The sequence below is a fragment of the Peromyscus leucopus genome, chromosome 7 (assembly GCF_004664715.2).
Source record: "Peromyscus leucopus breed LL Stock chromosome 7, UCI_PerLeu_2.1, whole genome shotgun sequence".
Taxonomy (NCBI): domain Eukaryota; kingdom Metazoa; phylum Chordata; class Mammalia; order Rodentia; family Cricetidae; genus Peromyscus; species Peromyscus leucopus.
The window spans coordinates 82,492,431-82,564,519 of NC_051069.1; the positions used below are offsets into that span (position 1 = coordinate 82,492,431).

General features: G+C 38.7%; 1 long non-coding RNA gene across 1 annotated transcript; it reads right to left on the reverse strand.

The window, feature by feature from the left end:
- Nucleotides 1-6,562: 6,562 nt before the first annotated feature.
- On the reverse strand, nucleotides 6,563-38,639 carry LOC114690958. The gene is made up of 5 exons (XR_005092021.1): nucleotides 38,539-38,639; nucleotides 27,553-27,690; nucleotides 26,657-26,779; nucleotides 14,049-14,210; nucleotides 6,563-6,901 (listed from the first exon to the last, which is right to left on the reverse strand). It is a non-coding gene; the product is annotated as an uncharacterized LOC114690958 (long non-coding RNA).
- Between the last annotated feature and the right edge of the window lie 33,450 nt (nucleotides 38,640-72,089).

Consider the following 72,089-nt stretch of genomic DNA (forward strand, 5'->3'; position numbering starts at 1 on the left):
TATACAAAAAACAAACAAAAAAATCACATGATAGTTTTCTCCCGCAGTGACTTTTCTAAATTCTATACATACATTTTTTATCAATTTTTGATTATACTAGACTTTATAATTTATTTCATCAACAAATAGTCTCATTCGTTTCTTCACTTTCAGCCTTAAAGCTTCTACATTTTTGTTTTGTTTTGGCCCAATTGTCATACCTACAACCTCCATCAACATTTTTAAATAGAAGTGGTGATGGTGACCATCTTGTTTCAGCCTCGCCCAGGTGGACAACTGCCTTCTCAATCTTTGGGGTTGAAGTAGAGGACAAGACAGTGAGAGGAAGGTCCAGCTCAGTTGGAGTCTTTCCCTCTGCTCTGGTTTGCTGTTATCCAAACAGAGCTTTAGTTTGGCATTGGATTTCTCTCATGTTTAGACAGAACAGGTATTCAAGTCAGATTCAGGGCATTTTGGAGACTCCCCATCAATTGAAAATCCTCCTGCTGCCCTTTGAGGCAGACAGTGCCCTTTGCAGCCCACTCCTTGGTTTTCTGATAACTCATACAGATTTATTCTGTTGAGCTGCCATCATCATTAGTCATGCAGGAAGCCCTTGTAATTCCTACCTGTACAAAGCTTCTAGGCTATCTTCCTTCCCATGTCTCCCGCCTCTTCCCAGAGGCTTGCTTCCCAAGAAGCCTTTGTAACCTCAGTTGCCGACTCACTCAATTCTAAAGGACCCATCTTTCCTCACTTTGTCTTCAGTACAAGCAGCAACCTGCCTTTCATTTCTGACTTTTATAGCACTAGCTCTGAAACGGACCCCTAAATCTTATCCAGTCCAGAGGGCACAGGCCAAGAATCATGGATTTCATTTCATGAAATCATTCTCTTTAGACTCAAAAAAAAAAAAAAAAAAAAAAAGAGTCTCTCTGCATGTGCTGACACCCACAACACTAAGGGGACAGTATATATAAATTACACACACACACACACACACACACACACACACACATATATATATCAGCATCCTGGATGCCTTTCATGACATGACCTGTCCACTTTCCGTAAATGTATGTGACATGATTACAGTAAACCACTTTATAGCGCTTCCCTTCAGGAACCTCTCATCTTCCCTTTAAATATGTACAAATTGCTGAGAACTCAGCAGGGGGCAAAAAAGAATGAAGAAATCTTGTTTTTTGTTGAATTTTGGACACACAATTTATTCACATGTATGCCAACAAGTTCTTCTTCTCTCTTTATAAATTCGTAATAAAGAAAATCAAAACATTTGTCTTAATTACCAATTGTATTAGTTAGGGTTTCATTGCTGTGAACAGACAACATGACCATGGCAATCTTTATAAAGAAAACATTTAATTGAGGGAGCTCATTACAGTTGCAGAGGTTCAGTCCATTATCATTATGGTGGGGAGCATGGCAGCATACAGGCTGATGTGGTGCTGGACCTGAGAGTCCTACATCTTTCAGGCAGCAGGAAGTCAGCTAAGACACTGGACAGTATTCTGAGCATAGAAATCATCAGAGCCTGCCACCACACTGACACACTTCCACCAACAAGGCCATACCCTCTCCAACAAAGTCACACCTCCTAATAGTGCCATTCCCTATGAGATTATGGGGGCAAATTACATTTAAACTACCACACCAATATTTTCTCAATTTAAAGTGTCATTCATTTTTTCTCAATTATGAAAAACTCACATGGTAGTTTAGATAATCAGATTCTGTGCAAAATCTTGTATTTGGTACTAATTATTTAAGTTTATGAATAAGTAGATGGCTAGTTCCATACATCGCCTTGACTAAGGTAAATACTATTGCAGCATATTAAACATAGTATCTTGGACTTAATTCTTCATGGTTACTAAAGAGCTGATGTGCATTTCTGAACACTAGGCACTTCCTATCCCTCTATTAGTGCTTGGGGTCATATGTCAGACACAGGCATTTAAGTTAACATAGTGTCAAGCTGCCTTAATCCTCAGTCACTGATTACAATGGACCTTATCTACTCTTACACTGACTGGTTAAGTATTATTTCAAAAGACTATTATAAGGAAGGAGAAATGCATATGGTATATATAAAAAGGGTCTCTGACCTTTAGCTTGTAGTGGTCAGTTCAGAAAGAGCATGGTAGGTATGGACCCAGTATTTCTGGTTCATAATAGGATTATCATTTGAAAAGACAAAGCTGGTTTACACATCTAGATTGCACACAGGCAACTCATTAGCCCTTCTAATGCCACAACCCAAGACAACTTGGCATGATCTTCTGAAGAAAGAACACATATTATTCTTTTAATGAGCCCTTTATCTCCCAGCAGAGGCCGTGTTTGGAATCTCACTGCAAAATCCTTCAGAAGGAGGTGAGGTATTAAATGTTCTGTTTCATGTTTATTAACTTCTAAGATATTCACCAAAAGAACAGAGTGACCTGCTAAATGGTCTTTTTTTATCCATTTGGCTCCCTTACACCCTAATTAGGTCAATCCTCTGATGGTGGAAATCTTAAAAATACTTGCTCACCTTCCTCCATCTACTTCTATTATTTTTAGAAAAGGTCATTTTCTAAATTGCATTAGTGTAAAGATCTGGTGAGATTTCATCCATCTTAGTTCTCAAATTCCTCATTGAGAGCTCTCATGTCTTTATGATTATGAAACAAAAGAAGAAAGGGAGAGTAGCATTTCCTTTATTGAAAATGGACTTTCAAAATTATAAAATAGTACTTCTATCATAAACACTTCTTGTGGGTCAGATTTCTCATTGATACTATAGAATGTGAGACATAAGCAGCTTAATTGGAGGAATGATGTATCTTGCTCACAGTCTCAGCGGATCATTCCATGGTTACTTGGCCCCGTGTACTTGAGCAGAGCATCATGACACTGGGGATGTCTTGGGAAGAAGGCTATTTACGTCACAGTAGAAAGTAACAGAGAAGAATGCAGAAACCAATTACAGCTTTTAAAGGCATGTCCCAGTCACCTGTTTCTCCATCTTTTTCCATCCTCCTAACATTTCTACAACCTTCTAAAACCTCACCACCAGCTGGGGACCAACCATCCAATAGTTGAGCCTGTGGGGACACTTCAGTGTCAAGCTATAACAAGCAAAAAGTTGTCTACCTTTGGTTCAGGACCCTTCTTTCTTGGCAGACCCCCGGTTTACAGTTCTCCCCTATCTCTGAACATCAAAACTTCTGCAACCCTGATCCTCTTCATTCCCTCCCTCCCTAAGGAGACTCATCTGCCCTATAGACCCTGTTCAAGTGTTTTGCCTACATGTGTACTATGCATGTAAAGTACCTTCAGAGGTGCAATGCCTGCAGAGGTCAGAAAAGGATATCAGACACCCAGAAGTGGAGCTACACGTGGTTGTGAATGGCTGTGTGAGTGCTGGGAGCTGAACCTTGATCTATTAAACACTGAGTCATCTCCCCAGTTCCTCGTGAGAATGTTTTGATCACTGTGCTATTCCAGTTCTTTCATACTCGGCACTCTGACTTCACTTTGTGTTATCTTAACCTACACAAAGACTGATACAGTGACCAAGAGATGTCACTCAGATGGTCCCCTCAAGGAAGAAGTTGATGTCCTTGCAGCTTGAAATACTGCTCATAGGCAGTGTAAACTGTATCCCCTTTCTGGAAGTGCCTCAGCTACAGGAGATAAAACTCATCCAAAATCACATCCTTTCTACAGAAGTCAACAACAAATGGCTGATTGAAGTGAAGATTGATGGAATTCATGGGCCTACTAGCTCAGCTGAGTCTGTATTATAGCTTGATTTCTCACTATGGTAAATCCCATTTGTCTTCCATCCTTCCACAGATATGGGTCTTGACGGCTCTCCCTAGTAAACACTCTGCTATTACACTGCCTCAGGGTTTGTTTCCAGTTATTCCTCAAAATGGGGTCTGTTTAAATGTTAACTCCTAGAGGAAGACATAGTCACAGACTTTGGAAGCTGTGACCACAGAAGTATATCACCTTACACTCTTGAATGCTAGGAGTTAGAAATCTCTTAGGAGTCATGAAGCAGACAAGCATAGGGAACATTTTAGTAACTCCATGTGAGATAAAATCAAGCTGGATCGCCAGGGAAACCTTTAGGGAAAATCCCTTAATTAACATATTATACATTTGCATATTTGGGTATACACTTGATTAAAATCAGATGTATTATGGGAAGGGTCATGCCAATCAAAATAGAAAACCATTCAAACTATACCCCTAGTAACCGAACCCCTCCTTCTCTTGAAGCCTATACAAGGGAGGTCCAAACAATAATTGAGGCCCTTAAGTATTTTCACTCTTGGGGCAGCTCACATGTAGTGGATTCTTACTGGCTCTATAGCTTTGCTATGAATAAAGTTTCCTGGCTACTTTGTTGTCTATGGAACTTATAATTCCTTGAACAAGAGGCCAAGAACTTGCAAGTATCCAGCCCAAATTCCAACCCATTATCAGTCAGGCTGGTGCTTAATGTTCTACAAGAGGGAGAACTTTCCTAGCTTCTCATAATTGCTGCTGTCTTTGGTGTTCCTATCTAAAAGATGCTTCAAGCTACCTGTCTCCATATTGGGAAGATCCACATACCTGTCTCTTTGCCCAAACTTTCCTCCCATTATATAGGGACCACTGATCTTGGTTTTAAAGCTCATCTCAACCTAGTAAGAGCTCCCATAATTTAGTTGCAAAGACCTCCATTATTAAAAACTTTACATTTCCAGGCTTCAGTGATCTTTCAAAAGACACACACACACACACACACACACACACACACACACACACACACCACACACACACACACACAGAGAGAGAGAGAGAGAGAGAGAGAGAGAGAGAGAGAGAGAGAGAGAGAGAGAGAGAGGCTTCAGACCATAAGCTGTATTACTGAAGATTCTAGGTAACTTAAACTATAGCTAATATTTGCAAAATTTCGAAGAAATAAATGTTTTTCTGCCATTTAATTTTTCCACTAAAACTCACCAGTAAAATCCAACATTTGTTTTCTTTGCCTCCTTTCCCATTAGGATGACAGCACATAACTTCTGTCATCAGAGGAACTTCTGCCAAGCACTGAATTGGAAATCATTGGTGCAGAAGAAGTACACACTGTGAGGTTGGTATGACAGGGCAAGGTGTATCAGAATTGATGAACTGTCAACTGTGTCTACAGCCCCAGGAATGGCAGCCATTCTGCCTTCAGCTGACCATTCATATGCTGTCATTTGGGATACTGAAGCTGGATATGTAGTTTCTAAGCATGTATCTCTGTCTGTCCAGCATGCAATGTCAGAAAACTGTAACAGCTTTTCTAAACTGCCTTTTATCTTTGACTAGAGAGTTGGTGTATTTTATCTGCAATTGAGTCCCTAACTTTTAAAAAAATCCACCTTAAGTCAGATCAGATGAAACAGGGAAAGTTAGTTATGTACTAAAAGTACTGTTTGAACCTCTGCAAGTTTGCAGAGACAGACCGAGAATGCAGGATTCTGACTCTGCCAGCACATCTTATGGATTCTCCCCCATTTCTTATCTCTGATTTTCTGTGCGTGACAAATTCAATCTTTCAGGATGATTATCTTTCTGGAACTAGCCCAATAGCAGACCTTGGTCTTTGGGGGCCCCAAGGAAAGGGATCCATTCCTTCCCCAGTTCTAATTTTACAAATCCAGGAAAAGTCCTTTGATCAGCTGCCCACTCCATGGATGAATCAGTGAGGTCAGAAGATGACTTATTGTGATTTTGTTATAACTACAGTGGCCAGGAAAGCAGAGCATTCAAATGTTATTGAGAATGCATTCCGGAACAGAGAATGGGAAGGGAGGACACAGGAATGTAGAGGACTAAGGGAAAATACTCAGCATCACCTTGTCCTCTGGAAAATCATTTGAGCCAGCAACTATTTCTTTCTGTATTGACTACAGAAATGTTTTCAGATATCCCATTCAGAAGATTATCTGAGCTTACAAGTATCAATATGTACCTATTTAAAGTTTAATTCTAATCTCAGTATTCCCAAGACTGAATCGGAGGATCCCAGTATTGAGGTACTCTGGCCTACATAATAAGACAATGTCTGAGATTTTAAAAAAAAATGAAACTAAACTAAATAGATCATTTTATACATTAACTAGAATAGAAGCTTTTACTGCCCACAAGTCCTTTTATTACATAATACCCTAGTCTCAGTATCTTCAGGGAACAATTAGTGGGGTGTAGAACGACATTGGCCTTTAGTCTTAAATTACTAAAAAAGTGCCTATGACTAAATGACCAACTTGGAACATGGCATTTGAGTAATGAAGCATTAGCAAATGCTTATGAAAGATATATGTAATTTCACCAAGTCAACTTTCATTATCCTTTTCATATTGAGAAATAATATAAAATCAACAATCTAAAGAAAGCAATTCCGAGTGCTGGGATTAAAGATGTGTGCCACCACCACCCTTTAATCCCAGCACTCAGGAGGCAGAGCCAGGCAGATCTCGGTGAGTTCAAGGCCACCTAGGCTACAGAGTGAGTTCCAGAAAAGGTGCCAAAGCTTCACAGAGAAACCCTGTCTTGGAAAAAAAAAAAAGAAAGAAAGAAAGCAATCCCACTCTAACCTACTTACATGGATTCAAACAGGTTAGTTAACTTCTCCTTGATTGAAGATCTTTGTCTATCCAAAGATGATGGTCTTGGTACTCACACATAGAATCCTGTTGCAGCCAACTCCTGTCACTGTGTTTAACAGGTCTATTTGTAAGCATAACCCAAGTGAGTTTATCTTCAACACTGACATCACTCAGGTGCCTTTGTCTACTTTTACTCTTATTCCCATGCTGTTTTTCAGTGCATCTGTGCTCTCTTGAAAGAAGTGTATATTGCTTCTTCCCTAAAGAAAAAAAAAAGGAAAACTCTGAGAAACAAAGACAATGTAATCAAAGGCAATTTTCCAACTCCTACCAACCTGAGAATTGGATATGAAAGACAACAAAGAATTTCTTTTAAAAAAATCATCATAGTCTCATTTTCTTCCCCATAGCTTTTCTCCACTGATCTTTAGATATGAATCTCAGTATAATGGAAAGCAGAACACTGGGAGATAGGATGTCAATTCAGAAAAATATAGGCACAAGCATCCATTTTCTTCTCATATGCAAGCTCAATCTGTAATCCTCCAAAAACTTCATGACAAGCAAGCTGACAGACATAATTGGCCTGTGCACAGACATCATTGGCTACTGTATCTGCCAAACAGAGCAAAGCTTCCTCCTAACCAATGGATCTGCATCCCTATTGCAGGATCTGACAGCAAATGTAGAGGTCAATGATTAGTCTTGAGTTGAAGACTAGACTACTGGGAATTAACCCATGAACTTCGTCAAGCCTAATGACACTGAGTCCTGGTCCAATTCATTTTCACAGAATTTCATAGTGGGAAGACAGCAAAACGAAGCAGAACAGCAAAACAGAACAAGAGCATCACACATATACATACACAAAATAAAAAAGATTGAAACCGGGCAGTGGTGGTGCACACCTTTAATCCCAGCACTCAGGAGGCAGAGCCAGGCGGATCTCTGTGAGTTCAAGACCAGCCTGGTCTACAGAGTGAGATCCAGGACAGGCAACAAAACTACACATAAAAACCTTGTCTGGGAAAAAAAAAGAGTTGATAAATTTAACTATATTTGTATAAGAAACAAACATGGAGGACCTGTGCATGGCTAGTTTGTGATCCTGTAGTCATGTGTTTTATCTTTCTTGTAGTCATGTGTTTAATCTTTCATATCTGATAATGGAGATGTTGAGGTTCAGAAAGTTGTTCAAGTTATTGTTTCTGAGCCTTCTTTTTCAAAATCTGAAGAGGGCTTCAGGGTCTGTCTTACAAGAGTACCATCTGTTCCTTTTATCATTTCTCTCTACTAAAGATGATATTGCTTCACATGAAAGCATTGTCTTGTCAGAGAGAATGTGCTATAAAATGTTAATTTCTGATCGACCGCCCATGTTATTATGTAACTGTATTTCTAAACCAAATATACAACATAGAAATTACTTTACAAAGAAAAACATCTCCTCGTCAAATTACTATTTTGTAAGCATTAAAAGGAAAAGGCACACTACATTTGTTTTGAGGAATTTTTTTTTTTTGTTCTGCAAATTTCTTTGGGAAGATGAAAAACCTTCTTATCTACTTTGTTAGCTGACTGGGTATTCTTACTGAAATCTTTAAATCTGTAGCCATAAAATAATTTTTATTCTTGCACTGTGAAGAATGAGAAGGGAAAAGCAAAACTATCCTTGTGAAATTCTGCTGAGTGTGCCCTACCCTTTGCACCTGACTTTCCCTAGTTGTCCTGGTGCTAGCATGGGAGCTACACCTTGATCCTCTCCTGGCATGAAAATAAAGCAAAGGATTTGTTGTTCCACTGCCCACCTCTCCCGTCATCTTTCCCTTGGCTGCTGCCTCCTCTGGGTCACACTGCTTCTTATCCTGAACACTTGACACCTTGAGGGTAGAATATAGCATTTGGTTTTTACCTCCTAGCATATGCTATTTGGTATGTGAGGCTTTCAGTACAAATGCTGCTGTATATTTCTGTGCACTTAACAATGGAACCCAAACAGAAAGAAGAAAGCCTTGATACCAAAATTGGGAGTGATGATGTGTCCATTTGGACCAAACATTTTGTTTTGTTTAATTTTGATTTTATTTTTCATCTTACTATGTACCAGTGGCACTTAACCAAAAGATACAGTAATATAGCCATGTCCTGTGGTTGGGACAGATACAGTTTCCTTGGCTTCCAGTGAAGGCGCTAGGACTTCTATCTCTGTTTTCCTTAATCCATTCATGTAGAAAAGATGGATTGCTTACTCTGTTAAAACCACAGCAGTTGTCTTTCTCACTGCTACCTACCGTCATGCTGCTTTTAGAAAACTAACCAGAAGCTACATTTAGAATGGGAATTACTGTCCTGACCTTTTCTTCAGTTCTTCAGCAAAGCATCTGTGCTCTGTGTGTACGTGCCATGGATGTATTCTAAAAAGTTTTGGCATATGTAGGTCAGCCTAGCATGGGTTGTAGGAAGGTCTGATCTTCTTTAGCCTGGTGAAAGAGAGTTCAGATGAGATATGATGGAGATCAGAGCTTATGAGAAAATAAGTTCAAGTAAGTAAATGATAACATACTTTGCTGCAAATCAGTGAACAGAGGCCCAGGGAAGGAATAAGAAAGTGGCCTCTGTGGCTAGAATACAAGGCAGTCTGAGAGAAACTTGCCAATCATACCTGGAAATAACAGAAACAACTGAGACAATTATCATTATCCAACTAAATAATTGCATGAGTCACTGATGTTCTCCATGTCCTGTGTTTAGAAAAATTAGACTGTGTAAAACATAAAGGACTCTTTCCCTTATATAAAAAGTGCCCCCAAAATTATTGAGATATTCATTTTTAAAAATGCACTTGGATTGTAGTATTAAATCTAGATCATGATATACTAGAGGCCTTGGAATATGAGTCAGTACATCACACAGGAAATTGGTGGTGGTGGGGGGACCCTGAGGAGGCTACAGCACGTAACAAATTTGATAAGGACTTAGGAGACAAAAGTCAGATAGACTTGGAATTGCAGAAAGTAAACAGCTCTAAAAACAACACATATTATTTCTATCCCACACAACCACATGAGTGATGGGACTGTTCAGTGAAAGGTTGACACTAGGAGAAGACCAAATATGATGGGAAAAGGGATTTGTCTGATGATTTGAAGTGTCACTGATGCTCTAGTTGGTGGTTTGGAACAAGCAGTTGAGTGCATAAATCCCTAGTTAAACAGCCTAGTCTGTGTTAGACCCTCAGACTTTGTATTATCTCATGGAAACCACAAGTGCCATGACTGATCTGCAGAAGGGATACACAGAAAGAGCCTTGTAAAATCTCAGCATTTAAATGCTAGGTCACTGAAGAAATGCTGCAAAGGGGCAGAAAGTCCTGCCAGGAGTGTCAGGGATGCAGCTTCCATGCATCATCAATCAAGTTGGGCTGGGTTTTTCAGTGATGTGGCTGTCCCTGAGTTATCCTTGATACTGTAAGTGACTCCCTCACCCACACTCTTGCAAGGTAACCCCAATAACCTCACTGTTTCACTAAGGTGAACTTGAATTTGTTCCTTGGTCTGGCATTGGTGCCCTTATTGGAGAAATTATTTTGGCCACTCCACGTAGTTAAAAGGATATTTATTTAATGGCGTAACTCACAAATTAAGTAATGGGTAGGTCGCAGGGTCTGGGGAAGGTGTAACGCAGTCCAGCGGTGCTCTCCAGAGCTCTGCACAGTCAATCTCCATCGGTCAGCGTCCCGGCACCGAGAGAGCGCCCAGCAAGAGCCCTGGCCCATCCAGCTCTCGGGTCCCCAGGCGCCTCCCCTCGCCCTGCCTCGTAGGCGTGACAGTTGCCAGAGTCTCAATGGGGGTTGGAACTTCCAGAACCAAGCTGGAATGGCTACCCACTACATGCCCTATCTGGGAAGCAGACTTTTATTTGTAGCTCCCAGGAAATTTCACACAACACTGGTGTTAGATAAATTGTGCCATCTTTGAGAGATAGTCAGGATAGGTGAGAATTGAAGGGCATACAAATGAAGCAATGAATTTATTCCAAGAAGCAAGCTGTTGGTCCAATACTTCTAATCTTGAGAAATCCACCTGGATTGTAATTGGTCATTTGGGTGTTGCAATTATTGTCATTATTGACTTGTTTTAGAAATGGAGTGACTAGTAGCCAGAGATGCTGTACCCTCTGTTCTTCCTGTGAGCTAGCATTTGCTTCCTCTCTCTTCATTTAATTAGCCTTCTCCATCACAATGACTTCTTATCAATTTCCTTCTTTGACACCTCCTAGGGGAAGTTCTGATTCTCAATAGATTCACCTGCTTTACATCTTGGCTCCTATCTAATATTTTAGGAAACCCACAGTCATGCAGGCTATTGCCTTATCTGGTGCATAGGTATTTGCTGTATGACCTTTCCTGGGGGAGATGTGAACATACATCTATTCACTCCAGATAAGGGACTGACAGCAAACCAAAGAACTAATTCTCTCCAAGTCTGCTTTGATGAATGAATGAGTTGACAGAAGTTATATACAGGAGCATGAATGACTCAAAGATCTCTGTATTATTGAAAAGCTCACTGCAGCATGGGTGAAGACATACACAAGGTGCATCCCTGGAGCTCCCTTCCCAACACGCTGACAGCTCCATCAGTTGGACTACCTCCTCCTCTACAGATTGTTTACTGATTATGTAAGTTTGAGAAAGAGCCCTTGGGATCATGTAACTTTGTCAGTCTCTGGAGAACTGCAAGTCATATTCATTTCCTGAGTTTGAGGAGCCCCCCTCTACTTCCAGAAGGAAATAATTCAACTCAGAAGAAATAGTTGCCCAATAATAATTAATATCTGACCTTTAATGTTAAAAAACAATGTTTCCTTTTGCATCACTCAAGTATCTATCCAGTTTTCTACTACAATTAATTTGAATGCCAGAGTTGTATTCCAATCCCTAAAATTGTCTCATTCAATCTCAGAAAGACATTCTCATTTAGTTACAGAGAAAGCAACAAAGAAGCATTGAAATCATCACTTTTTCAACTTCCTACAAAGAAATCAGTAATTCTTAGAGACAGCATAAGATCTAGGGCCGTTGGCATGGCTATTGTTCGGGAAATTGCCTCAACAGCTGTGTCTGAACTGCTTCATCTATGAAATGGGCACAGTCCTAGTGCCTACCTTCAAAAAGAATGTATAGTTCAATGAGTCTGAGCAGGTGTAACAGGCATCCAGATTCTTGGTAAAACAAAAAGAAGACCCATTTATGGAATTCCTAACCAAACAGGTGTCAGACCCTCCCCCGAGTACATTTCTAATGACTGATTCCTAACTTGCCATCTCCATATGCACTTTTCTCCCTTCATCTTGAATCTAGGGGAAAGTCTTCATGCAGCCTTGATCTCAAAAATCCAAGGTATCTTGCCTTCTCGGGCAACTTGATAAATTGGTTATTACCCATAATTGCTCTGCTTTCATTCTCTGTCATTTCTTCATTATTCTGTTTCTGTTTTTCTCCTATTTCCTCATCACACCCTGGGACTCCTTTGAAATAGATATCAGACTTTAAACTAGTAATAGAAACAGACCTAAACTCCACATTAATAATACAAATAGCCATCAGAGGTGGTGAAACTTGGAGTCTGATTATCTGTATCTTGGGAGAAGCACTCAGAAGTTGTGGAGAGTTGGAGTCATATAAAATTACTTGACCTGATCTGGGACTCTGGAGATTTTGTCTTTGGTTCACAATACTAAATTTTAATCAATGCCTAATCATATAGCTGCAATTCGGTGATGGGTATTGTGCTTCAGATGACATTGTTACCTGGGAAAAACTGGGACCTGAAATACAGTACAAGTTCTTGGGATGGAATGCTAGGTATATGTGCTTTTCTCGTGGATTCATTGGTATATGTTTTTTAAAGTTAATAATAAGATAAAAAGAATATATTAACTTACTTTAACTGTAGAATTTCCTTCCCTTTCCCCCTTTCAATCAATCCTAGCAGTCATTTTAGAAAGACAGTTATTTGCATGTTTGTATGTCTGTGTGTATTCAGGTATTTCTGTGTGTAAAGATGTGTGTGTGTGTGTGTGTGTGTGTGTGTGTATGTGTGTGCATGTGTGGATGCCAGAGTTCAGCACTAAGTGTCTTCCTGTATTCCTCTCCATCTTATTTTTTTAAGACAGGGTCTCTCCTTGAACCTGGGGCTTGCTGATTTGATTAGATTGGTTGGCCAGCAATTTCCAGAGATCCTTCTCTTTTTACCTTCCCATCACCAGGATCAGAGGTATGTATTTCCAGGAAGGATTTTTTAACATGCATCATAGGCATTCAACTCAGGACCTCTTGTTTATACAGCAAGCTCTCTACTGACAGAGCCATTTTCCAGGCCATTTTCATACTCATTTCTATATTACATATAATATGAAATAAGCTTCGTGGGTGATAAACATGGAAGTGGCTACTAAATTCACACTGTATAAACATAAACTGAGCTGCCATTACGCAAAATTAACCATAAAATTTTAGCATAGATGCTCAATATAAACACAATAAAGTACCTTGAATAAAGTCACTAGCCTCAGATGAAATCAGAACATCACATGCACTTAAGTACCTGTGAATAAATGTGGTTAAATGTGTTTCTTTATACAGACAACCAGAGCTACACATCAAGTTTAATTTTAAGATTAAAATTAATTATCCCTTAGGGTAAAACAATTGTTTCATATAGTTATAGAACCCAAGAACTTAAGTATGCTAAGCAAGCCCTCTATCACAGAGCTACATACTCAGTTGTAACAATTAAAAGGCATTTTTAATTAACTGACTTTATGTGATTTGAGTACTACTGTATTTTCCAAGTTATAAAAGGCATTAAATAGACAAAAATAAACATCAAAAAATATGATATGTCACAAGACTCATTTGTGATTTTTGCACCTTTAAAATGTGTTTGGTGAAAATAGTTCTAAATAGAAAAGGTCTTTTTTGTTTGTTTGTTTTTAAGGAATTTTAAGTAGTTTTAATAGAGAGTTAACAATTTCAGCAAGAATGTAAACCTGAACTCTTTAAAGAGAGTAACAAGAAAACTAAACAAACCTGGGCATGGTAGCTCACACCTTTAATCCCAGCACTCAGGAGGCAGAGGCAGGTGGGTCTCCGTGAGTTTGAGGTCAGCCTGGTCTACACAGTGAGTTCCAGAACAGTCAGGGCTATACAGAGAGATCTTGCTTCAAACGAACAAAAACAAAATAAACAAAGAAAACAAACCAAATAAGATGAACAACAGATTTGTTCTTATGAGAACAATAGATATGAACATTCTTTTTCATAATCTTTTAAGATACATATTCTTCTTAAATATCAAGAGATCTCAGGAAACAGAAACAAAGTACAAAGCTGTGAATACTTACACTATCTTATGAAGCTCCCGTTGTGTACAGAAAACAAAGGGTGGGTCTGCTCAGGGCTGTAGAGGATGTCATCTGCGTCAGTAAGGGATTGAAGTGTGCTAACTAGAGTGTTTGCTGTGTTGTCTTTACACTGCCCGGAGGAGGATTTCACTTCCGTTCTCCCTATGTTTGAAGAGCAGATTTGTGCATCAGACAGGTACTGATGGTGAAAAGCCACAAGACATATGCTATAAACCTCAGTCAGTTATAAAAGTAATGTTTAAATTGCAGTTTCCCTGGACGTAAAAGGCTGACCTTTTCCACCTGGATCTAAAGAACTCACAGCTTGGCATGATGTCGTGGCAACATTGAGTTTGAAACATATACTGGAAAAGAATTATGCAAAAGTATTTAATAGTCTCTTCCAATATGCCTTATCAACAAACTTTGGTTTCTCTGATAGTCTCATACATTGCATGAAAATATATCAGTCTGCATATTCTTTCAGGAACCTGGTCATCCACCTAACAACAGCCAACACAAAAAGTCAGCTTTAAAGTTTGGGACATTTTTAAATCATGCTGTCCTTGCCTCGGCAATGCCTCTCACGAATGATTCTGCCTCTGCATCTCATTAACTTAGGGAAGGGGAGGGGAGACACAGCAGGAGCTTCAGTCTGATTCAAGATGGGAGAGTTTAATAACTTTGCTGACAAAACTAACACATTCATTTCCCCTCCGTACTAAGAAGGACTCATATTTATTAGAGTTTTATAATGGAATGCAATTAAACATAGTCTGCTGCTATGTTTATCCACTCAACACTCACCACCCCCAGATAATAGGAGAAAGTCAATTTCCCCCATACACATTATCACTTTGCCTTTTCACAAAATGTACCCGAGTATCAGCCAATTCTGTTACATAATGTTAAATTATTGTAAATAGCTTTCTTACTTTAAATATTTCTAGATGACGAAGTGCAGAGCTAGCCACTGTCCCGTTTCCCCACTCTGCATTATATGTGACCCGTCAATTATAGTTAACAAACCAACACAGCATCCTGATCTGTACAACAGCACCCAGCTTCCTCGATGGTGATTTTACTGTGTAAACTTATGCTTTTCTGGAACACTGCATTGTGTTTCCTTATCATATTTCCTTAGATTTGGGGCTGTCGACTTCTCGGGCTTGTTTCTGATGACCTTCACAGTTTTGTTTGTTTTAAGTAAGTTTTTTTTTTTTTCATACAATATATTTTGATCATGTTTCCCCTCCCTGAACTTGTCCCAGATTCTTGACAGTTTTGAAGAAGTCACGGGCAGGTATTTGTAGACTCCCTTGAGTATGACTTGTCTGTTTTTCACATTTAGAGAAGTATTTGGGGTTTTGGAGAGGAAGATCACAGAGGTCAATTATCATCTTCCTCAATCGTGTTCATGATAACAAGAGCCCACACTATCAATGCAGTATCACAATTAACTTTTGACCGCACCGGGACAGTAGTGTTACATTGCTCAGTTATGTTAATAGTGACAGTTAGCCTGGATACTCCAGTTTAAATCTGGGATATTCCCCACAAAGGACCAAATACTCAGTTGCTAGCCTGGGCTACTACACCTGGGCAAGTGGTAGGAATTTTAGGATTCAGTTCCTAGCGGGATTTCTCTCAATGCGCACAGTGTAGACTCCATCTTTGGTCTTGGTTTCAGTTTCCAACTTTGGAGTTAATGCCTCTGACCTCCTCTGTGTGCTTCTCTCGATGGTAGTGTGAGACATCACCAAAGGCCAAAAAACACAATAATCACAGGCTGAAATCTCCACAGCTGTGACCTCTCACCCACGTTTCCTCTTTATAAGTTTATTATGACAATGTAGTACTTGCTACAATAACATGTTAATCGATTCTTGAAAATCTCAAGCTCACTTAGTTTTCTATGAAACATAACTAATCTTCAGAAGCTATTGTTTCATGTTTTGATTTGATTTGGGGATTTAAAAACTGGGGTAGACAGTACAAGCCAAACTGGTGTGGAACTCACTAGGTAGCCCAGGTTAGCCTCTAACACCTAGTGACCCTCCTGCTTCTGACTGCCAAAGGCAATTGGAATGGGTTATAGAATGAGCCCAAAAGCCTGACAAAAGGTAGCCTCTTTTAAGTTCAATGAAATCTTAGTCTGGAAGCTTGATAATTAGGATTCAGAGAATCGTGATGCCCAGTGAATTTTAAAATGATCATATGTGGAGATGAAAGAAAAAACACATGAATAAAACATAAAAGTTGCATTTATATTGAAGAAGTAACTAATTAAGAAGGTACAAAGAGAGAAATTAAAGGAATTTCTGAGGAAAAAGTGATAGAATCTAGGACAGGGAAGAACTCAATACAAATCATTATCAGTTTGATTGTTGAAATGTTAAAAGCTTCCAGACAGTTGAGAACAGTTTTATTGGTCAAGTTAAAAATTCAAACAGCTTGAGAGAAATATTTTTGAAAATTAAGTTTTAATTTTTCAAAAATGTAAAAATCAAAAAAGTCCAGTCAGCATTTTCTAATACTTTACCATACCTGGTGTAGAGATTCATTTTATATGTTTGTGTGTGTGCCTGCATCTGTATGCATGCATGCCTGCAGGTCGCTATGGAGACATCCACTGGGGTTAGTGTTATAGACAGTTGTAAACTGCTGGATGTGGATCTGGGAACCCAACGTGGGTCTTCTGTGAGAGCCCTGAGCAAGTGCTTCCACTGCTGAGCTATCTCTTCATCTCCCTTCACAATAAATTTTAAAATGAAAAATGTCAATAGGACGAGAGGTAACAAAACCTACGTTCCAAAGCCATTGCCGAGTAACAGTGTAAAAAAATGGAGTGGCATGTGTTAAAGTATTGAACATCAGGAACTCAACTGGAGCCCGTAGTGAAATGCCATTTGCATCTGCCTGAAGGGAAAATGTCTAAGTGTGGTGTGAGGAAACAGTTCCAAACAGCTTTGGTGAAAATATAATCTGATTCATCATCTCAACACACAGTAACTTAACAGTGTATATTTCCAGTGGCCACAGCCTCTAGCAATCACCCACTATCCTAACTAGACTAGACTACACCTATGAATAAAATTCTCTTTTGATTATAAGAAGTTACAAGCTCATATACAGTTGATTGTTGCACATTGAGTTTGTGTCCTTAAATTAATTGTATGCAAGTTCCAAGAGCTGTGGTGCCTGAAAGGTTTTTAAAATAAACGTCATGCCATTAGTAGAACTAAATTTACTTCTTTCCCCTCTAGTTCCCAGTTTCTTGTTCTCGCTAATAGTGCCAGCTGAGTTTCAATCCTGTTTGGATAGGTGAGATTGGGTATGCTTGCCCTGTACTGAACTTGGAGGTTAGAGGTTTCCATGATGTAGTAAGATGGGGTAAGGTTTTCCTGTTTGGTAAATTCCCTCTATGCCCAGTTTGTTGAGGACTTTTTGTTTGTCTTGTGTCATGAAAGAGTGTTGAATTTTGTGAAAAGCTTTATAAATATTGAAATTAATCTCTGACATTTAAAGCCTTTTCTGCCCTGAATTGTAGTATTGTAGTGTAGCACATTAACTCCCCAAGGTTGAATCCTTCCTCTATTCCGGCAATGAATCTTACTCCACATTTGTGGATGATGTTTTCCTGTGCTAATGCATTCCTTCGCCCATATTTTATTGAGGCATGCACATCTGTGTTATTACCATGGGATGTCTTCAGCTTTGTTATAAGGGGGTGCTGACAATACAACATGAGTTTGGGCATCTTCTCCAGCTTTTGGAAAGAGTTTGAGAATGACTGGTGTTGATTTATCTTTAAACATTGTACTAGAAAAGTGACTGAATGCTCCAAGTGCAGCTTAATGGGCCATTCTAGTATGAAGCTTAAAGATAAGTGGGACAGAAATATAAAATGTATGGTTTGGAGAGAAAAAGAGCACCAGGAAGCTTAATTGTTACAGCCAAAGCTTGTGCTACAAAAGCAACTATATTGTTACACTCGTGGAAATTTCCCCTAGAGGTTGGGCTTTCGGGTAACTGTTACTTGTTTTCTCATAATGCTGTCTTCAGTTTAGGATGCACATTGATTATTAGGTATATTGTCCAACTACTACGATACTTTTTTCACCTTATTTTCAAACAGAATAAAGCACAAAATAATGGTAAGATTTATAAATACATATTCATCATACTACTTCAATGATATAAGTACAAAATCTTGTATCATGAAAAATATAATGCTGGGCTAACATAATACTCTATTCAGCCATAAAATGTCTGCAATAGGTAATTTAGAAGGTAGTGCAAATAATTTATACGGTGTCACATTAAAAACAATTCTACCCAGGGCAAATTCCCTTTGATGTCTTACAAATTTACCATTTATTCAAATATACCTTAAAAACTTGAGGGTTATATTTTATAACAACATGCTTATTTGTTAAAGTGTCATATAAGCATACAGCTTCTACTTTAATATATTAATTTTACAAATATTCTAGAATCACCTCTCTAACAAGGCCTGGTGCTCATATGCCCAGCACTTATGAGACTAAGGCAGGAAGATTGGCTTAAGTTTTGGGCCAGCCTGCACTATGAATTGCATGCCAGGGAAGCCTGGTATAGACCATGAAACTCTATCTCAACAAAATAAAAATAATAGATTTTTAAAAAATTAAAAGGGAAAGAGAGAAATACAGTGAGAGAAAATATGAATATGAAAAATATGTTATAAAATTCTAAAGAAACAATAAAATAATTATCTGTAAATATCTCAAATACAATACCCATAAAGTCATTAAAAATTATCCTTAATTGCATCATGTCAGCCTTCAGTGTTTATGATTTTGTTTACCTTTTGTCATTTTTCAAGATAATGACTATACTTACAAATTGAGCCCTGCTATCTTTTGGTAAACAATTTGACCTGCCAGTGAAATTCCAGAGCAGTGAGATTTGTAGGTTCTAGTAGAGGATTCAACCATATTTCTTGATGAGAAGGCATGAACAATAGGCAGTAGGGTAGAGAAGTGGCAGAAAATTGGATCTCAGAGAGGCTGGAGACACCTATAGGACACTGATTTCCACTGCTTGCAAAGAGAAGCAATGGTGTCTCATGCCAGTGTGCTACCAGAGGAAACTGTAGGAAGTGGTCGGCTGCTGGAGATGTTCTGAAGGCAAGACGAAGAGGGATTCCTAATGGACTGAGTCTGTGTTGTGTGAAAAGAAGAGTTGGGAGTTAAATCTAACAAACTTGGTCTGAGTCCCCATCACTGGAAGACTGTGGGAAAAGAGAGTCTATTATCCAGAGCTGAAGAATCAGAGCTTGCTTGGGACACATGTTTGAGACACACATGTGATTACAGAATCACATGTGGTTTTCATAAATTTGGAAGAAATTCATAGAAGCTCTGATAAGTTTAATTATAGTTAAAGTCGGGTTTAATTTCTGGGAAATTACTTTAAGGAATTATTTCCCAAACAAATTTCATGGTGGCCATTTCATAGCAACTTCCCCCAGCAATTCTGCAGTATCCATTATGATAACTAATGTACCTTATGGTCTCATGTCGAAGTTAATAAAGACTTACTCTTTAAACATTTTTTTTCTATTTCTTGCATAACCATCTATAAAAAAGTCTCACTTGCACTGCACTGGTGCATGTACACCACAGCTCACATGTGGAAGTCAGAGGAGGATGTCAGGTGTCAGCCCTTACCTTCCATCTTGTTTAAGACAAAACCTCTATGTTGCTCTCTGTGTTCACCAGGTTAGCTGGTACATGAGCTAACTTTCCTTCGGTCTCTAACTTTCATCTCCCAGTAGGAGCTTAGGGTTACAGATGCAGAGTACTTTGACTGCCTTACTCAGGTCTGAGAATTTAAACTCAGGTCCTCATGCTTACAGAGTCAACACTTCATATACTGATACACCTCCCTAGCTCCACGTCTCACTTTTATTATGGTTGATCATCATATATTTTGTTGTGTTTGAACATTTATCATTTTTGTTAATGTTGTTCATTCAAGTTCTATCTAATCCTAATTTTCATCAGTGTTTCATCTATACTTTTATAAAAAGAATTATCACTATAATATTCTTTGCTCAGGGAGCAATATGTTTTTTTAAATTATGATCTATTTTCAGATTGACAGTAAAAATGAATCTAAACCTTGATTGTTTAGTTTTTATGGGGAAAATATACTCTATGAAGTGATATGAGAGCTGCCTATCATCCAAAGGGGCTAAGGATGTATCCCATTAGTAGAGCACTTGCCAGGTGTTCAAGACTCTGGGCTCAATGTCCAGCATCATGAATGAAGAATAAATAAGTAAATCAGAGTGAGTGGTCCTGTATGGAAGGAGGAGGCTGAAGGGTACACAGTGAGGCCCTACCACTCATGGAGGCTTCAGTGTCTCATGGATAATCATGATACCGCCTATGAAAGGAAGGTTTTTGAGTCCTTTCCCCAAAGACTTACAAAAATCACAATGTGATCACCACAGTCAAACCCAACTCATCTAAATGACTCATTTAAAACTCAAAAGCATTAAAAAATCTTCAAACCAAAGTTTTTCCCTAAAACATAAAAAGCAAATCTTTGAGTTCATTTTCTAAATTGATCACCTTAAGCATATTCACTCTATCACATCACCAGTTCTCAGCCATGGGAGGAAAAGGACACCAATAATGCTGTTACTTGTATTAAGCATAACCACTGCCAGGAAGTATGTAAAACTTCATTAACACTAATTTATTCACATTTTACAAAAACAATGAGACTTTAAAAATAAAAGAAATGGTGTAACTGGAACCAAGTCAGGCCTGGCAGACTCCAGCCTCTCCAGTCTCAGCACCACACAGTTCTGTCTATTGCTACCAAATGGATTTAGACAATCAATGCCAAGACAGATCTAGACATCTCCATTTTGCAGACTTTAGAAGTTTACCTCACAGATTGAAAAAAAAATGAAATGTGAGGTTGTGGATCCAAGACTCAAACACACATGCTTTGTTCTTTTCCATATGCTGCAGCTCTCTGCAAGACGTTCTGAGACTTCCAGAGTTCATTTGATAAATTCAGTTCATTAACTTCATCATAAATCAAAGCAAAAGAACCTGAGGAAGTAGAGTGGCTCTGAGGTCCAAAGCTGCCTGGCTATGGGACAAAAACAAGATAGCTAAAATCATCCTGAATAGTGCACATTTCATACTACAGAATAAAGTACTGTTCCCATCTAATTCTTAAAATTGAGGAGAAAAGAGCACTCCATTTTGCCACAATAATCTTCATGAAAAGAGAGCATGGCCACACTACTGCTTTTTTTGTAAATAGAAGAGATTGTTATGTCAAAGTAATGGACTTCATTGGGACTAGAGTATTAAAGAAGGAAAAAAAAAAACCAAAAAAAAAAAAAAAAAAAAAACCAAAAACCTGCCTAGTTATCTCATATTCTCCAATGAAAATGAGACACAAAGGAAATAAATTGTGATTCATTTCATTAGAATTATTAGTTGAATAATTCCAATCTTCACTTGCTGGCTTTCCTTTGAAAGATGGGAAGTACTGATGTTGTATTTTACTAAGTAATTTTGAACTATCTGTGCATTAAGTTTATTATATTTCTTTTTATTCATATGCATACACCACCTTTCCTTCTGAACTGATTCATGAGTATACTGAGTTTTTTTCTTTTGTGTAAAAACATAATTATGGAAAGGTAACATTCAAATCATGAGCTGAAAAACCACAGTGTATAGTCTTGGTCTTGTTTTTATCCAACTTTCCATGGATGTGAGTTCCTATGTATTACTAGCAATGAGCCAGATATAGTTTCAAATACTATTTTGACCACTATGGTCACCTGATTCTGAAATGCTACAAAAGTACTCCATAATGCATTCAAGAAATATAGAATTTTTAAGAATGATTGAAATTGTGACAAATGTATATCTGGTTATAATACTCCACTGTTGTGGCTGAAATTTCAAATGAATAAAATTTAGAAGTTAAACAAATGGTTTGGAGTGAGTATAAAAAAATTTGAAGAACAATAAAAAGTATAATTATTTTAAAATTTAATGACCTACCTGTGGCTCTAACAAGGGTCAAATTGATACATATCTTGAAGTAATGGACAGAAAATGATAAGTAATTATAATAAATCCAACAACAGGTAAAATATGAAACAAAAATATTAAACTTTTCTCTCAGTGCAGAATCTTGCTCCAACTACTTGTGTCTGAACATCTGAACACAGCCTGTGAACTTGGGGCACTCCTCAAGTCTGCATGCTTGAGTTTCAAGTTGATGAATCCAAATGTCCTCTGGCCCATGAAAGTCCACAGTAGCCTTTACATTACTCAAGACTTTGAGAGATATTACTTTTGTTGGCATTAACTGCTACTTTGTAGAAATACTTTTCAGATACAACTACTTCCTCTATTTAGAGAAATTCACACGGGTCTATTTACCATCTCTTCAAGCATCTCAGGAGTCTGTATATGAATTAGTACATCCATTTTTTAGAATGGTACCCTCAAAGGGAAACCATGACTACAAAGAGTTGAGGACATTTCCTCCATATTTGTCAGGGATCTCAAATTATGGACCCTTAGTGGCTTCATGAAGAAATGTTTCCTGATGCTACATGCATTCCAGATTCCTCCACATCTACAGACATCATAGGCTGCCAATACCTTTCTTAAGTGAAGCCTGCCATCTGCCCCATCTGCCTGGGAGATCCATTGATGGCTCTCCAATGCACTGTAGCTTGAGTGCTTATTCTATCAATGCATTTCAAACTCCGCCTTTATGCCAGTTCGTCATGTTCCTCTGAACGCTAACTGTTTGGGTGCATTTTTCAGGTCTTCATGGCAGTTTGCGATGAAGTCAATGAACCCTGCTTTCAGAACTAATAAAAAGAATAAAACTGATTAACTGTCTACTGCCATCAGCATTATCAGGGTGGTAAAACCCAGCCACCCTGTTCTTGAAGTGGACTGAGGTCCTCTTTACCTCAGAACTCCCCAAGAGATGTCAAATGCAAGAATATTCTAAACCTACTCTTCCACATGATCCTACAGAATGCCATAATAAACTGCCACTGGTAGATGCCTTCTGAGCTCAAAGACCTTCCAAAGGATGTCTAGCAGTAGTTAATATGCAGGGCATACTAGAAATGGGTTTTCTACTTTTTTCTGCTTTGTTCAAGAAAATGATTGAAAGAAAGATACAAGAAGGTAGGCCTACATATTTCAGTGAGACAGAAGAATGACACCCTCCTGTTCGGCATGTCAACACACTGAAATTTAAAGAAAATTTAATGGAAATATCATCTCATGGTGATCACTCTCACAGAACTAGAGGGCATTGATAAGGGCACTGTGAATGGAAAGAGTAGAATGCAGTTTAGACTTTAAACTTCTGAAACGAACCATTCTGACCAACTCTTCAGAGATGTGTGTTACCAGTATCGTCAGTCAGTCCACTCCTCCGTGCACATGAAGGAGCATATCTATTGGTTTGTCATGGTATGCAGAGTATCACTTTTTATAAAGCACAGAAGAATGTTATTCTAAGGAACTAAACAAAGGAAGAACTGAAGAGGAATGTGGAAAACACACATTCATGCAAAATGACCAACTGAATCACCGTTACCAACAAAGAGCCAAGTGCCTGGGTGCACCAAGGTTTCTAGCTATTAGAAATCCCACAGCATGGACTCGGTACCATATACTCCACAGTTTATAGCATGGCTGCCAAGGAAGAGAGACCTCTTCACAGCATTCTCATACCCCAAGTCTGTATTAAAAATGTTAACAGTGATTAACACTGTAAGAAGCAGAAGAATATCTGCTGTGAAAAGGGAGGTTAGGTGACATCTGGAAGCCAGGCCCTGCCTGTATGATGCATGACTGTGCATCAGTCACACATAATTACCAATACTATCAGTGACCAATCTCTCCTGTAAATGAGGCTGAAGTAAGAACAGAACAGTCACTGAGACAACCTGCCCCAAAAATTGAAGCATGATCATTATAGGCAACTTTCCCTACTTTTGAAATACATTTGGAACTTCTTCATGAATGATTCAAACACCAAGAAAGGCTATTCCGGTTAAAAGCCTATAATTATATTTATTTTTACAATCATGAGATGTCTGTATCTCAATCAGAAGTGGCTAATTTTATACATGTTATAAGCTCCTTACGGGTAGTAAAAGCTGCTTTGCTTTCAGTCTTGACCCTTCCTCATCTCATCTCTTGATTCTCATGAACACACGGTCTCTTAAGCATGCGTCACTAAGACATATACAATCGAGACAGACATTAAATGTCTGAAAATACTAGCATTAGTTTGCAAAACACATGTCTGGACCCTTTCAAGAGGACTGAGGTGGGAACCTACTTCATTGTCTCATTTCACACAAAGAGGGTTTGTCTGCCTGCAAAATGCCCAGGTGGGAGAAATGCAAATGTTTTCAAGGCAAAATGCCTACAGGAATGCAATGGGCTCAAGCAATGTAGTGAAGAGTGGGAATATTCTACCACTGAGGGAAGTCAGAGCAATTGAGGCCCCAGATAAGAGACATCACTGTATTAGATTTTGTTGAAAGCCTCTAATCAAGAGTTCAGCTTATTTTCATTTAAAGTGCATGAAGTCCGTTTGAAATTTTTAAAATGCATTTCCTGTTGGAAGCAGCTCTATATCAGTGCTTGCCTCCCATGTAAGTGACATCATTTCCCCTAGTCATCCCCCACAAAACATCACCCCCAAAAGATGAATTCCACAGGAAATTCAGTGGTCTCTGTCATATGACCTTCTTCACTGACTTCTCTCCAGCTGAGCTTCCCTTGGCTCTGGTTTCCCTGGTATCAGCCTGTCTCTCTGAAGCCCTACTACTGCTTCAGTTCCTGTTTGGAATCTGCATAGTTATCTGCTCTGGAATGAGTAAGTTTGAAAAAATTACTCCAAGTTTCTGTGAGTTGTTAAAGCATAAGCCCCAAACCATCAGAATGGGTGCTGGTCCTAAGCACCGGGAGCATCTGCATGTGTCCCTGATCACCCTGACTCCCCACATTTGGAGCTAACTGCTCTGGTAGAAGTTCTGTGTTTCTCACTCCCTGGTCCTGTCATTGGATTGTCAGAAGTATTTTTGCTTGAAGTGATTCATAGATGTATGGATTCTAGCCCCTTGACTAGATCATTCACAGTGTACCATTCCAAGGATAAGGAATGAAAGGGGATCAGCAAAGACTGGGAAGCAATGAGTCAAGACAACTTCCTTGGATTACTTATAAATCTCTTCATTTAAACTTCTCCTGTTTAAATGGCTGTCTTTCACATCTTTGTCTCTCAGCCTCCATTGAACAAGTGAATGACTTACAGCTTTTGAATTGCCAAATGTTAGCCTTGGGTTTTAGAGACATTATTATTAACCAATAATTTATAAAAAGCAGATATATAATCATGCTTCATAAACAATAAATTTTTCTGTTGTTTTTCCTATTTTTCTGTAACATTAAGATATTTTAAAATTATTTTCATTATGATCATTGACTAAATGGATTAGATTAATTTAGACTAAAGCTAAAAGAAATAAATGATCTATTAGGTAGCCTATTAAATTAATGAAAATGATTTGATTTTGACCTTATATAAAAAAAGACCTTTACCATGTATTGAGTGAATAGAATATCTCAAGAAACACAGGTAGTTCAATTATACACTGTCTCATTAAATTTTCACACAGATTCTTTAGATAAGTGTTAACTCGAATTTCATTCTGTCTGCAGCCATGGGGCTTTTAAAAACTACATCACCAGCAGCCATGTAAGTACCTCTTGATAAAATTATCTTAATTTAGAAATGAAAACTAGAGCTTAGTCTTCAATGATCTTCTCCAGGTAATAAACTTGGTCATGTTTGAAATAGTCACTGTTAGTCATAAAATGTCAACCATGTGTCAAGTAACATATAAGACCTCTCAATCTACATAGCTGTTTCTTCTATTTTATGTATAAAGGAAATGAGGTTCAAGGTGGGGGGTTAAATGGTTCCCTAGATACACAGCTAGGAAGCAGAAGAAATTCCACATCCTGAACCAGGCAAAGATATGCGAGTGTTGAACCACAGAGCATCCTGTTTCTTCAATGAAGGTGGAGACACAACAGTAAATGTGGCAAAATCTCACATTCAGTGTCTTAGGGCTCTGAGTTCCTGCTAATAGTCACAATCAGTCTTGACATCTTATTCACCAATTCTTCAAGGCTGATCAGTTTTGACTGAATAATTAAAGTATCCCATTTTTCTGAAAGAAGGGACATTTTCCAAACCTCCTTGTGATATGCAAAGAAAGCATGAAATGCTTATTTTTAAAACAAATTTTAACTCTTTATGGATACAACTATCAGAAATATCAAAGTTGTAAAAACTACATTTAGACAAATGCATTAATTGATTTAAAATAGCAATACATTTCATTTAATTGACGCCACTCCCATTTCTTTAATTTACATATTGAACATTAGTCACAAAATTCCTCTAAGCAAAGCCAGGGAGTCTGAGAACAGGAGCTGGTCTAGAGCTTCGTGGGTTACTTTACTTACAAAACACCTCTCTCAGACCACTCAAAGAGGGAAGGAAGAACTGCTTTTGTTCATGGAGGGAAAGCTCCATCATGGCAGGGATGGCATGCTGGTAGGAGTCTGATGCGGCTTTCCATATGGGATCTGCATTCAGAGAGTGAAGAGGTAGGAATATTAATGCACAGTTCGCTTTTTCCTTTTTATTCACCCCTGAGTTCCAGTATGTGGGATGGAGCCTCCCACCTCAAGGAAAGGGGTTTCCCTCTTCAGCTAAATTTTTCAGGAACTACTCCCATAGACAAAATAAAGGTGTTTCTATGGTGATTCTAAATTCAGCGATGTTAACCATGAAGAGTTAACAGTCACCCTCTGTTGTGTGGCTGTTTCCTCTGAATGACAACATCCTCCTCTGAAGGAGAGGCCCATGAAACTCAGGAAGTAAACCAAGCTTCAGGAGCATGAGAGAACAGAAACATAAGTTTCTCAATGGCCCTTCCCCAACTGTATAAAATGGCGTCAACTGCTGGGGGGAGGGGCCTCTGACCAGGCAAACCCCAAAGTAGAGATTCTTGGACTGTCCAGCAGCCCACAGGCTGTGCACAGAGCTCATGCTTTATAGCCTTCATCACTCTTTTGCCGTGTTGGAGTGGGCTTTTGGATTATGTAGCTGCTTTTGAGTCATCACTGTTCTTTATAAATCCATTTCACTCATATTCCTGTTAGTAACCTCAATAAAATTTTATTGGTTCACCAAGTTGAGCATTGGTTCAAGCATGATTTAGGTCTGTCATGGGTTCCCTTTCTGGGATGAGTAAACTCATGTGCATTCCATCTCTCCAGGATAAGCCTGTCACATAATAACCCCTTGTCAACTTCACACTCAAACACAACATTAAATATTAACATTCCATCCCTACCTTTAAAGTCTCATTTTTATCCCTATACAAAATACATTTAATCCACTTCCAAATATCATGCTAGTCATCAACAGTCTCAACAGTGTTTAAAAGTCCAAAGTCACTTCTGAGTTTCAAGGCACTCAATGGTGAAATCTTCTAAAATCAAAAAACAAAACAAATTACATTATTCTAAAATACAAACATGCAAAGTAAACTTCCCATTCCAAAAGAGAGGAAGAGGTACATAGCAAGAAAAATTTGACCAAAGCAAGACTGGATATTCAGCACGCAAATACCAAACCTTGTAGTGAACATCTAGTATTTGGGACTTATGATAGAACGTTCTGGGTTCCAATAACCTTGTGAGCTGAGCCTTCCTAACTCTGCTATGTACTTACATGTAGCTTCTTTCTTAAACCAACTCCTTTCCATGTCATTAGCTTTTTTCAGAATTCAATTTATGATCCTACTAGTTCCAACATTTTGGGGTCTTCATTGCAGCTTATGGTTTATCTTTCCATGAAATGTTCTCTTAGGGACTTCTTGCAATGACTCTGGTTCTGCCAAACATTTTATAGCCTCATCAGCTTTCTGAAACATGGGTGTAATGTTCCATAGTTCTCTCAACTTTGTGGATGCCATGCCTATAAACCTAATACTAAGTGGATTAATGATGCCAAATCTTTATACCAACTCAAGATAGAGCCCAGCTCTCTTGGCCCACTTAAGTAGTAGCCTCTGTGAGATGACCCTGGAGAAACACATCCTTGGGTGGTTGTTTTTGACCGGAGAACTTCCTTCAGAGGAATTCTCAGTATAGCCTTTCCGATCTCAAATTAATTTCCATTTCCACTAATTGAACATTGATGAATGGCGCTTTGCCTTGAGGATATTTTCCTAATGTTCTAATGAAAAGGGTAGGATTTCTACATCACAGAGCTGATCTTTAACAATTACGCCTGCTTTGCCTGGGACTTCTTTGTCTGCAACTTTCTTTCTTTCTTTCTTTTTTTAACTTCTCAAATTAACTAAGTCAAGTTGAAAAGACATGAATACAAACACACTTTAATGTTTCAAAACTAGGCACAACACAGTAAGATGTAAAGACAAACATACAGACTGTCCTTTCCATCAGTATAGCTAATAATAGTCTTCATAAAAGTTATTATTATGCGTCTATTTCTGCAAAGTAGGCCTATATGTAAACAAAATATTAAAATCCCAAGGTACTGCAATTTATCAAATTTGTGATATACATAGACGTACATACATGCTGAGAAATGTTTTAACTAATTAAAGTGAAATAGAATTTCAACAAAGAAAAACAATATGCAGCTGCGTAGTGGGGAAATGTTTCTCTTTTCAATTCCCTGCAAACTTCTGGTTCAACCACACAGGAGTCTCAGGCTGCTGATATCAGCAGAACCAAGATGGGAGGTGACGGCTTCAAGTCAGGGCTCTGCAATCTAATCTCACCACTCCACTTTTGGCTGTGTGAGTGATGCAACAAGTAAAAATGATTTCTTTTTAAGAAGTAGAAGAAATGATATATGACTTAATAAAAATATTAAAAAAAATCATAGTTCAGATAATCCCATAGAGCAAAAAGGGAAATTCCAATCTCAGAATTATATGAGCTAATTTAGATGGTGTGTCAGTCACATTCGATCATGTCTACTTTAATAAGTCATTTATGCGATTCAGTAGTTGCTGTTCATGCGTTCTCTTATCTGTATATGATGTGAGCTTCTTAAACTGAGAAAACTCAGCTTCATTTTGTTGGCACTTGATACTTTGTTAGGTGAGGTTCTCACTAAATGTTTGGTGAAAGTCTGAACAGCTCAGCAACAGGACAGCACAGAAAACTGAGAGCAAGCCATCTCATTAGGTTTCTCATGGACTGAAGGAAGTAAAATCTGCCAGTTATATGCTTGAATTTATGTGTGCCCAAAAGTCATAGATATAAACCTAAAAGACATGAAGATATGTTATTATTTCTTCAACATTTAATGAAACGTTACAGCTCCCCAGACTTCAGCCTAGACTCATCGGCTTTCAAAAAGATCAAATTGTCTGCAACTTTCATTTGCTCACATTTCTTTCTTTTTGTTTCTTTTTTTTTCTTTTCCTTTCACCAGATTGCACACTTCCCACAACTTTCTTCTGTATGTCATTGCATATTTGGTAAGAGTGGTACCACAGCTGAGGTACTACCCAGTCCTTAACTTACTACCAAATAAGCAATTTCATTTTTTAACTCATCCTCACTGAAGTTCTCAGGACACGGTTGGAATGAAGCCAGATTATTTGCCAGAATGTAACACAAATGGCTTCTAGTCCTGTTCCCAATTAAATCCCTGTTCCCCACTGAAACCTCATGAGCCAGGTCTCTACTGCCTACATTTTCCTAAGCATTATTGTCTTCCAGACTGTTATAAGAAAGGTCCACTAAGCTGTGCTTACAGAATTCTAGGATTTTGATAATCCACACCTCTAAATGCTCCCACATTCTTCCTGCAATCCTGCTTGAAAAGCTGGGGAACTACATACATGGTTGAATTTGTCATAGCAGCAAATTTCATTCTTGGTACCAATTTTCTACATTAGTTATTTCCCTCATTGTGGTGACAAAACACCTGAGAAAAAGCAACTTAAAGGAGGTGGTGTTAATTTTGGCTCTCAGTTTGAGGGTATACTCTTTCGTGATGAGGAAGGTGCAGGAAGTAGACGGTCACTTTGCATCCACTTTGCTTGGAATGAACACCCAGGGAATGCTTCTACCCACGTTCAGGATGAGTTTTTCTCAGTCAAGCATTTCTGAAAATCACCTCATAGAATAATCAGAGACATGTTTCAATGATGATTCAAAATCCAGTCAAACATCCAAGAAAACAGCTATGTATCCATTAAAAATGCTGTACTTTAAAAAATATGTAAACCATATTTTAATTTTGGAAATTATATTCATCTTTATACTAACTACCACTTAAATTAATGATAAAATAAGAATATATACTACTATATAGTGTTGGGAACAAGGATGAAACAAATCCCAATGTTAATGCACATTGAGTATAACCTTAACCAATGAATTATTTCTCTCTGAACTCTGAATTTTCTCATCCAGAATATAAAATAAGTAAAATAAATACATAAATTTGATGATAAGTACTTACAGGAGCTGATGTCAAATATTTGGTCTTGGCATGTGTGTGGAGTGGGGGTAACTACTTGTTTTCTAGTGTTCTACCTAATATTATATGCACAAAAGGATCTGTAATCAAATGAGAAACAAAATACAAGTATACATTCAAGTTCAAAATATTGTTTCTTCCAACCTCATCCTCACAAGAGACCAGATCAGGTGACAGAACAGCCGGCAGCCACGTTGCTCACCTCCACTCTTCACTGCTGCACAGTTTTCACCATATCAAGGCTGCTGATGTAACTGAAATTTTTGTGTGTCCCACCTGGTCCAAAGACACTTAGACCCAAGTAAACACACAGAGGCTTATATTAATTAAAACTGCTCAGCCATTAGCTCAGGCCTACCACTGACTAGCTCTTACACTTAAACTAGGCCCATTTTTGTTAATCTATATGTCGCCACGTATTCCATGGTTTTACCTGTGTGTCATTACATGCTGCTCCCTGGATGGCGGCCTGACATCTCCTGACTCAAGCCTTCCACTTCCCAGAATTCTCCTCTCTGCTTGACTCAACTATACTTTGTGCCTGCCTATTGGCCAATTAGCATTTTATTAAACCAGTGTACAAAAGCATTATTCCACAGCATGCTGATGCAGCAATTATTTCTGAGTAGAAATCTATCACTGATCTCTAATGACAAGAGAGGTGAAGGACAACATTTTATGTGTAATACTTGTGACAGCGAAGTGTATTTTGTCTTCAGGCACTATAATCACTAAGCAAAATATTCAGTTCTGTGTATATAGCTCTACATTTTTGTTCTCAATCATTTTACTACTAAGTCGACCTGATTGCCTGCTTGGAGTTAAAAATAGCTTTGATTTGTTTTTTCCTAACTCTTAAATCATCAAAGGTCTAAAAGGAGTGCCAACTATGAGCTGAAATATTTAATCTTCAGATAAAACAAGTGGTCAGATATTTTTGAGAACAAGATTAAAAGCTTATCACATAGACCTAGTATAGTTAACTTCTGGAGGAGAATCATATTGTATATCAGCATCTCCTGCCTATTGCTACCAAGTATTCTGTGAGTCCCTAAGGATCCATAAGATACCACAGTGGATGGTTAGAAAACTAGAAAGTAACCAAAGATCCTGGAGCAAAGGAAAGTTGGAAGAAAATAAGATAAATGGAAAAAATGATAGTATTCAAGTCTTCTAGCTGGATTTATTTATCTTACGGATAAAAATCTCTATGATGCAGTTGGACTCTGCACTCTATTGAATTTGATTGATGATACAAGATTCTTACCTACATCTGGGAATATCTTGAGGATTAAAAGATAACAGAAAGACGAGCACTATATCCCAATCACATAAGAATAAATCAAGTTAGGTGTGGTATAAATTGGAAGCAAAGGATAATAAAAAAAAAAAAAGAGACAGGAAATGAGGAGTGTCAAAATTAATACACATATAATGACACAGAGAGCAGGATAAATAATGATGGGAAATATACCCCCCCCACACACACACACACATCCTTGCTCATCAAAGGGAAAGAGCCAAGCTGGCTTTTGAAGCTGGTGTTTCTCACCCAGGGAGATCCAATAGACTTTCAAATCTTCAAATCTGAGGTAAAATATTAAGTGGTCACATGTATTTTTCTACAAAAGGGAACACTGGCTCAGTAAAAACAATTTGAGTTTAAGGTTCATTGTATTCTAATTCTATAGAAGTTCATGGAGATGTATACATTTTGGATCTGGCTAGTTCCATTGCAGGATGTTTTTTGTTTGCAAGGTCTTTACCAAAAAAAAAAAAAAAAAAAAAAAAAAAAAAAAAAAAAAAAAAAAGACTTAATTTAATGGGGCAGGGGAGAGGTTCATTAAATCTTAACTGAATGATTTGTTATGGTGTAAATAGGGTACAAATGATGCAAATGCAGTCTACCACCTGTGGAGATTGCATTTGAAAGTGGCTGAGCCTCCAGTGCCAGAGTGATCTGCTCAGAGTCAGCTGCACTGGCAAAGGAAAAGATCCTCCAATCCATCACGCCACAATGAAACAGCTGTGTCCCAAGTACTTCTCTGTCCCTTCCCCTTCTGTAAGAGTTTATAGTATATTCAGAAGAAGGCACTGCCAAGAAAGAATCTGAATCAAAGTTGAGTAATAATAATGAATTTGTCAAAAGGAATGAGTTACTAGAGAAACTGGAGCCCCTGTACACTGATACTGGAGTGTGAAATGGAATAACTGGTAGGAAAAGCCCCACAATGGCACTTCAAAAAGCAGACAGACAATGACAGCAAAATTTCAACTTTAGCTGCATAACACAAAATTGAGAGCTGAGAGGAGAGTCTCATAGAGTTTGGGGGGACAAGTATATCCAGAGCCTCATTATGCACAATAGACAAAGAATAGAAATAACTGAAGTATCCAAAGTCAAAATAATAGTGAACAGAATGTAAGGTATACATTTTCATCTCCAACAGAGAGAGGGGTTCTGACACTCGCTGTTACATGAAGGAAACTCGAGGACATCTTGTAAAATGAAAGCCTGTCACTAAATGATAAACACACTATGAATCCACCAACACAGAATCCTTAGAGGAGTCAAAACCGTGGAGACAGAAGATAGAATGGTGATTACTTCGGGCTGTGGTAAAATGGGACCTGGCAACTACTGTTTGGTGAACATGAAGTTTCTATTTTGTGAAATGAAAAGAATTAGTGGAAGTCAGCTGCTCAGTATGGTAAATTTGCTGCTGAACTGTGCATTTCAAAATGATTAAGACAGAATTTTCATTATGTTTCTTTTACCAAGGTTATTTTTAATGGAGAAATGGATTATTCATTTTTCTGTTGACCTTGGGGACTATACATGTTATAATGCCAAGTGAGAAAATAGGTTATAAGTAATAAGTGTCTCATAATTCCAATTTTGGAAAACAACCAAGCGTAAATCAATGTTTCCTTTGTTTTTTAATTGACAGCTTCGTAAATTAATAAAACAACTCTTAATTACTTTCACCCCCTCATCTCTCTCCTCTGTTTACTCTTCTGATGGAACACTTTTCAACAAGTCCTCCTCTTACTTACATGTCTTCTTTTTGTGTATGGTTCACTGAGTTGACTAAGAGTTATTTGCGTGAGGCAGATGGAGGATATTTAATGGAGCACACATAACCTACATACAGCTACACCACCACAGTAAAGGATGCATCCGTCCCAATAACCCTTACTTGCCAATAGACACTCTGGGAAGGTTAAACCTCGTGGGTCCTTCTCCAATCCATGATAAAAGGTTGAGGGTCCAATCTTGTACAGATCTTGGACAGGTCACCACAGCATCAGTGAGTTCACGAATGCAATGACTAAATCATGTCCAGAAGGCTGCATGTCTCTAGTCTCTACAACCTCAGGTTCTACATTCTTTCTGCCCCCTCTTCTAAAATGCTCCCTGAGTCTTGTAATGGATAATATAAATGTCCTGAGTTTTCCACTATCTCTTACTCACTGTTCATCAGTCTGTTATGGGTTTCTGTAATAAGAAGCTTCTCTGATAAAGACTGGTAATAGCAGGAACCTCTAATGGTGGACTGGAGCTGGGGTAAATCAGTACTTTTTAAATGACTTTCTGTAAATTCATAATACCACAAGGAAAGCTGTGCATGACACATCTAACTATTCATTTGAGTTATTTCAAGTGGGTGGTGACAGCTGAATTTGTCTTGTATGTTGGTATACTTTCTCACTTCACCAATGAGCACTTGTTTTGAAGGTAAATTACAAATAACAAAGAAAAATGAAAGTGCATAGTTTTGAAATGGAGGGGGCTAATGTGCAATATTCTTCCCTTATCACAAATCCAGGTTCATCTGACACAAGCTACTTCTACCATCCTACCAAAGTTTGACTCCATTGAAATCCAAGTTGTGTACCTAAAACATACCAGAGATGTTAGTACTATGTCCACCTTGGCCTTGTTCAAGGTCAGTACCCTGAGTCTGTCTCCAGAAGAAGTTAGAAAAACATCAACAAGGCAAGCAGGGAGTGGGAAAGTCTGAAGACTAAAGTAAAACTGATCACTGAGAACAGAGAGGTCCAGACTGTACATTTTGCTACAGCATGATTATCAATTTTCTCAAGACACCAAGTGGTAGAAAGAAGCAAAACAAACAAACAAAAAACAAAAACAAAAAACAAAAAACAACAACAACAACAACAACAAAAAACCCACTAAACCCAGTGGAATATCACTTTTGATTGATTATGTCAACATTATCTGACGGGTATGACATAGATAGTTAGCCAGACAACTCTCTGTAACTACAATAGAGATCCTGGATGTTGAACTTTCTATAAGTAGCAATGTTGAGGGTAGCTTCTCAACACATTAAGAGAAAAATTTCTAATTTAGGGTCATTTAATAAAAAAAGGGAGAAAATGACACCATTATCTGAATCTAGACATAGTCACTCAAGTCTATTTGCAATAAAGATGAAAACAGGTGTCTGGGTCTGTCTCCAAATGTCTTTTAGCCAGGATGACTTGGAAAAAGGACATTGAATTGTCTATGGCTATATAAAGATGATGGTGTAGGCCAAGAGGGAATGTTTGATTAAAATATTGTTGAAATGATCCAAATGAAAGGTGATTGTTTCCTAGCCCTCTACAAGTATATGAGCAATATCATGCTAATATGCAATTAACGCCTATCATAAGAAGAAAGACCCAAGTCTGTCTACAAATCTGAATAGGATTTTGATATTTCAATGCAAAATACAGAATCCATAAGTTGACACTTGACCTTTACTTGACTTTTCTTTTTTGAGTGACACAGTAAGAACACTAGACCACTGAACAAGAAATATAGATTTACTTGTTATTTTTGTCAAGATCATAGATTTAAAAAATATTGTTTATAAATAAAAACACTGATAGTTAATAAAGATTTTGGTGGGATTTAGAAAATGACACCCCAAATTCTGAGGCTTTAAAAATCTACCATAGAGTTTTAAGGGCTTTCTGACTGTCCCATTTCTGAGTGTCAGAAATTTGGGACTAGTGGTAGTCATGTTCTTTGTTCAATGCTAGATGTATCATTCTCATTTGTCTCTTTGGTAAATTGTGTACCTTTTTTCCTATCTAGTATTTATCAGTTTATCTGAGGGGCCTATATAGTTCTTCCTCCATTCTTATATGTCCATTTAAGTTATAAATAACTAAATTAAGGAAAACAAATAATAATATTTTTAAAAATTGATTAAACCTAAGGTAAATAGAAAATGTAACTACGTTTAGTAGAAGACTTTCTGTGGTGATGTATTGTGTCCGCAATATATTGTGTACCCTAATAAAGTTGATCTGAGGATCAGAGGAAAAAGCCAGCCACTGCAGTAAACATAGAGGTCAGGCAATGGGAGCACATGCCTTTAATCCTATCACTCAGAAGGCAGAGATCTATCTGGCTCTCTGTGAGTTCAAGGCCACAATGGGAACAGAGCCAGGCATGGTGGTACATACCTTTAATCCTAGCACTAACTATAAAGGTCTGGAAGTCTATACAGACAGACAGGAAGTGACAAAGCTGTGCAGGAAGAGAAGTGATGTAGCTGGGTAGAGAGGGGAAATGAGATGGCAGAACAGAAAGGCATATAGGTGTGGGTATACAGGAAGTAGGTCTCTTTGGAGCCTGAGGTGTCAGTGAGGTGAAGTGGTCTGTGGCTTTTCCTATTCCTCTGATCTCTCAGGTTTTTACATCAATATCTAGCTCCAGGTTTGTTTGTTTTTTATTAATAAGACGTTTTATGATTCGAGTTATAACTTTCTATATAAAAACATTGAAAATCAAAGTAAAATAGAAAGCATTTATGAAAAGATAAATTACTATAAGTGATCATAAAATATAAGTAAAATTTAAATTAAAATACATGAACATTTATGAAAGTAATTGTGATATTTAACAAAATGAACCATTATGTAAAGTTGTTTAGAAGTCATAACAGTATTAAGAATAGAAAGATAAGATTCATGTAGGACAGATAAGGAGGGGTCTCCATCTCTAGTGACTGAGAGGTGTTTGCTTGAGTGGTATGGTCACTGTTCCAGAGAAAGATACCTGTAACCTAAAGGATGTATTTAGATGGAAAAGCTGTGGGAAATAGCTATGTTCTTTCTCCTCATAATGATCTCTGCCAACTATATCAGACTGACTAAGAAAGTGCTCCTGACTGCAAGCTTCACTCTGCAAGAGAGCCTTAGATACCCCTCATGTATGAGGGCATGTCCTGTCCCAAGTGGCTTTTCCATTGTAACTGGACACAAAGATGGACCATCAGAACAGAATGAGCCAAGAGTCTATGGAAATGGATCAATCACAAAGCATTTGGATGCTTAGCTAGTTGCAAATGAAAATACAATTGACTGGTAAATTACATTGGGCATAGCAGAGTTAACAAACCCACATTAGTCTTTATGTCTTGTTAATAGTGATTAATAGAAATATACGGAATGTGCACATTCTGCAGCTTGAGGATTAGCATCCTAATTTGCTCCAAGTTGCTGTGAATCATGATAGCATTACAGTGCCAATTGCTCAAAAGCTGGGTAGACCAGGATCCCTGCTCTGCTAACAAGACCAACGCACAGGCTGCTCTGAGATTCCTACAGTCCTAAGCACCATAACCTTCATTCCTTTCTCTATCCCCATAAACACCCCTCTCACTTAATACAGAAAGCTTGTCCTAGGATCTCAAACCCTCAAAACCAACCATGCTCAGAAAACGCTTTGAATTTCTAGATGAGTGGAGAAAATGAAGGGTTTCATTTGCCACTTTGGAAAAAAAATAAAAGCAATTGGTCTTTTTCTAAAGAAATTTGTTACTGGTATTCATTCATTCTTACACAGGTGGCAGTGACCAGCTGTTCTCCAGCTCTTCTGAGAATGGAACAAAGGGAAATGGTGCTAAATTGCAAAGTTAGAGATTTTGTCAATTTCATAAATCACCAGGCCCCTGTTTTTTCATCTCCCACACCCCAGCCCAGTTGTTAACCTTTTCAACTAAGTGTTCATTATCAGGTATTTCATTTTCAATTCCATTTATTCCTAAATAGGAGGGTAAGGACAGCCCCAGCCTTTGATTTATGGAAGTGCAGCGTACTGAACAAGTCCTCTTCAAACCTGCTGTTACGATGAAGCATGGCCTGTCAGAAGCGTGGCGCTGCACAGTGGAATGAGGACAAATGCTGACACACTTTTCAGTTCTGATGCAGCGAGCCCTGATAGCAAACACAGGCATGCATCCTCTCACTCTTATTTTGTCCGATCCTTCGCAAGCTGCATGGCCATGGGGCATTTCTTTATGCAGTTCTGGAGAAGCCCTGACAGGTAGGTTGCTGGATATTACATGGAAGAGTCTGAGTTTATGAAATGAACCTTGTGAAAGTACACTTGCATCAAGTGGGGGCGGGACTGAGAAGCTGAGCATGGATGGCATTTAGTGGAGATGGACAATAGCAACGACTTGTCAGTGACATAAGGAGGGTGCCACAATGATGTTAATGCTCCCTTCCCTAATATCTGCCATCTAACTACCCCCAAAAGACAGTTCTTCCTTGGATTTAGAGAAAAAGGTCTACCAACAATCCCAGGGCAATCAAACAAGAATACCACATATGTTTCACTCAGAATCACCTAATAATAAAAAAATAGAAATTTTAAAATGCAGAGTAGAATTCATAAAATGTGTTTCTGTAGAAGAAAACTCTGTGGAATATTCCATTCTGTAAATAACATAATTCTAACTTAATCCAGGAAATCCCTCCACACCAAGTTGGAAAATGTGCTTACATGAGGCTTCTAGTTATCTCAGTTTGATTTTCCCTTAGAATGAAGTCTGCTCCAGTGAGGAAGTGTGACTCATTCAGGCATCCTGACATCAAAACATCACCCAGAACTGTAGCTGGAGGGCTTCTCTCCAGGTTCCCCAAGCCCCGCAGTCCCACAATCCACTTATAAAATAATCACTCAGACGCTTATATCACTTATAAACTGTATGGCCATGGCAGGCTTCTTGCTAACTGTTCTTTTATCTTAAATTAACCCATTTCTATAAATCTATACCTTGCCACGTGGCTGGTGGCTTACCAGAGTCTCTACATGCTGCTTTTCCTGGCGGTGGCTGCAGTCTCTCTCCCCCAGCCTTCCGCTTCCCAGAATTCTCCTCTCTCCTTGTCCCACCTACCTCCTGCCTGGTCATTGGCCATCAGTGTTTTATTTACATAGAGTGATAGCAGTTATAGTTACAACTTAGTATATATAATATCTTAGATAGAACTTATTAAGTATTAGGTTCAGGTTCTTTAGGATAGGACACCTTTGAATGATCTTTATAATATGCTGTTTACCTATGCTCTATACTTCTCTGGATTTTAGTATGTGTTTCTTGCTTGATATTGTTTGCATTGGTTGTAGTTACATCTTATCTAGGTCATTATCTCTCATTATTTCTGGACAATATTTGATAACCATTCCTTTGTATATAGTCTTGTATTAGTTTAGAACCTTCTTATTTAGACAAAAAGGGGGAGATGTAGTGGGTAGCCATTCCAACTTGGTTCTGGAAGTTCCAACCCCCATTGAGACTCTGGCAACTGTCACGCCTACGAGGCGGGGCGAGGGGAGGCGCCTGGGGACCCGAGAGCTGGATGGGCCAGCGCTCGCTCTGGGCGCTCTCTCGTGCCGGGACGCTGACCAGTGCAGATTGACTGTGTAGAGCTCCGGAGAACACCGTTGGACTGCATTACACCTTCCCCAGACCCTGCGACCTACCCATTACTTAATTTGTGAGTTTCGCCATTAAATAAATATCCTTTTAACTACGTGGAGTGGCCAAAATAATTTCTCCAATACAGAACAACAAACCATGTCCACTCTTTTGCAAAACACCATCACATCCCTGTACCATCCAATTCACTTGGCTTTGATTCTTCCATTTTCCCAGACTGTGCAAGTAAGAGTCGGTGGAGTTAAGGCTGAGCCACTGCAGTTTCTATAAACAACCACATTTCTGCAATGATACACATCAAGAAGGGGCAGAGTCAGTCTGAGAGCCAGCTCCCCATACAAGACCTCTGTTCTGAAAGAGCCGCAACACTGTAAGCTGAGAAGTCTATTATTGATTTATGGGTGTGAGAGCATCAAGATGAAACGACCAAGAAAAAAGATTCAGACCTCTAAAATCACCTTTCTCTCATAGTTATGGTTCCTTCATAGGACTCTTAAAAAACAAAAGAATTGAGCAATTTAACAATTTATTACTTCTAAGTGCTCATTTACATATACATATGCCATTACTTTATGAATATTCAACTCAACTCAGCATTTTATACTCTCCCCAATTGCATATTCATACTCAAATGCATTGTGAAAAATATCTGTAATAGACTAAAATGGTGACTTTTAACATCAAAATATGGTACCAAGTCTGAGTATAAAAATTTAGCTCCATGTACTGCTCTTCCAGAGGACCTGAGTTCAATTCCCAGCACCCATGCCAGGTGGCTCACAACCTCCATAGCTCCATCTTCAGGGAATCTAACGCCTCTGGCCTTCTTAAACACCCCCACACGTGTATGTATTCCTCGACACCTGTATACATACACATAATTAAACAGTAATTTTAAAATATTTTAAAAATGTATCTCTCTTTTGTATCATAACTATTGTGTCTCATCTAATACCTGGTGTTAATAAGTGCAGTGGGAGAGTCAAAATACATGAAAGAATACTGGACTGACCCCAAAATCAGCTGGTAAGTAATAGAGCTCCACATCCTATTGTTAACTTAAAATATGGCCATGTATGAGCAATAGAATACCACATACCAAAGGTCTGTCTCACTTGAAGCTGCCTCAGAGCCTTGGTGGGACATTCTGTTCAAACTTTCCCACGGTTTAGTAACACTGAGTAAACATCCCAGGCTCATATGAGAAATCCCCATGTGTTCTGGGTTTGTGACTGACAGTTCCACGATCTCATCAATTATTCCTCTGAGCCTGGAAGGGCGACAGGTTATAAATTTGCTTACTTTGTTCTACACATCTCTCCAGCCTCATAGCAACTTTTCAATTGGGCAAATTATCTTTCAGCAGCCATTAGAGTTGACAGGCAGGCAGGGGGAGATGAGGAGCCTTGGCGGCCTAATTATCCCAATGACCAAACTGCTTAAACTCTGGAGCCTGATAAGAAGACTCTAAATGCAAGGCACACCCTTTGCTTATGTGGAGGAGTGTCATTATATCCTCTAGATGTATACTTAATGAGATAGTTTAGGTACTTGGAATAGAAAAGAGCTTGATTACAACGGCCGGCATAGTTAAGAGCACATTTATTGTGCTTTTATGTATCTAAAATGCACTTTCCCATCATAAGAAAGCAAATCTCCTGGCTGATAAACTCCTTTACTAGAAAGATTCTATCACACACATAAATCCCTTAGAGGATAACAAGTGTTCTGTATGATAACTATTATAATTATAAGCATTTGTTAAGATAGCTTCAAACACTCTTATCACAGGAAGCTTGATTGTAACAGCGGGCTGATCTTTACGGACTGGCTCCTATCAGAACAGCCTATCTGGAGCACTTCGGAAATGGAAGAATAGCTTTTGTGTTGACTGCTAAAACCCCAAAGGGCTGAGTTTGTGATGTAAGTACTCCGAGGAAGCGTGGGGAGAGTGGAGGCACCAGCTTTGAGGCCCAGGCTGTGTCTTCATTATCAGAATCGCTCATGATTGATAACGCATCTGTGGCACTGGGAAGGTAGTGGCAAAGGCTGATGCAGTTGGCAACAGCTGACACTGCAGATCTGGGGCCTCAGGACGGCACTACGTGTCAGGATCGTACGCCCATCACAATGGGTATATTAATGCGACACAATTATAATTAATTTTACTTTAAATAGCTCTGCATTTATTTTCACCTTAATGATTCAGCAAAACAAGCAAGTTTCCAGGCCAACTCTCAAGTTCAGCTGCCCTAATCACTCCAAGATTTGGTTGTGTCCACTTCAACTCACTCACTACTAATAGCCCTTGGAATCTACTGAAAGTTTGTTTCAAAGACCATCAAAAGGAGTGCAATTTAATGAATGGTCACATTGTGTCAAATGCTTTCTTGAGCTGAAAAAAGGGAGCAAAACAATAGAAACACAGAATTGATGCTTTATGCATCAAAATTTTTGAAATTTTTATATTTGTAACCATACTGTTTGATGTATGCTGCAAATCTGAGGAGAAAAATTGTGACTTTGACAGGTACATGAGAGGCTCTAGATGATACGGAAGGATGACCCTCTACTCTGAGCCATGGAAGCTTCTCAGAGTACAGCAGCTTATGCTTCAATAGCTTATACTTTCAGAAGTTAGGATTAGTGGTGGCGCACGCCTTTAATCCCAGCACTCGGGAGGCAGAGCCAGGCGGATTTCTGTGAATTTGAGGCCAACCTGGACTACCAAGTGAGTTCCAGGAAAGGCACAAAGCTACACAGAGAAAACTTGTCTCGAAAAAACAAAAAGAGAGAGAGAGAGAGAGAGAGAGAGAGAGAGAGAGAGAGAGAGAGAGAGAGAGAGAGAGAAGTTAGGATTAAATAACTGAATAAACATGATATCACTTTAGGAAATAGCAATTAAAATCAGTGTAAGAAGCCACATCACCTCTTGAAAACCATCTTACTCAGGGGTGGTAAAGTTCCAAGATAGGAATCCCCACACTCTCACACACACAGTTAATAATTATTTATGAATCTGAAACATAAGATAAAATTCAGAGCTGGAGACACCAATTTCTAACATAAGCTTTTAGTGATTATTTTCCTGATCGAAGTAATGAAAGAACCACAGAAAATGAAACCAGGAGAGGAAACGAGAATCTCAGAATATTGCATTCAGAGGAGGCACAGGAACTTATGAATACTAAAGTAATATCAAGTTACTTGATGAAAAGTACTTTCTAAAACTCAGTGACTTTAGTTCTGAACACACAATCACAAACACATATGATCTGAAATCCTGGGAGATGATTCATCAGAGTGACAGTTGTGCATGGATAGTGTGCATACTGGTCATTTATTTAAAATAATCTATTTTCTACTTTTATGGAATACAATTTAATCATATTTTTACAATAATAATAATATAATGGCCTTTTAAAATGATTCAAGGACTGTCTTCATACCTCCTCCTTTAGATACTGACAATGGCAAACCTCCACCTCATTACCATGTGGATCAAGAGCCTTTCATCCTGACATTGATGACAGCTTTTACCACTACTGCTTGCCCACCCGGATCCTCTATTTTTTCACACATTTGAATCTAGACATCATGGGTCATGTCCAAATCCCACTCAGTGCCTGCACCCAAATCATCATTCTCTCTTCAGAAGGCAATGCCAACTGGTTTCCTAGACTTCAAAACCCTAGTTCAGATCAGTCCTTGTCAGGAAGTACAGGGGCATTTACATCTAGATATTAGGAACAAGTACTGGACATACCTACTGCCCACTCTCTGCTGTGGGTCAGATTTGCTCAGTGATAGCATTGGTACTGCCAAAACTTTCAATCAGCCTCTGCCACCAGACACTGCAAGGACAGATCATGAATCAAGACTGAGAGAGAAAACAACCACTTATTCAGCTATCAAGTCAAAGGGCCAGTATAAACTGAAAGTAATTGTGGACACATGTTAAAGTAACATTATACAGATTCAACAGGTTATGGTTAGGAATATGTATATTATATGTGTATGTATGCAAATACATATTTGCATACAATGACAATTAATGAAAAATCAACCATGAATTTGGAAGAGCATGGGAAGGTTCACTATATGGGAGTGTTCAAGATGGAGGAAAGAGAAGGGAGAAATGCTGTAATTAAATCACAATTTCAAAAAAAAATAATAAGCCAACAAAAATCGCCATAAGCCCATGAGCAATATCAAAGTGTCAATAACAGAAGCCTGAACACAGAGACAATGATGTAGCTTGAATTGAGAATGATTTTTAACTAAAGACACTGCCTCAAAAGGATGGATATAGTAAAAACAAATATATGAAAATTTATCATTGATCTCTATCATTTTAAACTTACTAATATACAAGACAGATTGAGATGTCTCTGTTATGAATACATGCTAAAACATTTCTTAGGCCAGTATGATCTACATGATACATGGCACTATGACATGGGGTAATATGTGCCCTGAATAAGATAAAATTTAATTCAAAGACTTCTTTAATTTCACAGGAAAAAATAATTGAGATTCATTTAAATCATATCACTGTTAATAAATCTAGTATGATCTTGTCTGAGTGGTTTTGTTTGTATTTTCATCTGAAACAAAATAATTACACATTCCAAACATCATGATTATATTTGGGTTTTGTGGCAAACTATTTTCTAATATAGTTGGCACTTAATTGTAGTGGGTAGCCATTCCAGCTTTGATCTGGAAGGTCCAACCCCCATTGAGGCTTCGGTAACTGTCACGCCTACAAGGCGGGGCCAAGAGAGGGCCCTGAAGACCCGAGATCCAGATACACCACCTTCTCTTGGTTCCTGGACCCTGGATGCTAGAGCTAGACCAAGCAGAGTTCTCCAGAGAACACCACCAGACTGTGCTATGTCTTCCCCAGACCCTGAAACCTGCCTATCTCTTCATTGGTAAGTTATGCCACTAAATAAACCTCCCTTTTAACTATGTGGAGTGGCCTTAATAATTTCACCAATACTTAGTCCTTACCTGGGATTAGCAACAACTTGTATAAACAAATTTCAATACTGATGCACTGTTGGCTAAGTCAGCTGATTTTGTTGTTGTTAGACAAGGAGAAAGGAGTCCTCTCTAAGACCTTGGTCAGCTGCACAGAAGCACAGTCATGTCTGAGGTTGCCCACAACTCTACAGCTTTGGAATGATGTTGATCCTTGGCCCATACTCTCTACACACTGGCCTGTCAGCACTTTAGTTTCATGGATGTGTGAAGTCTTTACATCTTCTTGTTAGCTTCAGTTCATGTGTTACCCACCGATCCATGTTTCCTTGATATTTTTTGTTTATGGGTTGAAATTGGTGCTTGCAAAATAGGTTGAAGGCCTAACTCCTACTATCTCAGAATGATTGTATTTGGAAATGGTGTGATTGCAAATACAATTAATTAAAATGAGGTCATTAGAGTGGATCTTTATCTGTCATATCCCATGTCCTTCTAAAGGGGGAAATAAGGAAATATGGAGAAATTATCATAAAGGCACAGAATAGCCACATTCAGATGGAGAAGAAGATTCCATCTACAATCCAGCGAAGGAGCAGGACATCCCACATAGTTTTCAGGATAAAGCATTCCTTCTGTCTTGATGTTGGACTTCAGCTTCTGAGACTGTGGGACATTCATTATTGTTTCAACTACTCAGTTTATGATATTTATTTATGGAGGTCTGGGAGACTATATATCATTTGTATGAAACATGGTATTTACTTCTCACAGATAAACTTCCAGAACTTAAATTAAACAGTATGTAGACAAATTTCTAAATGGTCTTATTAAATAAAGAACACGGAGCCAGAAATTTGGGTTAAAGTCTAAGAGAGATCAGGAAAATACAGAAAGCCACAAGCTAACCTCACCTCACCAACTCTGCGGGTTCCAAGGAAAATGACTTTCTGTCTACCCAGGCTTATATGCCTTGCTTTTCTGCCCTCTCATTGGCTCTTAGCCCAGCTACCTCACTTCCTCTTCCTACACGGCTCTGTCACTGTCTGTCTGTACAGACCTCCAGGTCTCTATGGTTGGTCCTGGGATTAAAGGTGTGTGTCACTTGGCTCTATTCCCTAGTGTGGCCTTGAACACACAGAGACCCTGCCTGCTAAGGGATTAAGGGCATGTGCTGCCTGACTTCTTTGTTTACTTAAAATGGCTGACCTTTTCACCCTGATCTCCAGGCAAGCTTTATTTATTAAAACACAAATAAAATACCACCCTATTTCAGCACAAATAAAATATCACCACAATAGTATTACATTTTGTATTCAAATTATCTTCCATGTTAAAGAGTCATTCTTTTCAAAGAACAAGTGTATGATCATATAGAAATTCTTCCCAATTCCCAATCTGCATGTGAAGCATCTCTTTCTGAACATGTCTCAGTTAGATCTCATTGTAGAACCCATTATCTTGAAGCAAGGATATAACTCGTATTGATCCACAGTTTCTTTGTTAGTACTATGTGTTAGAATTTATCATATAGGGGATTGGGCAGATGTCTCAAGTAAAGTACATACCATTTAACAATAAAACCTGAATTCAGACACTCTTGGCATCAACATAAAAAATCTGGGCATAGCAGCATGCAACTTGGAATTTGAGCTCTGAGGAAGTAGAGAATGAATATCCCTGGACTTGATGGCCAGCCAGTCTAGCTAACTTGGTGAGCTCTAGCTCATTGAGCATGTGTTTAAAAATTTGAGGGGGAACTCAATAGAGGAACATGCCAGTGTTAACCTCCAGCCTCCACACAGACCACACATACACACACACACACACACACACATCATACAACAAAGAGCAAAAGAAGTAGAAAATTATCGTACAGGATTATTCTAAAAATTAAACAAAACAGCATAAGAGCAAGTGTTTGAATTGCTAATTTTTAAGATCTTTTTCATTTGCAATAGAATTATAGTTTATAGTATGTGTCACCATAAAATTCTATGGGCTGTCTGCAAAACTGGAAGATGTTAATGACTCAAATTTTCTTCTGTATAACTCTCAGGAATGGCCTATGAATATGGTTCATATTGTTTTTCTTTATATACGACATCCCCTCACACAGTTCTCACCTAGCCAAGGAGATTTTTCTGAGTTTATCCTGATCAGTGTGACTTACAATCACACTAAGAACCTTAGTGTCACCTGGGAAGATGACATTAAGTGTCACCTTGGCACTTCACCTTCTCCATCACTTAAGAAAACCTTACATGAGTACAGTTATAGAAATTATCTCTAAGGCAGAGCTCCACATCTGAGTGATGAGAACAGGGTGTAGATGTGTTGAGACGTGGTGCCCTCAGTCCTCAAGGGTGGCAGATACCTCTTTCCTTGAACAGTCTTTCATATGCCTGAGTTGACAGTGAGAGTCTTCTGTTAAAATATATTTATGTCCATGTAGAATACACTTCTCCATCAATATTTGTGGCAAGATAAACATAAGGCATTGTAGAACAGGACACAGAGGACAGTCAGAAATACAGGTCAGGCTGTTAAGTGTTCAAGGCCCTCCCATAGAAATGTATTTCCATAAGCTAGGTCCCATCTCCTATTTTCCATAGCTTCTAAAAACATAGTCAACAGCGAGGCAATATTCAAGACATGTGTATATAGGCAATATTTTCTTCTGCCTAACAAAGGCTGATGGTCATCGCATAACACAAAACACTTTCTGTCTGATTTCAAATGTTCTCTATCATCTTAACACTCTGAATATGGTTTTGAAGTGAAGAAATTTGGGCTAGAAAGAAGTATACAAGAGCTTATTATATTCTTACTTATACATGCAAAGGACCAGAGTTCAATTCCCAGCACTGGTGTCAGGCTCATAACCACCTGCAACTTCCAGCTCCAGGAGATCCAGATGCCCTCATCTAGCCTCCATGGTCACCCACACTCATGTAAGCTCCCTACCATGTGCACATAATTTAATAAATAAATACATAACTAAAACGTACAGAATCTCTTCTGGAAGTTGAGGCAACTTTGTAACTGGGAAAGCATGTAAAATCAAAACAAAGTTTTGATATGCCCTAGCACAGAGTAAACATTTCAAACATTTCTTTCCTAAAGAGAAAGGTGGGGCCACAGCAAGGAAATATAACAATCTCAGTAAAAAATCATGGCAGAGAAAACATTAAATGTTGTATATCTGTGTGAAGCACCTGATTGCAGGTGGCATAACATGGGCACCATCAGGTTTGGGATCAGTTTTGCCCCATGCCCCCTGCCATCTACAATACATATCCTTTCTCATAGTCTGGCTCCACTTAGTGCCCACACCTTTCCTCATAAGACATCCCATATTCTTGACATCTTCATTATCCCAAGGTCTCCACTGCAAATTCTGGTTACCTTATAACTTTAAGTAAAACCTACTCTGGGCAGTCCTATAGGGAATGCAATTCTATGAAACATTGTCTGGTCAACAATGCTTTTCTCTGGGATCTTACTACAAGACACTATGACCCTTGAAATTTTTCCTTCTTCATATCTGCAAAACTAGACCCATGTGGACAATGGCATGTCCTGCTGGGTCTAGTTTTGAACTGAGATTCATTGGCCTCTGAGCACCTGGGAAGCTAAACTGAAAAATTACCCCCATAAGTAATGCTCTACAAGAAGGACACACCCACCTTGTGATTCTCTTTCCATGAACTCTCTTCTCAAAGGCAGTTCCTCCTTTTATGTCTTGAATCCTGCCACAGATAAGAACTTGCTCTCGGTGCTTCTTTCCTATTGTCCCAGCATGAAATACACAGTTTTTCTCCAATGGTAATTATAGCTGCTTTATATGGTCTTCCTCACCTACTGCTTTAAATGCATTTATGCTCCCAAATTATACAGTTTTCAAATCCTTCTGCTCTCTGCTGTTAGCTCCCATTCTCACTGTAAAACAAACTGGCAAAACAAACCACAAATAACCATGCTACAAACTGAACATCATGTTATCTTCAAATGTTCTTTCTCAAATATTTTAGCCTGTTACTTTTGATTCAGCCTTATTCAGATTTTCAGGACACAATCAAAACTCAGCCAGGTCATTTGTGGGAATGCAACATGAATAGCCTCTAGTCCAGTTCCCAATAGAGTCCTTGTTATCAGCTGAAACCTCATGAGCATATTCTTTCTTCTCTGCATTTTTCTGGTCTTCTGAAACCCAGCATAATGGCTTATTACACACTACTTACAACATTCTCTGTCCCATAGCTCCAGACTCTTCCATATTCTCACAACACATCAATTCCCCACGCCAGGTATAAATTTTACATACTAGGTACTTTTACATTTCTGTGATGAAATACTGAACAGAAGAAATCTATGGGGAGAAACCACATTTGGACTTGTGTTTGTAGAAGGATTTCAGTCCATCGCAGCAGGGAAATCAGGGAAATGTGGCTTTGTTCCTGGTGACCAGAATATGAAGCAAAACAGCTGTTCCTCACATCAGGCCTGAAAGCAGAAAACAGCAAGAATTGTGTATGTGTATGTGTGTGTGTATGTGTATGTATATGTTTATGTGTGTGTATGTGTGTATGTGTATGTGCGTGTGTATGTGTGTGTATGTGTATGTGTGTGTATGTGTGTATACGTGTGTATGTGTGTGTGTGTGTGTGTGTGTGTGTGTGTGTGTGTGTATTTGTATATGTATGTGTATGTAGCAGGGGGAGCAAGGGTTCTTCAATATAGTCAAAGTCCTTCCCATACTGACCTAACCATAGCCTAACCTCATCTCCTAAACATTTCACAGTCTCCCAAAATATAGCTCTATGCTAGGGCACACATGCAAAATATGAGCTTGTGCTGGCTAGTCAAAATTCAAGGCCTATTGACTACCGACTGTGAAAATAGCAACATATCTTAGACAACATGAGGTACAGACAACGATGAATTCTAGAAAAGTTATAGTTTATATGTAAGCTATCCTTGTTCTAATCATGGATTCCCCTGATCTTTACAGACACTGCCCAAAGGCAAGAAGGCTGGATGATGTTGCTGCAGTCGCTTAAAGCACCTATCTGGCACCTCTCTATAAGAAGGACTCTCCCTAGCATTCAGGGAACTCCCACACTTTCCCACTGGAAGTGATTCGATAAACAAGTGTAAAATAAAGGAGCTGTGCTGAAAGACAAGGGGAAGCAAGCACTAACGAAAAGATCTCTAGGCAAGGCAGCCTGAATCACATCTCTTATGGGGACCTGTAGCAAAATGAAAAGAGCATCCACTTATGCTGGTTAAAGCAGTTTTTGTCTGAATTTTAAAAGCTTGGCCTAAAATGCACACATAATTCTCCCAATATTCTAGGTAAACATACTTTTCTTTATATAACAGAGCACAAAAAATTATTAAAATATAATTACTTATGGACACTAAAACATTTTACCATACCCAGTTATCCATAAATTCAACCTAGTAGCCATTTGAGGCAAGGTCCAAGGGAAGTCATAACAAAGGAAAGGCAGCATTGAACATGTGAGGCAGTTTCTGTCATACAAGACTGGTTTATGCTTCAAACTGAAACTATCACTATTTTTGAGGAGTCTTTCAGGTTACCTTTCTACAGTATATTATCTGTGAAGCACAAGTAGCCTAGCAACTTACCAGGCATGGATCATAAATATTTGAACCATTAATGGGCTATGTTATACTAGGATTGTTTCAAAATATTTGTAGGCAGGTTCTCTCCAGCCAGATGGGATTGAGGACTCGTGCCCCATAAGGCTCTTCCTACGTCACTTAAAGCACGGAAGGGGTCTTCCATCCCACTCAGTGGAGAGCCAACTGTCTAACAGCTCCTCTGACAGAAGGCTTGCTCACCTATTTTCCACTGTTAAGCTTTTACGCTTGGAGCTGAGTGATTATGAAAAGAAAGTGGTGTCAACTTAGTCCTCCCTTAGCCCAAGTTCAGTGTTCTAACATCTTCCTTGGACACTGTAGGGATACTGACCATTGATTAGTTCACTCCAGATCTTGAAGGTTCAGTCAAAAGTGAGTTGTATTTTCTTGATTGTTCAATTGCTGATTGCTTTGTTTGAGGGTAGGTATACATCAGTAATTTCATACAGTTCAACTTAATGAACACCTTCTTCAAGTAGCACATCTTTTCATCTGATTATCAATTTTATTAAAATGGAGATACTGCTTGGACTCTTCTGCCCTATAAATCAAAAAAATGTTAAAATGAAACAAAAAAAATACCTGTACATGCTAATTTCATTTGCTTTCTAGAATTGAAATAAGAGTTCTTCAAACAAATGAACAAAATATATACTTCACCAATGTTCTCAAAAATATGTTTCTAAGGTCTCTTTTATTGTAAACTAACAGAGCAAATTGCTATGCCCTGCTCAGCTTGAAACTGTCATTAGATCTACTGGGGAGAAAACGGTTTTCACTTTTTTACTGACTGCTCTGACTTACTAAAGTAATCCTGGTTAGAAAGACACTATGGTGTCATGCATTATGCAGGTTTTAAATTTTAGGATGCTGTTAATAGTAAGTATTGCTACTGCTGGTTTGTGACTTTTATTTCAGCTTCAATACCTTTAAGCACTCTTTGCTACTCTGATTTATATTTTGCTTTTCTCGTAATTACAGTACTTGTTTTCTCCTGTACTTGTTTTGCTATTGCTTTATCATGTTCATATTTTTCTCCTCTAATTTCCACAGATTCTGTGAAACTCGTGAATAGCAACTTTGATACAAGCTATTGTGAGCCACTATTTCCTGTGAGACATGAAGAAATGTCTGCTCACTCCAGATTCAACATCAGACCAAAGTATGAATATCAGCAAAGTCCAACTTGGTGAACTATTAGTTACTTACAGGAACATCAGCAAGGGTTTGTGCTGTGAGATATCTTTCTGCACACTGTGACTATATGTTGTTCCCACTGGTTAATAAATAAGCTGCTTTGTCTTATGGCAAGGCAGCTTAGAGGCAGGCAGGAAAGGAAGACAGAAAAAAGAAAGGCAGAGGCAGGAGAGATGCCAGCTGTTGACTCAGAAGGAGCAGCAAGATGCCAGTAAAGATGCCAGCAGACCAGTAATGCCATGGCCATGTGGCAACTTAAAGATTAATAGAAATGGGCTAAGTTATAAGAGCTAGCTAGTAAGAAGCCTGCCATAAACCATACGGTTTGTAAATAATATAAGCCTCTGTATGTTTACTTGAGTCTGAGCAGTTGCGGACCACAGCGGGGGGGGGGGGGGGTAGGGGAGGATGCCTGAGAAACTTCTGGCTACAGGTTTGCTTACAGGAGCATAAATAATTTTAAGACAGTTAGCTGTGTTATCAAAAACCCGTTCCAGCATGGATTATGGCCCTTGAAATCTGGAACCCTGAAGGTACTGTCCTATGTTCAGGCAGATCAATATGATGGGGTAAGTCTCTTCCAGGCAACTCAGCTGGTCTGAGCCTTTTCTAGAAAGCTTGAATGGTGTGCATCTCTTCTAATTAACTATGTTTATCTGAGAGTATCTCTCAAAAATTTTTACTGCTTATATAATCTTAAGCAGAAAAGAATCTAAAGAATCTATCAGTTGCAGGGACTTCCTGAAGCTGTTGAATTGTTTATTTTCCACATTTAAAGAAGATTGCCTGTGAGATGGAATATTTTACCTCCCTTTAGAACACCCTGTGTCCTAGGAGTTTCCCTCCAAGATGGAATCTTGTATGTCAAGTAATTGCTATATAACAAGAGCTTGTAGTACAGATCTGCATTTTCTGGAGTATTTCTTTGGAATTTATACAGTGATGAAATGAGTGGATACAAACCACTACTCTCCAATGTTTGAATTATTCTTTTTAGCCTTCAAGTCAATTTTCAGATTATTTAGATTTATTAGAATTGTTGGAAAGGCTAATTTTTTTTTTTTACATTTCTGGAACAGTGATTATATATGATGTTTAAATTTGAAAACAGTTCTTTGATTCATTGTTTTGACCTTTTAATTCTTTGCAAGAGAGAGAGAGAGAAAGAGAGAGAGAGAGAGAGAGATTCTTTGAATATATTCATCTTAAGTTAAAGCCAACAAGAAAATTTCTAACTTGTTAATCAATCTCAAAGCAAGTGAAAATGAAATATGCAAGGGCCCAGTGTGATATCTTGAAGTTTCTTGACATTTCATCAGATAAAATGAGTTAAATAATAAAATTAGAATATCAAAGGAAATAACTATTGTAAGTGACTTTTCTTAAGGTCAACCATTATAATCATGGTTTGTCTTTTCCTTTAAAAAATGACTTAAAAATCAAATATATACCAGTAAATGATAAAAGATTATTACATATATCTTAAGTAATGTTTGTGATCATTCAGAATCAAATTACAATATTTACAGAATAAATCCCTGTGGTATAGAAACAGAAACAACTTTATTAAAATTCTGAATTTAAAAAAGACATTTCTTCATCAAATAAAACAAAAACAGTTCAATTTGTTTGGTTCTTTGTTTTTTCCTTTCTTTCTCTTTAGATGCAGAGTCTTACTTATACAATGGGTTCAAATGCATGTTGATAATTCAGCCAGCTGAGCCCTAGGGTTGCAGACATGTACTGCTACACTCAATTTTAAAAAGCCATTGTGTGTGTGTGTGTGTGTGTGTGTGTGTGTGTGTGTGTGTGTGTGTGTGTCTGTGTCTGTGTGTCTGTGTGTGTACAAATCTTTTACATTTGGTGCTCACTTTGGAAAGCTCATCAAATTGCTTGATCTATACAATTTTTAATGAAAATGACTAAATGAGTTGATATTTGGGGGAATCTCTGAGCATTTTATGATTTGGATCTCAAATAGCCTCTTCTTTGCATATACCATGAGCTTTGCCAGTTCTTTTCAGATCGTATGCATTAATTGAAAAGCAAACTTAAACTTAGGGGGGAAGTAAACGTAATTTATAGCAAATAGTCCCAAATGGATGCTGTCTCTAGAGTTGTTAAGTTCTTTATAAAACTAGTAGAAATTTGGTAATAATTAGGAAGACCCATAATATTAAGAAAACTGAATACATGAACATTGCCTTTATTATCTGGCTGCTGGCAGCAGGCAGATGTTTAGATGAGGTGAGTCAGAAGTTTGGAAATAAAGAAAATAAATTACTCGCTAATTGGACTCCCGGAGCTCCACCAGGGGCCTAGCCATGGATCTCTGCATCCAGATTCCTCAGACCTTGGATGGGGTTTCTGGCATGACTATTAGGATGTTTGGCCATCCCATCACCAGAGTAGGTCAGTTCCGGCTGTCTCTCGACCATTGCCAGCGGTCTATTGTGGGGGTATCTTTGTAGATTTCTGTGGGCCTCTCTAGCACTTTGTTTCTTCCTTTTCTCATGTGGTTTTCATTTACCATGTTCTCCTATTCCTTGTTCTCCCTCTCTGTTCTTGATCCAGCTGGGATCTCCCGCTCCCACAGGCTCTCTTTCCCACGACCCCCGCCCTTCATTACTCGCACTCATGTCCAGGTTGTTCATGTAGATCTCAGCCATTTCTCCGTCATTGGGCGATCCTCATATCTTTCTTGGGGTCCTGTTTTCCAGGTAGCCTCCCTGGTGATGTGAGTAGAAAGAGAAGGGTTTATATGAGCGAGAATTGTTGAAACCAAGGTTGGATAAAGCACAGGGACAAATAGCCAAACGAATGGAAACACATGAACTATGAACCAAAGGCTGAGGGGCCCCCAACTGGATCAGGCCCTCTGAATAGATCTCTGAAGTTTTCGAAGGCCACCTGGCCAAACATCCTAATTGTCATGCTAGAAACTCCACCCAATGACTAAGGGAACTAGATGCAGAGATCCACCGTCAGGCCCCAGGTGGAGCTCCAGGAGTCCAATTGGTGAGAAAGCAGAGGGTTTGTATGAGCGAGAATTGTTGAGACCAAGGTTGGAAAAAGCACAGGGACAAATATACAAACGAAAGGAAACACATGAACTATGAAGCAATAGCTGAGGAGCCCCCAACTGGATCAGGCCCTCCGGATAAATAAGACAGTTGATTAGCTTGATCTGCTTGGGAGGCATCCAGACAGTGGGACCCGGTCCTGTCCTCAGTGCATGAACTGGCAGTTTGGAATCTGGGGCTTATACAGGGACACTTGGCTCAGCCTGGGAGGAGGGAACTGGACCTGCCTGGACTGAATCTACCAGGTTGAACTCAATCCTCAGGGGAGTCTTTGCCCTGGAGGAGATGAGAATGGGGGTTGGGCTGGGGGGAAGGCAAGGGGTGGGGGTAGGGTGGGAGGGGGTAGAACAAGGGAATCTGTGGCTGGTATGTAAAATTAAATTTAATAAATAAATTTAAAAAACGAAAAAAAAAAGAAAATAAATTACTTCAGTGAGACCCACTGTCAAATTCACCCAGAAGAAATCAAGCAGAGATAAGAAATGTCACCTAAAAGTTTTTCAGATCCATAAAACTCTCTATTGTAACAAAATTGAAGAAGTGAGGATGTAAAAAATTAGGTATGTCAATCAAAATGGAGTTGGTAGTAGCACAAAATGTACAAAAGGACAATCATAGAAGGAAAACTCCAAAATTAAAGTTAAGTCAACTGCCTTTTGATATGTAAGATAAACTGGCAAAAATATCCCTGTCACTGTGTAAATAAACAGTTTAAAATTACTTTCAAGCAATTAAACTTTTAAGTCAAATGGCCAATTGTCTTTGATCTACCACAAGCTTCTTAAAGAAATTTTTGATGTTACTTTCCCAAAATGGGCTGATCCATCTGTGGTTCGTATATGGCACATACAATAGTAAATTTGCTTATTAGAAATGCATTAATTGACTTTTAGGGTTTACATAGTAGTTTCAAAAGACTCAGATAAATTCAATCTTAAATCCACCATTTCTGAAGCTGTGTGAAGGCTTCCTGGCTATATGACAACCCTACCATGATGGACTATACCCTCCAACTGTGAGCTAAAATAAGCCATTCCTTTATTAAACTGATTCTGTCAAATACATTGTCTTAGCAACAAAAAAAGAAGCTGATGTATCTCTCAAGTCTCATAATAAGTTGCCTATCTATACATAAGACTAATTGCAATCAATCAATTTAATCGAAATTCATGCATTGTTTCACAGCTCTTTGGAGAGCTACCATACATCATTTTTAGCATTAAAATTGATATCATAAGAAAATATCAATGGACTGTAGCATGCCAGTTGATTTGTGAGCATGTTTTACATGGAGAGAATGACGGAGGCCCAGCTCAGTTCACATCCAGGTGATTCCATCTAATCAGGCAGGACAAAACTCACTTAAGCTTGATTGTCATCAAAAGACTAAAAAGGAAAGGCTTAAAGCTGTTCTGTGTGTGTTCAGTGTGGATGCGCTGAGTCTGTTTGTGCTCCAACACCAAGCAGTTGTGAATCTCTTGGCATGAACCTGTTTCTTCTGCTGTTCCTCCATTGTAAGTTGAGTGGCTCCCACTTTACATATGCAGTTTGCTTACTCTCTGGCACACTCAGTTCAGTGCAGCCAATGATTCTAGTTAACAGGGCCTGAGAACAAGATAAATCTAAATCTCCACTGGGGAAGTGGAGTTAAGGAGGTGCTCAGGGGGACAGATTATAAAAGGACTTGTCAACATGTATAATACTATCAAATGGGATAATTTGTACAATTATATACAACAATGTCAAATAAAATATGTTGAACCAAATATGCAAAGATCTAAAGCAATAGGAAGTCGATTATTGTCTGAATAGTGACTTTTTCTTGATAGAAAACACTATATGAAGCTGAAATTTTATGGTTGAAGAAAGGAAAGAGAAGAAAAAGTATAGGCTCCACCTGTCTCTTCAGGTCTCTCACTATTGTTTTGCAGGATTACACTACAACTCTCTTAATTACAGCAACGTTCGATTCTGAAAATGACAAATGATAGTTGTGTGACTTCCCTGGCTTTTATTTAGAGCACACAAAATGCCAACATGCTCTCTTCACAGTTAAAATCGTTGGCCTATGCTGATCTAGTCATCTTCTCAACTGCCCTGGGCCCAAAGTATGTGCCTTGCTTTGGGCTGGGAACACATGGGGATTCCATCTGAGATCCTAAGACATGAAACCGCCAGAATGACCTTTCTAATAATGGAGGACAGCAGGTGTTCTGATCTCTAATGTCTCTGCCAGAACAGAAATCATGAGTGGAGTATAAGTAGAATCTAGTCAGGTTAATTATTTTTCTTTATTTGAAATATAAAAGGTCATGTGTCTTTTCTAGGGGGGAAAGAAGCAAATAATTAAGCACAACTTCTACACAAAACAATCCCCAGTAAAGAATTTGCAGGACAATACAAACATGTAGCCCATTTGGAGAAAGGAACAGATAGACTTTGACATATTTAGTTAGGAAAGTAAACAGCTCAAAGTCAGTACCATCTGATTTCCTATCCAAACTGAAAGTAATGTTACTTGTCTACTTTTTAAGCTACAATATGCACACATAGCTATTGAATATGCCCCAGAATTGAATGGCCATCATGTGTAGTAGGTTGAACATGCTCAACTCAACAGTGTTTCAGCATAGCAGCACCTGATATTTCCTTCCAGGAGCATAACAGTTGTCGTGGCTCTACATCTCTAGCACTTGGTCTTTGTGTATTTGCAATGGTTGCCTGGCAGTGGTGGTGCACACTTTTAATCCCAGCACTGGAGAGGAGGCAGAGAAAGGCAGATCTCTGTGATGTCAAAGCCAGCCTGGTCTACAGAATGAATTCCAGAACAGCCAGAGAACTACACAGTGAAACCTTGTCTTGAAAAACAACAACAACAACAAAACCGCAAAACAAACAGCAAACAAACAATAACAATGAAACCCAACAATAATGATAAGAACCCATTGCTGTCTAAATAAGCAGAATTCCAAGATGATCTTATAATCTCAGCCTTGGTGTTATTCTCAGGATTTTATTTCATTTCATGATCAAAAGTATTTGGCAGATGTGATTATAGCTTCTCATCATGTAACCTTGAAATAAAGCCCCAAACAAGTCATATTAGCTCTGTAAATGCAGAGTTTTCTCTAGGTGGTTGCAGAGGAGAATTCAGAGGAAGATTAAAAGCATGATGAGAATCCCACATGAGAGAGATCCTCCATCCTAGCTGGGGAAATGAAGGCAATATGGATGAATAAAGGAGCAGAAGTCACCCCTCACTCACAGTCAGCAAGGAAACGTCAGTCTCAGCTCTACAGCTGTGAGAAACCAAATTTTGCCAACAACCTGAACAAATGTGAAGGCAGCAGCTTCTCCAGAGAGTGCAGGGAAGAGCCTACCTCTGCTGACACCTGGACTTGGCCCTGGGAGCCCCTCTAAAGAGAAGCCATCCTCCCATAAGGTGAAAAGTAAACAAGTTACTATGCATGGCAATTTTTACATGGCAATAAGAACCTAAAGTGTCCATAACTTAGCAGGTTTTGCTCCATTCCCCAAGTCAATGAGCCTCCATCTAGCTCTAGTTGGTTATTGTCACTGGAATGTGAGTTCACTGACTTGTGCCTTTGGCAAAATGCTAGAAATCATTCATTTTCAGTTTGGGTTTATTTTTGGTTTTGGAAATTAATAATCAATTCAATAAAAAATAGAAAGAGAAATTGCTATGCCTGACAAATAAATTGTATCTGAGGGCAGCCTGCTTGAAAACTGTGACCTAGACAATGGCTAAACCCCCATTCAGTTCCAGTATCTGTAGACTCACTAAACATTGTTAGAAAGTATTTTTCATTGTGTCTTAAATAATAAATATTATAAGCATGTAGTACACTAAATAACTTCTAACTTCTAAGAAGGACAAATGAAAGATTTGTGATTATTAAAGAATTTAATTTTTTATGTAAGATATATTCCTATGAGGAAGATTGTAGGAATTGCAGTTTACATTGAAATTTTGCTATGGCAAGCTAGTAGGCAAGCACTTTCAGAATAAGACTGTTGTTACTGATGTTTGTCTTCTTTCCTTTGAATAGACAAAAGACAATACTGTGTATAAAGTAGGAATGGTTCTGATCTTGGTGATTGGGAGACAAGACACTACTGCTCCACACCACTGACCTACGGTCTGAAAAATTCCTTTGTCATCTGAGGACCTTAATGAAGATAAAAAAAGATCCTGGCCCCAATAAAAATAGAACTTCAGACCTAGTCAGTATGATGTAGAGCTGGCTTTACTCAGGATGGTTTAATACAGCCTTTAAACACATTAAGCATGAAGGTAGTGAGATAGTGGGGTGAGGTTCTCAGACCAAGATATATACTAAAGCACGTGTGTGGGCCTCTCAAGAGAGAAAGATGGTTCACCAAGAGACATTTTTACTGTTGATTTTTGAAAGCATGAAATTGAGAGGAAATGATGTTCAGGAAAGATATGACACCCCTGAGCATGAGAGTGCACCTCTCAAGGAAGAGTGGCACTCCACGGTCTTCACAGTGGGATTTGGTGGGGTTTGACACTATTATCTTCAAGGGGTTGCTAAGAAACCCAAATGTGATCACAGGGTTGTTCTGAGTGCTGCCTGTTAGGATTATAATTGGAGGTAGATACGGATCCCATGGATGCAGGAAAGTATGTTATCTTCACTGTAAACACAGAGAACAGTCTATTTTTGAGACCCCAGGAGTGGGGTCCTATCCATGGTCATACATGGTTAGGCCTAAAGATGATTAATAGTTATTGTAATGTAAATTATCTATTTGTAAAATGAACATTGTCTCTGTGTCCAGAAAATGTGCTTATTATGATAGAATTCTTAGCTGGGAAGAGGCTTCAACAATACTCCAGGGTGAGGGGATTTTTCCCTTCCTGTGTCCTTATAATTCTGTCTCTCGATCCTGCCTTGGTTTTCCTCCCATTCACAAGGTGTGACCAGATATAAGGGTGATGATCTTATGTGAAAAGTCCTGGAGTTCTGTGTAAGGCTTAAAGAAATCTGTACACATGCTGCATTTAGAAAGCAAGACGACCTCAGTGTTCTAGAAAGATTAGTGATTCAGAGAGAGGAACTCTGAATTATCTAACTGTGATGAGACTAAGTCTTTGACTCTGGCCCTGGCCTTGGCCAGGAACATTCAATAGTGGTGTGTGACTTACATCCTCCTTCTGCTGATTTCAATCCAGCCCAAGACCACCTTCAAGACCCCTTGTCAACTTCTTTGACTGTCAGACATTTTTAACACCACAATCCACATTCTTTCTTATTGCGATCTCACATTCAGAGGACCACATATACTATTTAAGTATACTCTTCACCTTTGTCCCTCCTAAAGTTCAAGTCTGCAGATAGCACTCCATTTTTCTTACAAACAGAAAATACATTTTATTTGTACACCTTCAAAATTGAATATGGTAGTCTATGTATTTGGGGATTGCGTAACTATTAATTAAATTGAATTAAAATATGCACATCAATGATTCAACACTGTTCAACAGTAAGTAAAGATAAAATAAGAGAGAAATCACCTAGTTCATTTATTGTAAATTTAAATAGGTTCTGCACTACCCTTTGGTAGAATTTTATTTTGGTTTATTGTATGTGTGTGTTTATTTACATATTTCTTTTCAGGCTTAAAAACCAAATAGCTACAAAGATAAGCCTGCCAGGAATCTGTATATTCCAAGTAACATAATCATGTGTACATTGCCTTGAGCTAAGAGTGGTTCCTTTCCTTAAGCAAGGTGACTTTCCATTGAACCCCAGTAGCCTAGAATCCACTTATAAAGCACACATGGGCCTTTGGCAACAGCAAGTCACAAAACTGCAACAACAGTGTACAGAGTGGGAGCCCACATATGCTGGAGATGGTTTTATTAGAATCCACAATGTTGACTTTGTGGACAGGAGAGCAAGCTAGGAATGTTCATTTAGCATGTAGACTGCTGCCTGGTAGAATCCCACATTATAGAAAAAAAAGGCTGTTTAAAAAAATGAAAGGTTTAAGTCAAAATTTTATTTATACCCAACTGTCTTAGTCACTTTAGTTACTATTCTAGTGCTGTGTAGAGACACCATGACCACAGCAACTCTTAAAGAAAGCATTTAATTGGGGCCTTGCTTACAGTTTCAGAGGTTTAGTCCATTATTGTCGTGGCGGGAAGCATGGCAGCAGGCATGGAAGGCATGGTGCTGGGGACATAGTAGAGAGTTACATCCTGATCTGCAGGCAGAAAGAGTGAGACTGGATCTCACGTGGGCTTTGGAAACCTCAAAGCCCACTCACAGTGACACACAAGGCCCACACCTCCTAATCCTTCTAATCCTATCAAACAGATCCACTCTCTGGTGACTGAGCATTCAAATATAAATATAGGAGCCTATGGGAGCCATCACCTACCCAAAAGCAAATTTATCAAGTCGTCATTTTATTTGAATGCTAACGTCCTGCTTGGCTTGCCCAATAGCTGGTGCTATTGTCTATGTCTCTCTCGGCACAAGCAAGTGGCAGGGTAGTCTGACACTTTGCATAAGTGTAGTTCACCTGCTAATTTTCTCTGCTGTCTACCTACCATTGACATTGAGAATATTAAATTCTTTCTTCCCATGGGCTCTCCACCAAGATCTAGACATACCTGTGTAAGCCAGTGAACGCAAGGGGAATTGCTGCAAATTATCTGAGTTTCGAGAAAAAGATTTCTTCCCTAGGAAAAAACCTCCTCTGCCTCTGGACATGCAAGAGGTTCCTTGTGGCCTAGAAAATATTCTGTAGCTATGAGAAGACATGCTTACTACTAAATGCAAATCACTGAAATCAGGACATGGGAGGCTAGAAAAACATTCTAGTCCTGAAAACACTGCTTTGACCAAGGTAAAAGCCAGAACCAGTCATCTTTAGACTTCTGTGTATAGCTGGAAGTTTTCCTGTGTCCTGCCTGGTCCCGCAGCTGCTTGGTACCAAGAAAACACACAGAGGCTTATATTAATTACAAACTGCATGGCCTATGGCTCAGGCTCATTTTTAACTAGCTCTTATAACTTAATTCAACTCATTTCTATTAATCTATATTTTGCCATATGGCTTCATGGCATTACTTATTCTCTTACATCTTGCTTCTTCTGGCAATGAATCACAGCATCTTCTCTGATTCTACCCTTATTCATCTCTGTCTTCAGTTTGAATGTACTACCTAACCTTATTCTGCCTTACCATTGGCCAAACAGCTTTATTTATTAACCAATGAAAGCAACACATATTCACAGCATGCAGAAAGACATCAAACAGCACCTGTGTAAGATAATAAACTCACATGATTAAAGCCATTTGTGGATGTATGTTCTTTTACATTCTGACTACAGCATTCTGATAGAAATGCAATTTTTCTTTCAGTGTGTATCTCTGTCTATTTGGGCTGCTGTGAAGAAATCTCACAGGCTAGATGACTTAAAGTATTCTCTTTTGAAGTTTAGAGGTTGGAAGCTGAAGATCAGGGTACCTGGCCATGGTCAAGTTCATGTAACATCCCTCTTCCTGGTTTACAGGTGGCTACCTTTTTACTCTAACCTCTCATAGTAGAGAACACAGATCTTGTGTATTTTCCTCTTTTCTTTAGGGTGTTAACCTCATCATCTCATATAACCTCAATTACCTCCTGAAGCCCTCACTCCCAATACCATCACACTAAAGATTGTAGTTTCAACCAAGGAACTTGAGGGGAGCATAAATATTCAGCCTGTAGTTTAGATCACGGAATGAGAATACCTTACCTAAGGTATTTTCTTAAGCCTGTAGCATTCAACATAATCACAGCACACTCAGACTTACAATTTTCAATTAACAGGAAGGCTCAGTTAAAATAAAATGATGACTTAAGGGACATTTAATATGAAGTAACATGACTCTTTTTTATAAGCTTGGATACATTTAAACCTGAAGCTAAAGATAATCTTGTACAGTTAAACATTAATATTTGGCTAGTCCCAGACCTCCCTAGTGGTTTGCACTTCACTGAATGCTGTTAATATTTATTCCAGGGTAATGCATGTCGATAATGCTAGCTGTATGAGGACCATATCTACTTTCTCACAAATTAAACAGCAAGACATTGAGCTAAAAATCTGTCACTTATTTTATGACAGAGAAATGGAGCCATTTCTGTTACTAAAGTGAAGTGATATATGTTGCCCAAATAGAGCTGTTTGTTTTGAGGACTCACCCACTCATGTCTTATGCATAGACTTCTTACATAGTCACTTCTTGTGCATAAAGTATTTCCACATCTTGTTTTCATCGGGTGACTTTGAAAGCTTTCTGTGTTGACATTGCTATAATCTGGGGTACAGAAGTCACTGACTTACATCTGTACAAAGCTCACAAAGTAGAGGTTAAAAGCCCTGAAAACTGTGTGCATCTGACTTATATTAGAGGACACAGAAAATCTTTAAATGTGTAACTTAGCAAATTCTGGGTCGTCTGTATGTACATTTTGCATACTCACTCACCATCCTTCATCTATTTGTAGCTGTGAAATAGTTGATTGTTGTAGAATGGAAGGAAACTGGCTAATGACATATTACAGAGTGAATAGACAGTAAGGAGTCTATGTTTTGTGAAGGACAGGTGGTGAAGAGTTTTATTTCATACTTGAAATCAATCTATTAGCATTCCTGTGACCTCACACGATAGACATTTCAACTCAGTCTGAATGAGGTCCAAACCACAAACCTGCTTGGTCAGGCATCTGATTCCAGAAGAGCAGAGTTTCATTCAGTCTCATAAGGAGTTTGTTTTATGTCACTTGGACTTTGTTTCTTTTGATGTTTATTACTTAGCTCTAACCTGTATACTCTCCAGTAGCCCCTGGACCACAATGTCTTCGGCATTAAGATGATCGGTAGAGAAGACACAGACCTTTCTTTCACTCACTTCAGAAAATATCTTCTTGCCAACTGGGGGATGAAGCCAAGCAGCAGAGAATCCGTTGCCCAATATGCACAAGAACTGAACCTGGGTTCAACCCCAGCACAGCCACCAACCAACACTACTCAAAGCTCGCCTTGCACTCTACTCCCTCTGCTCTGCTCTATGTCCATTCCCGAGTCAAAAAAGAGAGCAATGCAGCTCCAGTGAACACAGAGCCAGAAGCAGTCACTTTCATCTGGAACTAAGAGTAAAAGAATGTGTTCACTAAAATTTATGATTATTACTAAGAAGTGCGTAAAAATGGGTGCTGAGCAGCAAAAACAAAGATGTTCACTACTGTCTATCTACATATAAAATCTAAAATATATATAACATTGTTATACATGTCATTTAAATAAGAACTAAATGGAGGTCCATTCCTTTAAAAAAAATCATTAAACTAATTTATTTTCATTTAAATTTTTTATTAAATTTATTTAAATTTTGATCATAATATTTCCCCTCCTCCAACTCCTCCCCACATCCCTAACCACCGAACTTTATGTTCTTTCCCTCTGTCCCAGAAGAAGAAAACAAAAAATCAAAACAAGCTAATAAAGGCAAACAAACAAAATCAAAACTGAAAGTACACAAAAAGCATAGACTTCATTTTGTGTTGGTTAACTGTTCCTGGGCATGGAGCCTACACGGGAGTGGGGATGATATACCCAGTGACATTCCACTGGAGAAAAATGACTTTCCTCTACCATAGGTATCAATTGCAAATAGCCTCTTGGTTAGGGGCTGGTCTTTGTGTCCACTTCCCCTTCTCTATGCTGGGATTTTGTTTTTCTAGTTTGACCTTGTGCAGGTCTTGTGTGAGCTGTCATGGTCTCTGTGAGTTCCCATAGGTACCAGTCCCGTTGTGTCTGGAGGATGCTGCTTCCCTGAAGCCATCCACCACCCTAGCTCTTACAATCTTTCTGCCTCTTCTTCTGCATAGATTTCTCGGTCTTGAGGGATAATGACATCCCATTTACAGCTGATCTCTCCAAAATCTTTTGTCCTTTGCACATTGTTCAGTTATGAGTCTCTGTGTTAATTACCCTCCACTGAATAAAGTGGTTTCTCTGACGAGGGTTGAACTATTCCCTGATCTATGGGTATAGCAATGTGCCATCAGGAGTCATTATGTTCTTTGTACAGAATTATAGTAGTAGATTTTTCCATAGGCTGATGACTTACTTCAGCAGTGTCAGGTATGGGTTCCATCTCTTAGAGTGGGCCTTAAAGCCAATCAAAAAGTGGTTTGTTACTCCCATAACATTGTTTCCACCACTTGAGCAGTATATTTTGCAGGTAGGTCATTGTATTAAGTATTAGCATTTGTAGCTGGAAGATATTGATGATTACTTTTCTCTTCTGGGAGTGTGCAAAGGACTTTCCAGAACTATGAATGCTACTCAATAGGGGTGAAGTTTCTAGTTGGGCACAAGCTTGATTTCTCCATGTTCAATCACATAGGTAAATTTAGAGCTTTACCATTAGGTTATTGAGAGTGCCTCATCTCATTTATCAACTAACAGTGGTTCATAAAGTCTACTTTAAAGATTGCTAGAACTAAACATTTGAACTTAGTTTAGCATGCTCCTTGACATGTTATAATAATTATTGTTATTATTATTGTTGCTAAATGAATTGATACAATGAAAAGGAAAGATACGGCTGTACATATATGAATACATACAGGTGGCACATATCTGAAATTCAAATTTTGCAGTCTGGAGCAAGAGGATTATGAGTCTGAGACCAGCTATACTGGATCTCTCTCTCTCTCTCTCTCTCTCTCTCTCTCTCTCTCTCTCTCTCTCTCTCTCTCTTTCTCTCTCTGTGTGTGTGTGTGTGTGTCTGACTGCCTGCCTCTCTCTCTGTCTCTCTGTCTCTCTCTCTCTCTCTCACACACACACACATACACACACACACACACACACACAGAGAGAGAGAGAGAGAGAGAGAGAGAGAGAGAGAGAGAGAGAGAGAGACCTTGTGTGTTTTTTTTTCCATAGGAAAAGAATACAAGAATAAAGCCATAATTATTTGGAGTAGCATAGGTCTTTATCTGCACAATTTTAAAGATTAAACATAGAAATAAAGGTAAGGTGTGGCAAAGTCTCAAATGAACCCGAGTATCAGATAACAGAAACTATCAGATAACAGATGACCCAAAGCTCATGTACTTAGACCAGATCTCCATACCCAAGAATGCCCCATGCCCTGTGGCTCTGAGAAAGCAGTGTTATTATGATTTAGGCCCCAAAGAATTACTTAACAAGATGCTCTCTCCTGATAACTCAACCCCATTCTCTGACTAAACACATTATGCAGCTTTTATCCTAGTTCGCACCCCATTTTTAGGATAACCACAATGACCACAAGCCAATTGGGAAGGGAAGGGTTTATTTGGCTTACAAATCCTGATCACAGTCCATCATTAAGGAAAGTCAGTGCAGGAGCAGAGGCAAGGACCATGGAGAACTCCTACTTATTGGCTTGCTTCAAGGCTTGCTCAGCTTGCTTTCTCATGTAACCCAGGGGTGGCACCATTCATAATGAGCTGCCTTTTCCCACATCAATCATAAGTCATGATGATGCCCCAGAAATGTGCTCACAGAACAATCTGATGGAGACAATTTCTTAATTAAGTTCCATCTTCCCAGATATGTCTCAGTTTGTGTGCAGTTGACAGACATTAACCAACACACTGATCTGTTATGCTGTCACCCCACTGAGCTCCCTCACATGGCAAAATCTGAACAAAGGATATTTGATTTGGTAAGTGGTTGTGTGGGTGGTAAGTTGACCCCACCACCTCCCTGCTGCCCGCATTCGTGGTCTGGCTATCACATGCCCTGTCTAGTCAGTAGCCACCTGCTGCAAAAGTAGAGGTTCAAGACCTCGTAGCTGCACCTGGAGAGACTTGCAGGAAGAATCCTGCAGATGGAGATATACATAGAGATGGGAGCAGAAAATTCATCAGACTCTTTGAGGCCAGGCCTATAAGGATGTCTATAATGCCATAATGATTAAAAGTAGTGAAGAAATTAATACTAAAGGTTAGCATTTCAAGGAAATACAGAAATAAATGGTGGTACATGCTTGTAATCCCAGAACTTGGGATGAGAAGCAGGGGGGATTGTGTCTTCTGGGACAGCCTGGACTACACAGCAATATACAGACCAACCCAGGATACTGTAAAGCCATCTGTCTTAAAGAAAAAGAGACAAACCAATTAATGAACCTTTCTCAAAAGTTATAAATGAATGATAAAATTTTAAAAAATAAGACAGCTATCTAGTATTCAATATGCTAAATTTATCATAAAGGAAGATACTTGGATAAAGCAAAAATTAGCAAGAAAAATATTACATTTATCCCTTTTGTGCCAAGTAAAGTTCCAACTAAGATTAGGTGAGTGAGAATGTATAGCTTGAGTTTTCCTGCCTGGCCCACAGTCAGGACAAATCTCTTTCACCAGCCAGTCCCACAGCCGCTCAGACCCAACCAAGTAAACACAGAGACTTATTTTTCTTACAAACTATATGGCTGTTGCAGGCTTCTTGCTAACTGTTCTTATATCTTAAATTAGTCCATTTCTATAAATCTATACCTTGCCACGTGGCTTGTGGCTTGTGGCTTACTGGTACTTTACATCTTCCTTGTCCTGGCGGCTGCTGCAGGCAGTGACTCCTGCCTTCCTGTTCTTTTATTTCTCCTCTCTGTTAGTCCTGCCTATACTTCCTGGCCAATGAGGCTTTATTTATTGACCAATCAGAGCAATACATATGCCATACAGACCATCCCCCAGCACAGCCAAGTGCAGACCATCTCAGATACCTGCACTCAGGCCCGTGGTCCTAATCATCCTCTATGCGGACCTGCTGGGTAAAGCCATGAGGAACCCGAGAATGGGCTCCCACAGGACATACAGAACATCCCACAGCAAGAATGTGAAGAATAATTTGGCCTGGATTATCTGATCAGCACTGACATAACTTCATATAGGATCAGGTAAATGTGAGCAAAGACTCAGCAGAGTGAGATAGAACACATACCTGGGTACTTGGGATCTTAAACAACCTATTTTTTAGTCCATATTTTGTCATTTATTAACTGTTTGATCCTAATAAGTTGTATGTATACTCTAAACATCTCTTTCTTTGCCTGTGAAATTCTCAATGGTTGCCATAGCATTTTGGTATAAGAAGTAGATGAGGTCATACAAGTGACATGATGAAACAGTTGATCAGTTATTACTCAAATCATGCCCCCTGTGAATTGTCTGTAAGAATGGAGGGTATCTGAAGACTCCAGGAGGTAAATATTGAATCCATGAGAGAGCCAGAGACCTCAAAAAGAGACTGATCTGAAGGTGCAAAGACTGAGTTCATCATCTGATGTGTGGGTGGTTTATTGTAAAAAGGAATGTCTAATTACAGGGAGGAAAAAAACTGTGCTGAGAAAGAGAACAGAGATGACTATGTTAGAAACAGTATCATTATTCATTTATAGGAACATATAACTTTCTTAATTTAAACTATGATTAATGTTCTGTAAGTTATCAACCTTTTATACTGTTGAAAATATTCTGAAATTAACTGGAAAGATCAATAAAAATGATTTTAATTTATGTAACTATCATGTGAACTTTCTTTCAAAGTAAATCATGCAAAAATAATGTTACTTAAGGACTGACTGTACATGGAAATATTTAGAAAACTATAATATATTGATGCTATTTAAATTTATTTCTTATGCTATGTCACTTAATAGTACTCCATAAGGTATAATTCATTCTCAGTAGGATTTATCAGAAATTCTGTAATACATGGTGAGCACCACTGATGCTTATCAATTCCTCAAGCTATAAATCTAATCATCCTACTTTCTCAATAATTCCACCTAAAACATACACACACACACACACACACACACACACACACACACACACACACACATAATCACCAAGATCCCTTGTTTATGAAACTTAAATGTCACTCAGAATGGTCCACTCTGTATTCCCACTACCATTATCCCTAATCTAAGGGAGTCAGCAGCTACCAGGCACCAATCCCTTTCTGTGCCACTGTCATGGTTTACAAGCCACTTTCACTCATGTTCTTCTCCAGTCCTTCTTGTGAAACACAAATGCCATCATGCTTGTCCAATGCGTACAAACTAACAGCTGTTTCCCGTTGACCTTAGATGAAATCAAATCTTTCTGGCACAAGGTACACAGCCTGTGTCTGGCTGAGATCTACTTGCGATGCCTCATCTGTCACTGCTCCCTAATCTGCACTCACCACCAGCTTTCTGCATTCTTTGTAGCTCATGGCTTACCCTCTTGTCTTTCACACTTCTGCCTGGACATGCCTAAACAGCTGTGCTTTGCATATGAATTCCTGTAAGTGAAAGCTTTAAACTTTCCCTTTCTCTAGGAAACCAGACCTCCAACTCAGCACACATCTAGAAGGCCATCTTTCCTCTTCTAATTCACTCATCATGACAACTACCACACACACAATTACCCACTTACTCTTCCTCATCCAGCTGCATGGTCATTGAAGACCTTGGCAGTTTTGTGAGCAGTCAAAACTTCAGTGGTAAATAGATGGATCTGCAGTGCTGAAGAAACATAATAATTATTTATTGGATAAATTGAATTTTGAAATAATTCAATAAAATCAAGTAGGAATCATTTGAATTGTTGCTCTATCAATCATTTCAGTTATTCATCTGGAGAGCCCATTTACATCTTGCAATATGAGGCATATTAAGAATTATAAAGGTCATTTATACATATGAACTTCAAGTCAGATGACTCATGTTCATTTTAATTAAAATAGATATTCCTCCTTTTAAGACTCTGATTTCACATGTACATTGGCTTCATAGCCATGTATATGATTTTAGAAAATATAAAAAGCTGTTTTTCACAAATATGTCTCTTTGCTACTAAATTTTTTGGCAAGAGAGAAACTGCAATTTCCCTGGATTCTTTCCTCTGAACTCATTTGCAATCCAAATACTTCTTTATATTGAATTAATATGAACTGTTCACTGTATAAATAATCTCATAAGAGAAAGAATAAACTGTGAAACCTGGTGCTTGGGCATTTCAGTGCATGTTAGAAAATATGCGCTGACTGAAGAAAGTCACAAATGTAGATGTGGCTTATTGTTAGTGTGAGCCAAACAGGATAGTATGACGATCAGAATGCTTGAGGCTCAGTTATGCATGAATTTTCAAGGAAACATACACCCCAATATACAAAAGTCATTTCAATTCAGTCCTAAAAAAAAAAAAAATGGAGCCTAAATTATTAAGTAGATCTGCTTTAGACACCTAGAATTAAGCCAGAAGCCAATTAACTGCTTAGTGCTGTGGGGTATCATGAACTAATTCACTCAAACTCCAGGGACTAGGTACTTTCTAACACAGTTCTAAAAATAAGAAAACAGACAGCCTTAGAATATTTTATTTCATCCCAGGTTATTTATTGAGCCCATGACTGTCCTTGTGTGAAAGTAAGGACAACAAAGTTCAGGCTGTGATAGGGTGGAAAGGCTAAAACAGACAATAAACAGTGAAAGAAGGACATTTCATTAACATTAGTCAATACTCTTGATTGAAGAAGATGGGGAGAGAGAAGAGGAAGAGGACGGGGGGGGGAGAGAGAGAGAGAGAGAGAGAGAGAGAGATCATTTTACCCTTGTTGACTGTTGCCAGCATAAGCTACATGGGTAACACACAGGCATTTCTATTTCCTGCCATCCACTGGAGGCCTAGTAGTTGCCAAGGGCATCTCATGTTTCCTTCATACGACTAAGGACTGTGATGTTTGAAGGTCACTTGTTAATTCTGCTCTGGTGTTAGCTCTGCTTACTGAAGACTCAGACCTCATTTATCCCTTCATTCTGTCCAGTTCCCCCACTCTACTCTTTTTTCTGGAAGGAACTATATTTGCCCTTTAAACAGATGTCTTCAGGCCTTTACTCAGTGCAGCTCTCAACATCACTGGAATGCTGAAATCTTGAGCAATAGCAGACAAAATCTAGCACTTTCTTCTCAAATGAGGAGTCTGTCATCACTCATAGCCTGAGGCTGAAGAAAAACTATTTTCTGTACAATCTAGAAACCATCTTGACCAAGGTGGCCAATGATTCCTTAAAATCAAAACCAGAAGACTCTTCTGGCTTTAGTCTTTTCATCATTTGGCACTGGTAATAGATTCCTTCCATCCTGTTTTGGTCTCTATGACCAGGCACCTCCCTGGTTCTTATGCCTCATGAAGAGATAAACCCCTGATTCTCTGTTGCAGCTAAAGGAGGCACTCTCAGCAAGTCCATGCCACCTCAGGCTTTGCCTACTTCTTCACATCTTCTTTCACATATACTGTGGTTTCCTACAATAGCTGGACTTCCTTCTAGGGTACCAAGCTTGCTGGTCATGTAGCATTCTGTCTATTCAATTTACTGAAGGAACTTCGACCTTGGCACATGCAAAATGGAAGTGCTACTGTGCTCCTCCTTCCACAACCCCATCATACGAGTAATCTTCCCTGCAACCAACAAGTTATCAAAGGTTATGGCATCTCTCATGTTCCTCTTCTAATCGGTATGATAGATTTTACCTCCTTCAATCTCTCCCTGTCTCTGTCTCTCACTTCTTTGTTAGAAGGCACAATGCTTTCACAAACTTTTGGCAATGACATCTATGTGGCTATACTCTCTCCTGTCTCATCTTTTTCAAATGAAATCTTCACTAGAAGATGTTTTGCAACCCACAGCTGAACATACTATTATTCAGGATAGTTCCAATTTTGGCTGTATTGTCGTCCAAACTGAACCATTTGTTGACTTCCGCCACCAGGAATGTTTTCATCAGTCAGTCTGGAGTGAGTCTAAAGATGGCCCTTCTGGACATGCAAATGCTAACCACAGACCACCTCTCATGGAGATCCACTATCTACCCTGAAAAGTACATTGCAAAATCTAGTGTGGTATTCATGGCACTGTCAATCTAGCTCTCTAGCCATGTCTTCTTATCACAGATGCCCAAATCCACCAAAGGAATTCCAAATCCACTAAATGGATGCCAAATCTACTAAATGGATGACAAATACATGGAAGTTCTGTGCTGTGCCTTGCATTTTTCCTTTTTGTAAATTCTCTCTCTCTCTCTCTCTCTCTCTCTCTCTCTCTCTCTCATTCTCTCTCTCTCTCACTCACTCACTTTGCTTACCTATTTACAATCTACTCTCTTTTAGGCTCTGGAATGCATGCCACTCACTGAGATTCTCCCAACACTGCCTGCTCACTTTTCCAGACACCTGTAATGGCAGAGCTAGCCACTCACTTTGTTGGACCACACCTAGCAACTGAACCTACCCTTATCATAGAAAAGATCTCACTTTGTCTCATTTATTTCCCTGTTCTCTTTTTAAGCTCTAAGGTCTTCCTGTCAGAGACTATCTTAATTGTGTGTGCATGCCTGATGTTTAGTGGAACAATGTCTTATTGTATGTAGTTAATATGTGATTAATGAATGAAAACAGATGGATAGATGTGTTAAATCATTTTTTTAAAGTCTCTTGAACTGGCCCACATACATTTCTATTTAGGCTGATGTAAAGAAAGAGTATATATTTGAAAGAGAAAAAGAAAAACGAAACTCAAGAGCATTA